General features: G+C 43.5%; 1 protein-coding gene across 1 annotated transcript; it reads left to right on the forward strand.

Moving 5' to 3' along the window:
* The first annotated feature begins 29,198 nt into the window (after positions 1–29,198).
* Positions 29,199–59,554, forward strand: slc45a1 (solute carrier family 45 member 1). Its single transcript, XM_060851923.1, has 9 exons — positions 29,199–29,412; positions 29,989–30,420; positions 35,428–35,520; positions 36,190–36,414; positions 37,884–38,587; positions 50,889–51,042; positions 53,021–53,197; positions 55,865–56,070; positions 57,140–59,554. The coding sequence occupies exons 2-9, from the start codon at positions 30,024–30,026 to the stop codon at positions 57,401–57,403; spliced, it is 2,220 nt and encodes a 739-aa protein (XP_060707906.1). The 5' UTR covers positions 29,199–29,412; positions 29,989–30,023; the 3' UTR covers positions 57,404–59,554.
* The last annotated feature ends 10,525 nt before the right edge of the window (positions 59,555–70,079 follow it).

Raw genomic sequence — 70,079 nt, forward strand, 5'->3', positions numbered from 1 at the left:
GACTAGGCTTGCTTGCAAAGAATTTGCACATCCTGTGAGTCGTTCATAGTACACACAAAGAAATTCTAGAAGTTTCCCTCTCCCCTGCTGAGTGCCAGTTTGGCATATCAGTTCCCCGAGTCCTTACTGTTTGTTCCCTCCCTCAGTACTATTCTCCATGTCTCATCTCTGATTGACTGACCTCCGCAGTCACCCAACACCATTTCCTGGTACAGAGTGACCATTCTTCTCCTGCAGCACACACCATCCCAGATTAACTGCCCTTCCTCTCTGCACTATTTCCTGGTTCAGATTCATTACACCTTCCTTCAGTAGTAATGACCCACCCAGGCTGACTGATTCCTTCCATCAGTGCCAGTTCCAGCTCAAATTAATTGTCCCCCTCCCTCAGCACCAATCCCCATCCAAAACTGACTGCCCCCTCCCTCACTGCTCACTTACTTCTCTGTTTCATTTAGATGAGTTCTTTCTCAATCAAGTGTTTTCAAGACATGCTCCAGTATTTATGACGTGAGCTGGATATTAGGCGCTGTCACTGGATATCTGACTCACTCACTATGTGGGAGGACAAGTCATGCAGGAAACAATGTTCAACAGAGCCAAAATTATGGGTTTGAGCACAGGAGTCGGTTTGAGAAACTGTTCAGAAGTATTCAGGTTCGGTTTCATCTTGAATAAACAACTGATTTTTATTAACCACTTGAGAACTGCAGCATTTGGATTTGCAGGGAAACCCTTCAGACTGAAATCAAGCACAGGGCTCTTTATCCTTAATGGGAAGTACCGACATTAGTGTAAGAATTCTCCTGTGGAATTGCTGACCTAAAATACTGGTGACTAAAACTTCATAAATGCAAACTGTGTCCAGTTGTATAAAGTACAGTGAGTTTGAGTTGAATCATTTATGTTGAGTCAGCTGTGGATCAATGGGTTCTTTTCCTGCCTCAATCATTTTAAGTCAGAACAATGTTGTTTTAAGTTCCACTCCAGAGACTTGATAAAAAAATTTAATGTCTCATGTAGTACTGAGTAGGTGCCATACTGGTGGAAGTGAAATCTCTGAGTAGTGGAAATGCCTCCATTTGCTCTCTGAGGTGAATGCTACCCCATTTTCTCAATTGAAGGAAGCATTGGGAAAATCATCCTGAATGTAACTAAACTTGTCAAGTGGTTAATTCCTGTGCACAAAATGCCAGCTGAGCTTTCTTGCACTCTACCAGTGACTACAATTCATTGATATGAAATACTTTGGATGGTCCTCAGGATGAGATAAGACGCTGTATCTAAATGTTGGTTCTTTGCTTAATCACCCTCTGTGTACACTGAGTGCAGTTTGTACCTTGCCTGAAGTTCACACTGTGAGACAAATCTGAATACTTCATTGGGTAAATGGGTTACACATTTGGTACCTAAGCAGGTTTCAATTGTGGACTACACTGAGCAATGGAGTCTCCACTAGATGGCATAAGGGCAACTGCAAGTGGTCTCTGTGCCTCTGTTGGAGGCGGAAAACTGACAGGGGGTTTCTACTCCTGATCAGTAAGGATTGGAAAGGGGGTATGCTTATACATGCAAGTGTTTGTGTCATGAGGACAGGATTACTCTCAATGTAATACATTATGCATTTGAATGTCTGCATTGTCTGTATCCAATAAAAGGAATTTGTATTTATAAAGCATTTTTCACAATATTCTGATATCCTTTATGGTTTTAAAGTGTAGTCTCTACAGTCATGCAAGAAAGGCAGCAGTATTTTTGCACAGCAAGATTCCACAAAAATTGCACTAAAATTTGGGTTTGTGCTAGCGAGGTTATATTGCATCATTGAGTTGTGCCATGGGATCTTTATCAAGATGGCAGATGAATCTTCAGCTGAATATTTCATCAGAAAAGGTGCACCTCCTTAGTTCTACACTAAACTTAGATAATGAGTTCAAATCGTAAGACCCTGGATTTGATTATTACGCTCCCATAAGCAGATGGGATAATGGTCAGAAAATGTGTGATTTAGGGCCTGATACTGGGGAGTAGCATTAGAATTACTGCAACACTGTACATTCACATTTATCTTAGGAACTCTGATCTGAGTGCCTGTAATCACACGCACTAATCTGGTTAATCATACGCACTAATCTGGTTAGACCTGTAGCATAAAAGAGCTGCCTTGACATCTGTAGTGAAATCAATTGAATGGGATATTTACTATCTTGAATCTAGTTGTTGTTGTGGTTCTGTTCGCTGAGCTGGAAGTTTTTGTTGCAAACGTTTCGTCCCCTGGCTAGGCGACATCATCAGTGCTTTGGAGCCTCCTGTGAAGCGCTTCTTTGATGTTTCTTCTGGTATTTACCGGAAGAAACATCAAAGAAGCGCTTCGCAGGAGGCTCCACAGCACTGATGATGTCGCCTAGCCAGGGGACGAAACGTTTGCAACAAAAACTTCCAGCTCGGCGAACAGAACCACAACAACGAGCACCCGAGTTACAAATCTTCGCACAAACCTTGAAGTTGTGTTGCCATCTTCCAAAGTCCACCCCTTGCTTCCTTTCTCTCTTTCTCTCCCTTCCACTCCTACTCCTCCTCAAAGTTCACCCCTCCATTTGCCTCCTCTCCCATTGCCTTTCCCTGCTACCCTTCCTCTACCCTTTACCTCTCATCTCCCCGCACACTCATCAGATTGTAATTCCAGAAACTCCATTTGCTATACGGGTAACTCAGATCAATTGGCAACTCCAAGAAACAGCACCCTGTGATAGAAATGGCACTTCCCCAAAGGTTAGAAAGAGTTAACTCAGGTCAACATGCACACACTTTTCAAGTCCTTGCTGATGTTGTCAGGAAGCAGGAGAGGTGCCAGCAAAAGCACAACCTTATCTCAGAATGGAGCAATAATTACTCTCCCTCAGGGCGGACTTTGAAATTTATGACTGACGAGCATAGTTAAAGAACTGCACAATATCTTGATGACAGCTGGGAGGATCTGGTGCTGACACGTGCCAGGGTTACATTCCATTGCCTTCGTTCAGCCTGTAAAGCAGAGAACTTTATGTTCCGTGGCAAAGAAATGGATTCCATGTAGTTCAGGGGCGCGGCATCAAATCAGGAAACATGACAGCTAAAAACAAAAAGCTTGAATGTACTGGAATTATTGAACAGGCTTGTCAGCTTCAGCAACAGTAATAATTCAGGTAGACAGAAATTGGTGAGTTGCTCACATTTAAAATAATCTTGGCTGATAATATATGAACAAAAAAAACTCCATAAATCAGAACCCAAGTGATAACTGAAAGTGCAGGTGCAAAACCTTGTAGTTTTGAGTACTCACTACTGAGCAAAGATCTTGTGAAGAAGTTGAGACTAGAACCATGTCAATCATAAGCTCATATAGTGCAACATGAGAGCCTCCTGAATCCTGAGTACCTGATGTGATGTCAGGGTCAGAATTTGTTGCCCATCCTAAACTGTTTGAACTGAGTATTTTTTTTACTTCTTCATGGGATGTGGGCAATATTGGCTGTACCAGCATTTATTGCCCATCCCTAATTGCCCTTGGTAGACAGTGGTAGAGAGCTGCTTTCCTGAAGTGCTGCAGTCCATCTGCTGTGGTAAACACATAATACTATTAAAGCAGGGAGTTCCAGAATTTTGACCCAGCAAAACTGAAGGGACAGCAACATATTTCCAAGCCTTCTAAGACCAATTCAGAGGTCATTTAAGAGACAATCACGTTACTATGTTTCTGGAGTCACATCTTGGTCACCCCAAGGGAGAATGGAAGAAATCATTTCTAGAACTGTATCAGTGAACCATGTGAATTTTTACAATGATCAATAAGACTTTTGTAGTCGCCATTACTGAGACTAGTTTTCAATTCCAAATTAATTCTAGAATTATAAACTGAATTTAAAATCCAACAGCCATTATATTGCCACAGCATTAGCCTAGACCCAGAATTACCAGTCTAGTGAGATTTCATTTGTCCATCTACTGTCAACAAACTCCTCAAAAAGCAACTGTTGGGCCATGCGTAAACAATGACTTTCACAATAAATGAGGATGAAAATTTGTTCTAACCATATGGAATACAGTTCTAGATTATACCCTGATGATACACTTCCAGAGGACTCCTATAAATAATAATACCATACTTTACAAGGACACTGTAAATAAAAGCACACTAGCAAAATTAAAGTAAATGGGATTTATGAGGAAAACTGGTCACTGATTGGGAGTCATTCTCATAGCATTAGGGAAGGTGATTATGGTCAATCAGCTCAGCACCAGGACATCATCCCAGATACTTCTCAGCACGTCTCAAGCCTAAATATCTTCAGCTGCTTCATCAATGACATATTCTCCATCATAAGGTCAAAAGTAAGGATATTCACTAATAACTGCACAACCTTCAAAACCAATTGCTACTCCATAGGTAATGAAGCAGACTTATGCTAGCAATAGATAGACAATGTTCAGACTTGAGCTGATAAGTGGCATTGTAGACAAGTGCCATCCCCATGAGAGATAATCTCATATTCTCCCATATGATGGCTTTAGCATCACTAAATCACCATCACCAACATCTTAGGTGTTAACATTGATCCAGAAACTGATCCAGACTAACCATATAAATACTGTGGCCTCCAGACAGGTCAGAGACTGGGAATTCTGCTGCAGATAACTCACTGCTTGTCTCTCCAATGCCAGTCCACTATCTATAAGGCACAAGTTAGGAGTCTGATAGAATACTTCCTATTTGCCTCGATAGGTGAACCTCCAACATCACTCAAGGAGTTCAATGCCACGTCAGCAAAAGCAGCACATTCGACTGGCACACTATTCATTATCTTAAACATGGAATCCCTCCAATGCTGTATAATGGCAGCAGAGTATAACATGTGCAAATTACACTGTAGCAACTCACCAAGATTCCTCTCATAACTTCTTGTAAACCTGTGACTTCTACCACCTAGAAGGACAAGGACAGCAGATGCATGAGAGCACCTCAAGCTGCAAGCTCTTCTCCAACACACACCATCCTCATTTAGAACTATTTTATCATTTCTTCACTGTCATTGAGTCAAAATTCTGGAATTCCCTTCTTACCTTATAATATAGTTAAAGCTACACAGAATAATTTCAGTTCAAAAAACATGGCTGCCATCAACTTCTCAACAGCAATTAGGGATGAGCAACAAACGTTACGCAGCAATGCTCACATTCCATGAAAGGATCATTTTAAAAATATTTCTTGAGTACCCTAGTAAATGGGACATTTTTCAAGGTTCCCTGCAAATAATCATACAGTCCTTCATCTGCATAAAGTAACAGAATGTAGGTGATATGGTGATACTGTTCCAAGGCTGTCTCCTCCTAAAACTGAGAAGGCGATAGAAGTTTGGATTTGTTCCAAGACTATCAATCTACATTGGGATTTACAAACATTGATAGCTACACCTCTGCTCATCTTGTCCCCATATAGTCTGTACATGACACTGCTTCACTGTCGGTGAAATGATTTATTGTATAGGTCAATGTTGCATTTTTTTTCAGTTCAGCTCTGCTTTGCAATACATTTGCTTGAACTTTTGTGTTTTTCCATAACTTCTCCCCACGTTCACTGAAGGAGTAAGTGATTCTGGCCTATTTGCGAGTTTGCTATAAGGCCAATCTTATACAGCATGGTCTAGATTAGAGTGGTGCTGGAAAAGCACAGCAGGTCAGGCAACATCCGAGGAGCAAGAAAATCGACGGTTCAGGCAAAAGCCCTTCATCAGGACCTGTAGGAACCCTGGTCTATATAATGACAAATGAATGCCACTTGTAATCAACAGCACTAGAGAACCTCATGGCCAATTTCTTAGTCAGACATCAAGAAAAGGGACCTCATTTGACTGCTCCATTTTAAACTTGAATTTGAGTGCTGATGAAGTCCATTAAGACACTGATAGGATTTTTTTTACATGCAAGTGTGGATTCAAAGGTAGAACCATATCAGAACGATGGATCAGATAGGAGGCTAGGTGTCATTTCATGCAGGACTTGTGTAAAGAGTGTGTAAAGGATTATTCTGAAGATCAATTTAGGTTTGTCTTTCATGCTAGCAGAATGGCACCCTTGCATGTACTCAAAGCTGCATATATTAATACAGAGGGCCCTTTTTTTGAAAGCAAGAAGAACATGCACACACACTGCTTGTTTCGACAACAAAACAGGTGACAGTCATTCTTTGATTATTTTCTAAAGGACAATATCTTGATCAATTAATTTTAACTTTCCTTCTTTAAAATTTAAATGAAGTTTGGCAGTTAATTTTCAGTCATAGTTAAAATCTGCATTCTCCATGGCAATGCCTCTACCAATCACAGCCCACTTACCAAACAACACTCCCCTCTCATACAGTATAAACACTGGTTTTATTTTCCTTTAGTATTTCTTGCATATTTTTCTGATGAATTTCAACAAAATATTGTCTTTTTCAGTAATAGGTTGACATATGCATTAATTTTCTTTTACTGGTGATCATATACTTTACATAAAAACATTATTGTTCAATTGATTCTGCAAATTTTATATTCCCCACTTTAGGCCTCACTGACTTCCATATGAAATCATAGAATTATCCCAAATTTGGAGGTGCTTCAGAATAAGTGACAGCTACTGGTTGTTAATTTACAGAAAATCACTTTCTCCTTACATTCAACATAAAACACATAATTTCTGCGGCACATTTCAACCTGAGCTAAAATTCAGATTCAGTTATAGATTTCCCACAGGGTTGACTCAATGTTTACTGCAGCTGGACTGACTCACTGTCACTAAGGAGGAGATGTAGTCACAATGCTCCTCCTAGTGCTTAAATTCATGTATTACAGATTTTTTTCATTCAGCTCACAATGGAGCATATTTGAATACAGTATATTGTAAAACGGAAGGGGCGAGATCACAATATGCAATTAACTCTCGCCTGTTCATAGTAAAGTCAGGATTAGAGTGGTGCTGGAAAAGCACAGCAGGTCAGGCAGCATCCGAGGAGCAGGAAAATCGAAGCCCTTCATCAGGAATGACGCAAGGAGCTTCCAGGTTGGAGAGATAAATGGGAGGGGAGTGGGGCTGGGGAGAAGGTAGCTAAGAGTGCAATAGGTGGATGGAGGTGGGGATGAAGGTGATAGGTTGGAGAGGAGAGTGGAGTGGATAGATGGGAAGGAAGATTGGCAGGTAGGACAGGTCATGTGGATGGTGCTGAGTTGGCAGGTTGGAACTGGGGTAAGGTTGGGGGAGGGGAAATGAGGAAACTGGTGAAATACATATTGGTGCGCTGGGGTTGAAGTGTGCCAAGCCAGAAGATGAGGCGTTCTTCCTCCAGGCATCGGGTGTTGAGGGAGTTGTGGTGGAGGAGGCCCAGGACTTGCATGTCCTCGGCAGAGTGGGAGGGGGAGTTGAAATGTTCGGCCACAGGGCGGTGGGTTTGATTGGTGCGAGTGTTCCGGAGATGTTCCCTAAAGTGCTCTGCAAGAAGGCGTCCGGTCTCCCCAATGTAAAGGACACTGCACCGGGAGCAAAGGATACAATAAATGATATTTGTAGATGTGCAGGTGAAACTTTGATGGATGTGGAGGCTCCTTTGGGGTCTTGGATGGAGATGAGGGGGGAGGTGTGTGCGCAGATTTTGCAGTTCCTGCAGTGGCAGGGGAAGATGTCAGAAGGGGAGAGTGGGTTGTCGGGGGGGCATGGACCTGACTAGGTAGCCACAGAGGGAATGGTCTTCGCAAAAAGCGGATGGGGTGGGGAGGGAAATATATCCCTGGTGGTGGGGTCCACTTGTAGATGGTGGAAATGTTGGCGGATGATACAGTTTATGCAGAGGTTGGTGAGGTGGAAGGTGAGGACCAGGGGGTTCTGTCCTTGTTGAGGTTGGAATGGTGGGGTTTGAGGCTAGAGGTGCGGGACGTGGATGAGATGCGTTGGAGGGCATCTTCAACCATGTGAGAAAGAAAATTATGGTCTTTAAAGAAGGAGGCCATCTGGTGTGTTCTCTGGTGGAGCTGGTCCTCCTGGGAGAAAATACGCCGGAGGAATTGGGAATACGGGATTTTTGCAGGAGGTAAGGTCGGAAGAGGTGTAATCCAGGAAGCTGTGGGAGTTGGTGGGTTTGTACAAAATGTCAGTGCTAAGTCTGTTGTCATTGATGGAGATGGAGAGATCCAGGAAGGGGGGTGTGGAGGAGGGGTCAAAGATGATTCAGGTGAATTTAAGGTCAGGGTGGGATGTGTTGGTGAGGTTGATGAACTGCTCAACCTCCTCGTGGGAGCACGAGGTGGCACCAGATGCAGTCATCAATGTAGCGGAGGAAAAGGTGGGGAGTGGTGCCGGTGTAACTGCGGAAGATGGTTTGTTCTATGTAGCCAACAAAGAGACAAACATAGCTGGGGCCCATGCGGGTGCCCATGGCTACATTGCACCTCAGCCTCTGACGCTTCAGGGAAAACAGCCCCAGCCTGTTCAGCCTCTCCCTATAGCTCAAATCCTCCAATCTTGGCAACATCCTTGTAAATCTTTTCTGAACCCTTTCAAGTTTCACAACATCTTTCTGATAGGAAGGAGACTGCAATATTCCAACAGAGGCCTAACCAATGTCCTGTACAGCCGCAACAGGATGTTCCAACTCCTGTACTCAATGCTCTGACTAATAAAAGAACCATACCAAACGCCTTTTTCACTATCCTATCTACCTGCGACTCCACTTTCAAGGAGCTATGGACCTCCACTCTAAGGTCTCTTTGTTCAGCAACACTCCCAAGACCTTACCATTAAGTGTATAAGTCCTGCTAAGATTTGTTTCCCCAAAATGCAGCACCTCGCAGTTATCTGAATTAAACTCCATCTGCCACTCCTCAGCCCATTGGCCCATCTGATCAAGATCCCATTGTAATCTGAGGTAACCTCCTTCGCTGTCCACTACACCTCCAATTTTGGTGTCATCTGCAAACTTACTAACTGTACCTCTTATGCTCACATGCAAATCATTTATGTAAATAACAAAAAGTAGTGGACCCAGCACCAATCCTTGTGACACTCCATTGGTCACAGCCCTCCACTACCGCCCTCTGTCTTCAACCTTTGAACCAGTTCTGTATCCAAATGGCTAGTTCTCCGTGTATTCCATGAGATCTAACCTTGCTCACCAGTCTCCCATGGGGAACCTTGTTGAATGCCTCACTGAAGTCCACATAGATCACATCTACTGCTCTGCCCTCATCAATCCTCTTTGTTCCTTCTTCAAAAAACTCAGACAAGTTTGTGAGACATGATTTTCCTGCACAAAGCCATGTTGAATATCTTTAATCAGTCCTTGCCTTTCCAAATACATGTACATTCTATCCCTCAGGATTCCCTCCAACAACTTGTCCACCACCAATATCAGGCTCATTGATCTATAGTTCCCTGGCTTGTCCTTATCACCTTTCTTAAACAGTGGCACTACATTAGCCAACCTCCAGTCTTCTGGCACCTCACCTGTGACGATCGATGATACAAATATTTCAGTAAGAGGTCCAGCAATCACTTGCCTAGCTTCCAACAGAGTTCTAGGGTAAACATGATAAGGACCTGGGGATTTATCCACTTTTATGTATTTCAAGACATCCAGCACTTCCTCCTCTGTAGTATGGACATTTTTCAAGATTACACCATCTATTTGCCTACATCCTATATCTTCCATGTCCTTTTCCACAGTAAATAATGATGCATTATTCCTGCGGCTCCATACAAAGGCCGCCTTGCTGATTCTCCTCCCTAGTTACCCTTTTGTCCTTAAGGTATTTGTAAAAATCCTTTGGATTCTCCTTAACACTGTTTGCCAAAGCTATCTCATGTCTCCTTTTTGCCCTCCTGATCTTCCTCTTAAGCATACTTCTCCTGACTTTGTTTCTCAATTTCCTTCTGACTATTAGGGGGTCTATAATACAATCCCAATAAGGTGATCGTCCCTTCCTTATTTCTCAGTTCCACCCAAATAACTTCCCTGGATGTATTTCCAGGAATATCCTCTCTCAGTACAGCTATAGTGCTATCCCTTAACAAAGACGCCATTCCCAATCCTCTCTTGCCTCCCTTTGTATCCTGGAACATTAAGTTGCCAATCCTGTCCATCCCTGAGTCATGGTTCTGTAATTGTTATGATATCCCAGTTCTATATTCCTAATCCTGCCCTGAGTTCATTTGCCTTCCCTGTTAGGCCCCTTTAATTGAAATAAAAGCAGTTTAATTTATCAGTCCTACCTTACTCTCTGCTTTGTCCCTGCCTGCCCTGACTGTTTGATTCGCTTCTGTTCTCAAATATACCAGTCTCAGATTGATCTCTTTTCTCACTATCTCCCTGGGTCCCATCCCCCACCCCCAACCTTACTAGTTTAAATCCTCCTGAGCAGCTCTAGCAAATTTCCCTGCCAGTATATTAGCCCCCTTCCAATTTAGGTGCAATCCATCCTTCTTGTACAGGTCACTTCTACCCCAAAAGAGATTCCAATGATTCAAAAATGTGAATCCTTCTCCCATACCCCAGTTCCTCAGTCATGCATTTATCTGCTCTGTCATCCTATTCCTGCCCTCACTAGCTCTTGCACAGGGAGTAATCCAGATATTACTATTCTCAAGGACTTCCTTTTTAAATTCCTGCCTAACTCTCTTGTAATCTCCCTTCAGAAGCTCAACTGTTTCCCTTCCTATGTTGTCGGTTCCAGTGTGTACAATGACCCCCTGCTCCTCTCCCCCTTGAGAACATTCTGCACCCTCTCTGGACATCCTTGATCCTGGCACCAGGGAAGCAACACACCATTTCTGATTTTTCGCTGCTGACCACATAAACGTCTGACAGTACCTCGGACTAGAGAGTCCCCTAACACAATTGACTTCTTGGAACCCGACATACCCCTCATTGCGTTAGAGCCTGTCTCGATACTAGAAGCTTGGCTGTTCGTGCTATGTTCCCCTGAAAATCCAGCACCCCCTACATTTTCCAAAACAACATGCTTGTTTGAAATGGGGATAGCCACAGAAGACTCCTGCACTAACTGCCTACCTCTCTTACCTTTCCTGAAGTTAATACATCTATGTGATTGTATCTGCGATTTTTCCCCCTTCCTATAACTGCCATCCATTACATCCCCTTGTTGTAAATTCCTCATCGTCTCTAACTGTTTCTCCAATCAATCCATTCGATCTGATAGGATTCACAACCAACAGCATTTATTGCTGATGTAATCCTCTAAACTCTCCCCTAAAATCCCACATCTGACACTAAGAGCATATCACTTTACTAAAGCCATTTTTGCTCCTTCATAATCTACAGACCCAGAAAATAGCACCACCCTATTCCTCTATAAAACACTGCTCCAGATTAAATTAATAGTTATGGCTTATATTTTAAGTTTAATCAAGAGATATAGCTCAATAAAACATATGATCAAGAAAGAGCCCACTCTTCCCATTACTGCAGACTTACTGTAAGGCCAGGCTTAAATATTCACTTCTGTTTCTGTGCTGTGACTTCTCCCAAACAGGTTCCTCCAAGATTAGTTGTGAATTTCACTGTTTGTTAATTTTCCCAGATGCACTCCAATGTCCAGCAATACATGAATTCAAACAGCAAAGGCATTAACTGTGCAGGTTCACTGCTGTGTCAGTTTCTCTCTCTCCTGCAATGACCTCACGATGTGCTTCCTTTGTCTGTTCTTCTCCCTGTTAAAACTGCTGTTGTTTTGACTCTTTTCCTTCAAAGTTCCAAAACAAATCAACAGCATATTAAACAGTAATTGCTGCGCCTGGAATTCGAGGAAATCACTTCCAACACCTAAAATACCTCAAAAAAGGAGCAGCTGTTATAGCCAGAAATTTTTCCCATCCTCCATCTTGGATTACCGAGAATCCTCTTGTTAGCAGAAAGCCCAAAATCAATCAGGTTTGCACCAGTTAAGGTCAGGCCATAACAAAGGTGAGATGAAGTCTGTCTTCATTGAAAATGGTTATAGAAGATTGAACAATAGAAGGCGTGGAAATGGAGCAACAAGGTATGAAACGCAATAAGTCTCCTCATGAGCGTACGTAGCCAATGTCAAAGCATAACTCGAGTTTCTGTAGTAATGCAGGAAATCGCACCTCAGCAGCGGCAAAAAATGGTCGAACTTATGGGCCCATCGGACTTTGCTTTGGTCAGAGAGAAATGATTGCTATTCCTCAGACCTGGGTATTCTGCTGCAAGGAGGCAAATTCGCCATCTCTCTGAAGTCAAGCAGGTGGTGGGTGGGTGCCTCCTTGTAGTAGAAATAATGTACAGAAACTTCTCTGAGACTAATTAATGTGTATGCCCTGGTGATAAAGAGTGAGTGTCTGATCATCCTGCAGCAGCATCCACTGAATCCATAAGGAAAGGTATCACCACCCTCATCTATAAATGGAAGGGGGAGAATAAGGAAATCAAAAATTGGCAACCAATTTCAGTGCTGAATGCAGACTACAAAATCATGAACTGGGTTTGGTCTGCTCTGGGATCAGTGATTCACCCTGAACAAACCTGTGCTGTACTAAGCAGGTCAATTTCTGACAGTCTCAAATTCCTCAGGGATACGACCACCTATATGCAGGACAGAGGAGTGGACGCCTGCCTCATCAGCCTGGACCAGGAGAAGGCCTTTGACAGGATATCGCACACCTACATGAGGGACATGATGTCCAAAAAGGGCTTTGGGAGGGATTCACAATTGGATCCAATTGCTCTACACTGATATAGTTAGCGCAATCTCAATCAATGGGTGGGAACCAGAAAGCTTTCCAATCAGATCTGGAAAAATATATTTTCTTAATCAACCAATCAGAGATGTTATTATACAAACCTAAAGCAGGTGAGACTTGAATGTGGGTCTCCTGGCTCAGGGGTAAGGACAAGAGCACTAAGGGTCAATCAGAACAGCCTGAGAATTGAATGAGAGCAGGTGATGTTCGTTGGATATTGTATTGGTAACCCTGTCTATAGTGGCTCTTGGGGTGCATTGGAAGTGTCCCTACCTATAAACCAGGAGGTTTGGATTCTTGTGGGTGTTTGGTGTTTGTAGGTCAGCATAGACACACCCTCCTTGTGGGTCCTTATTGTACTAAAATATGTTGAGATTTCTCACAACCTTATTTGTTTTTGGAGGTCCTCTCCACAGATCCCAGCTTTTTTATTTAGTTTTTCTAATCAGCCTGTTCAGAGATGTTATTATACAGCTCTGCACCAGGTGGGATTTGAACCCAGGTCAACTAGGAGAAAGTGAGGACTGCAGATGCTGGAGACCAGAGTTGAAAAGTGTGGTGCTGGAAAAGCGCAGCAGGCCAGGCAGCATCCGAGGAGCAGGAAATTTGACGTTTTGGGCATAAGCCCTGAAGAAGCAGGGCATAAGCCCAGCACCACACTTTTCAACTTTGAACCCAGGTCCACAGGTAAGGATATTTTCTAATCAACATGTTCAGATGTGTTATGACATATGTCTGGATCAGATGGAACTTTGTTATCAAATAAGGTTGGTTAGGAGATATTAGAATATATAATCAAAAGTTTAGGCAAAGAGCTTTTTTGTAAGAAAACATTTTAAAAGGGGAAATGTAAGAGTTCATCCAGAGAGTATGGGAAATTTCAGATCTTAGAACCCTTGCCAGCTAAAGGCACAGCCACCAATTTAGGACCAATTTAGAGAAGTGAATATTTAAGAGACCAAATTGGAAGATTCATAGGAATCTCAGAGTGTTGTTGTGCTGAAGGAGATTACAGAGATAGGGCAAGGCAAGGACATGGTAGGACTTGAAAACAAGGAAGATAAGAAACTTTAAGATTGAGACATTACTTAATAAGGAGCCAAAGTAACTGAACAAACACAGATTGATAGGTACCTGGGAGCTGTTATGAGTTAGATTATAGGGAGTAGAATTTTGGATGATTTTAAATTTACAGCATGTAGATGTTTGGAGGCCACCTATGCAACCACTGGAGCAGTCAGCTCTAGAGGTAAGAGAGAAATGGGTTTGAGGAAATGAGTTGATGTAGAAACAGAATCGGATGTTGTTAGAAAGATGGATGAAGAAGATTTTATTCATGGTACTCATATGTGGTCAGATGTCATCTCAGTCAATTGTCAAGAGGCTAATTCAGCCTCAAGCTCTCACAAAGAGAGGAATGGAGTTTGTGATGGGGCCAATGTCTTCAGTTCTCATAATATTTAGAGTCATAAAATTATACAGTGCAGAAACTGGCCTTTCAGCCCACTGTGTCTATGCTGACCTACAATCACCAAACACCAATCTACACTAAATCTGTTTACCTGCCTTTGGTCCATAGCCTATTATGGAGGAGAAAGTGAGGACTGCAGATGCTGGAGATCAGAGCTGAAAATGTGTTGCTGGAAAAGCACAGCAGGTCAGGCAGCATCCAAGGAACAGGAGATTCGACGTTTCGGGCATAAGTCCTCCTTCAGGATTCCTGAAGAAGGGCTTATGCCTGAAACGTCGAATCTCCTGTTCCTTGGATGCTGCCTGACCTGCTGTGCTTTACCAGCAACACATTTTCAGCCATAGCCTATTATGCCCTAGCATTTGAAGTGCTCATCCAGATGCTTCTTAAATGTGTAAGAGTGCCTGCCTCACCAGCCTGTCAGCAGCACACTTCATATTTCTACCATCATCTTGGTGAAAAAGGATATGTCTTTGCACAACAGTAACAATGGTAGTTCAGATGCAGGAAGTTAAACCATTGCAGTGGATACTGTGGCTATGTCCAGGTAGAGAGGAAAGGAGCCGAGTGAATGCAGTCTCACCCAGCTAGATGGAAGTGGAGAGACATTGATGGAGAGTGATGTGGTCAACCATGTCATAAGGTGCAGGCTGGTCAAGAGGGCAGAAGGGCTAATTTACCTTTGTCACAGTCTCACGTGATATTGATTATGACTTTGATATAAGCTGATCTAGTGCTGTGTTTGAGATGCATGTCTGTTTGTAATGTTTCAATCTTGGAGTTCTAGGAAATTTGGGAGGCAACAGCGCATACTCAAAGTCATAAGGGGAAAAGGGAAGTTGGTGATGAGGCAGTAGATTTCAAGGCTAGAGGGTTGTAAGTTTTGTTTTGAGAGGAGGGGAAGATTAAGGTAGTTTTGAAGTGGTGGGGTGGGGCACCAGTGCCAGGGGAGAGAGAATAATCTCAAATATCAGCGAATGTGGGAGCAGGGATGGAAGCTGGATGGTCATCCATTTAGCTGGAATAGTTTGGTCACGTGGACAAACTACACTTGGAAAGGGCATGACAGGACACAACAAAGCTGCTTAAGGAACATGCCAGGGTATGGGGGAATCTATAGACACACCCCATCCACCTGGACACCCCGTGCAGGCCTCCTACCCGCCCTCGACCTCTTTATAGCCAACTGCCGCCGTGACATCAACCGACTCAACCTGTCCACCCCTCTCACCCACTCCAACCTCTCACCCTCAGAACGTGCAGCCCTCCACTCCCTCCGCTCCAATCCCAACCTCACCATCAAACCCGCAGACAAGGGAGGCGCGGTGGTAGTTTGGCGCACTGACCTGTACACCGCTGAAGCCAAACGCCAGCTCGCGGACGCCTCCTCTTATCGCCCCCTTGACCACGACCCCACCTCCCACCACCAAACCATCATCTCCCAGACCATCCAGGACCTCATCACCTCAGGGGATCTCCCATCCACCGCCTCCAACCTCATAGTCCCACAACCCCGCACCGCCCGTTTCTACCTCCTGCCCAAAATCCACAAACCTGCCTGCCCCGGCCGACCCATTGTCTCAGCCTGCTCCTGCCCCACCGAACTCATCTCCCAATACCTCGACACGGTCCTGTCCCCTTTAGTCCAAGAACTCCCCACCTACGTTCGGGACACCACCCACGCCCTCCACCTCCTCCAGGATTTTCGCTTCCCCGGTCCCCAACGCCTTATTTTCACTATGGACATCCAGTCCCTGTACACCTCCATCCCCCATCACGAAGGACTCAAAGCCCTCCGCTTCTTCCTTTCCCGCCGCACTAACCAGTACCCTTCCACTGACACCCTCCTTCGACTGACTGAACTGGTCCTCACCCTGAATAACTTCTCTTTTCAATCCTCCCACTTCCTCCAAACTAAAGGAGTTGCCATGGGCACCCGCATGGGCCCCAGCTATGCCTGCCTCTTCGTAGGATATGTGGAACAGTCCATCTTCCGCAACTACACTGGCACCACCCCCCACCTTTTCCTCCGCTACATCGATGACTGTATCAGCGCTGCCTCGTGCTCCCACGAGGAGGTTGAACAGTTCATCAACTTTACTAACACCTTCCATCCCGACCTGAAATTCACCTGGACTGTCTCAGACTCCTCCCTCCCCTTCCTAGACCTTTCCATTTCTATCTCGGGCGACCGACTCAACACAGACATCTATTATAAACCGACTGACTCCCACAGCTACCTGGACTACACCTCCTCCCACCCTGCCCCCTGTAAAAACGCCATCCCATATTCCCAATTCCTTCGTCTCCGCCGCATCTGCTCCCAGGAGGACCAATTCCAACACCGCACAACCCAGATGGCCTCCTTCTTCAAGGACCGCAGATTCCCCCCAGACGTGATCGACGATGCCCTCCACCGCATCTCCTCCACTTCCCGCTCCTCCGCCCTTGAGCCCCGCTCCTCCAACCGCCACCAAGACAGAACCCCACTGGTTCTCACCTACCACCCCACCAACCTGCGCATACAACGTATTATCCGCCGCCATTTCCGCCACCTCCAAACGGACCCCACCACCAAGGATATATTTCCCTCCCCTCCCCTATCAGCGTTCCGCAAGGACCACTCCCTTCGTGACTCCCTTGTCAGATCCACACCCCCCACCAACCCAACCTCCACCCCCGGCACCTTCCCCTGCAACCGCAGGAAATGTAAAACTTGCGCCCACACCTCCACACTCACTTCCCTCCAAGGCCCCAAGGGATCCTTCCATATCCGCCACAAGTTCACCTGTACCTCCACACACATCATCTATTGCATCCGCTGCACCCGATGTGGCCTCCTCTATATTGGTGAGACAGGCCGCTTACTTGCGGAACGCTTCAGAGAACACCTCTGGGCCGCCCGAACCAACCAACCCAATCACCCCGTGGCTCAACACTTTAACTCCCCCTCCCACTCCACCGAGGACATGCAGGTCCTTGGACTCCTCCACCGGCAGAACACAACTACACGACGGCTGGAGGAGGAGCGCCTCATCTTCCGCCTGGGAACCCTCCAACCACAAGGTATGAATTCAGATTTCTCCAGCTTCCTCATTTCCCCTCCCCCCACCTTGTCTCAGTCGGTTCCCTCAACTCAGCACCGCCCTCCTAACCTGCAATCCTCTTCCTGACCTCTCCGCCCCCACCCCACTCCGGCCTATCACCCTCACCTTGACCTCCTTCCACCTATCCCACCTCCATCGCCCCTCCCCCTAGTCCCTCCTCCCTACCTTTTATCTCAGCCGGCTTGGCTCTCTCTCTCTTATTCCTGATGAAGGGCTTATGCTCGAAACGTCGAATTCTCTATTCCTGAGATGCTGCCTAACCTGCTGTGCTTTGACCAGCAACACATTTGCAGCTGTGATCTCCAGCATCTGCAGACCTCATTTTTTACTCGAAGATGCAGGAAGGAAGGCCTAGTTTATGTAATCTCTTTCAATATTTGGAGCCCAGATAACATTCTGGTGAATATCCTTTCCAATCTTTGCAAGGCTAAAGGTACAATGTCCTGAAATATAACCGGAATTCTTGAAGTGGTCACATCAGAGCTTTGTACAGCTATCATAAAACTTCCTCTCCGTGTTTGTGAATGATATGCAGTGGACATCAACTGCTTTATCCCCAAAATACTTTTTTCAGCTAAATCTTACCATTTTTTAGTTAAATGTTATTTTTGTTGAGTTTTGTAGAAAATTTGAAACCCAGCAAGTTTACTTGCCCAATCATCCCAAATTTGCATCATTAACTATCAACCCCACTTCATGGTACCCCTCTCATCTGATGCTAGCCCGATTCCACCACTCTGTTGCCATTGTTTGGGAGTCCCAGGATAGACCAGCATCCCTTGCAGCGGCTCCACTTGGAAGCCAGCTGTGGACCTGGTCAAGCGCTGACAATCCGAAATTGCTCTTTGCTATCAACGTAGTACTATAGCAGTCATAACAGCACTTCTCACAGCTTGACAGTAACACAGCTCAAACTGCTTTACACATAAAACAGTACATTCCCACCCCAACTATTGTTTAAGCATCAGGCCACACACCCTACTAGATCATAGCATCTCACAATCCTTTCTACAACCCTGGCCCCAGTGCTCACTGGAGCCTGGCATCTCATCATTGTTCACTGTGGGGCATCAAAGACAATGCAGCCTTCAAATGATTTATAATTGTGACTTAACTTAGAGGAACCAAATGCATTTAGAAATCATACATTTACCCACTCACCGGATACTAAAGAATTGCATGCACTCTCAGAAAGGTCCACTGCTTTTTGTCATCCATATAAATAATTTGGATGTGAATATAGGATATATGGTTAGTAAGTTTGCACATGACAGCAAAATTGATGGTGAAGTGGACAGCGAAGAAAGTTACCTCAGAGTACAGGACCTTGATCAGATGGGCCAATGGGCTGAAAAGTGGCAGATGAGGTTTAATTTAGATAAATGTGAGATGCTGCATTTAGGTAGGGCCAATCAGGGCAGGACACATACGCTTAATAGTAAGGTCCTGGGGAGTATTGCCAAACAAAGAGACCTTGGGGTGCACGTTCATAGTTCCTTGAAAGTGGAGTTGCAGGTAGACAGGGTAGTGAAAAAGGTGTTTGTTATGCTCGCCTTCATTGGTCAGTGCATTGAGTACAGGAGTTGGGAGACTGTACGGGACATTTGTTAGACCACCTCTGGAATACTGCATTCAATTCTGGTTTCCCTGCTATAGGAAAGATGTTGTGAAACTTGAAAGGGTTCAGAAAAGATTTACAAGGATGTTACCAAGCTTGGAGGTTTTGAGCTACGGAAGGCTGAATAGGCTGGGTCTTCTTTTCCTGGAGCATGGAGTCAGAAGGACAAACTTACATAAATTTATAAAATCATGAGGTTGGGTAAATAATCGAGGTCTTTTCCACACGGTTGGGGAATCTAAAACAAGAGGGCATAAGTTTAAGATGAGAGGGCAAGATTTAAAAGGGACCTAATGTGTCATGTTTTCTTGCAGAGGGTGGTGCTTGTATGGAATGAGCTGCCAGTAGTGAGGGTGGAGGCTGGTACAATTACATTTAAAAGTCATTTGGATGGATATATGAATAGGAAGGGTTTAGAGGGATATAGGCCAAATCCTGGCAAATGGGACTAGATTAATTCAGAATGTCTGGTCAGCATGGATGAGTTGGACCGAAGGGTCTGTTTCCATGCGGTATAGCTCTTACAATTCATAAGTTCTCATTTAACCCAGCTTCCATCTACCAAAACCCAGTGCCAATTAAGTCCTGCTACATGTGTTTTGTCATGCACAAGGGTATGTCCCTCCTGCTTAATATCTTTATCCTCCTCCTTGAAATACTGCACTCACTTTCCAATTTCTTCAGCATTCATCATGTCCCCTTATTGCCTGCTGCAAATCTGCACAGCATATCATGCAGGAATTAAGCAGCACACTCTGTCCAGTGTATACTGAAAGGCTCCACTAGCCCTGTCTGAACAGCAGAACCTTTTCTCTAAAGGCCTATCTGTCATGGACAAGGTTGCATTGTATCTTCACTGCACCTTGGTGAGGGGGCTGAGTAATGAGGTCATCAGCCAAACTGACAGAGGATTGCTCCTGTCCCCCAGTAACTAACTTTATATTACATTTGGATCTTCAAACATAACAGGAAGATAAGATTTCCCAAGGCTGTAAGAGTTGTGGCAGCTTCCAAGATACTGGACAAAAACCTGTATGAAATGGTATTGGTGATCACAGATCATTTGGACATTGATGGAATAAAGTCCCTTTCTATAGACAAACTTTGCAGTGTTGCAATATGGCCTTCTTACCAAGTGTGTGCAGTCAATACTGTCTTGACACGGTGGAAACCCAGCTACGTTACTGATCATACTGCCCAGGTTGCAGCACTGACCTCACCTTGGAGACATGAGATGGTGTGATCTGGCACAGATATCATCGGACATGGCTTTGATGCATTTGTGGCTGGACAATTGAGAGATCCTGCACGGCAGCCCAGTATACCCAATGGAAGGAGCCGGTTGCATAAATGTTCAATGTACTAGTCACCTTACAGCCACTGCGTCAAGATGGTAACCCACTCCTTCAGCTCACAGGTCCTACTGCAGTAGCTGGCATTGTTCAATAACAGGTTGTAGGACATGTTCAGTCTCCAGCAGTGCATATATGCATTCTCTTCAGTCTTCAACACATCTTGAGGGTTCTTCAGCTGCAATTTCTTTATGTGGGGAGGCTACTTAGCTTCCACTTAAGGTGTTACTGCTGCATGCTTTGCTTGCGGTGACCTTCCTCTTCCCTCTTCCTGTGCCATGTTACACTGGGGCCGACTGGACAATATCACCAGTTGGGATGGGTCCATCACTCATTTCGGCAATGAACCTGTTGAGAACATAAGAAACAGAAGAAGCTCTTACCAATAGAAACAGTCAGCAGTTGCATCCCTCACAAATGACAACATGACATTCTTCTTCATAGAGTCAGAAATGTTGCATTCCAACAAAGAGGGCCATGGAATGATTCATTTCACCATTTTGACATTAGATCTTTATTTCAACAAGTATTCCAGCGGTCATGCTGAGAAGGAGTAGTAGCAGAGTGCATGTGCACTTATACCCTTCTTGCCCAACTCCACATCATTATACATAAGAAAGTATTGCATTATGCTTACAGCTCAATGTCCCTTCACCTTGCTTAGCAATGCGTGATGTGGGCCACAGATGCCTATGATTATTTCTGCTTCACAGAGATGTGAAGTCATCATGTACATTGCGCTTGGTCTGGTCATCTGTCCCACTGTTCCCAGAAATCTCCATGTCCCTCTCAACGTAACATTCCCTCGACAGCTCAGTCCCATCAAACACCCACATGTGTTCACCCATCACATCTTACACTCCAGCTATCTTTTCACCCCTGACCATATCTTGGTGAAGACTATCATTGTGCTGCACAGCCCCTTTTGAGGTGATGTATTGAGATAGTGAGATTTTCCCATTACCTGACATGTATGACAGATTTTACAGAATTGCACACAACATCCTTATGAAGTCTTAGTTACGTGAAAAGCCTGTTTATCAATGCTTGAGTTTTCCATATTCCTACATATTCTTCCATACCTTAACAGTACTACTATTTGACGAATAACAATCCATTCCTCATCTAAAGGTCCGTGGAAAATCACTTGCTCATCAGAACTCTATTTTTAATATAACACGGGTGCTGGCAGGTGGGACTAGATTGAGTTGGGATATCTACTCAGCATGGAGAGGTTGGACTGAAGGGTCTGTTCCCATGCTGTATATCTCAATGACTGTATGACTCCAAAACTCTTTCAGTCTCAGTTTATGTTAATTTGCTTGACTCTGGGTTAGGCTTTTTTAGCTACAATTAAAGAAGACTTACCAAACACTTCTTTTGAATTATCTGAATTCTTCAATGAAGTTATGCCTATTGTAACATCTTTTGTGGTATTACTTTGAGCTCTGGAGATGGACTTTGTTTGGTCATTGGCACTGGTCACTGCAGTATATGGAAAAATATCTGCAACTTGTTCTTGCAGCTGTTCCATATCTTTAACCTCACTCAGAGTTTCTGTGATTATAGACGAATTATAGACAATTATAACTTTCACTCTGGCCAAATCATTAACTAAGAGTAAGTCAATGTCATCACGGTTAAATTTCTGAACAACTCCTACTAATTCCAGACATTAAAGATTACATTGATAGGGAATGCTAAGTTAAAGGACAGATGAGGATTTTAAAATTAAAATTGTTCTTGAGCACAGAATTGTTAGGATGGATGATCTAACCGACCATGACACCACAGTACAAGAAGCTATTCATGAGGGGAGACTAAGAAGAAATGTGGCAGTAGTTTGGAGATAATTTACTGAGGGGGAATTGACACTGGTCTTTGTGACAAACAGCACAAGTCCAGATGGCTGAGCTGCCTGTATGGTGTCAGGGTTTGGGATATGTCCTTCGAGCTGAAGAGAAGTTTGCAATGGGGAGCTGAGGATCCAGTTGTCATGGTCTATAGGTAGCAATGACATGGGCAGCTCAAAGAAAATGTCCTGCATGGTCAGTATGAGGAACTAGGTGCCAAATTAAGCAGAACCTCAAAGGTCATAATCTCCGCATTGCTACCTAAGATACATACAAATTGGCCTAGGACAAATCATAATAGAGAGATGGATGTGTGGCTCAAAGACTGCTAAGGGGAAGCAGGTTTGAGCTGACAGGGCATTGGTGCCAGTACTAGGGGAAAGTGGGATCTGTACCAGTGGAATGGGCTCCACCTGAACTGTGCTGAGGCCAGTGTTCTTGCCAAATACATAGCTGTGGGAGTAGATGGGATTTTAAACTAAATAGTGGAGACAAGGAATTGAATATGGAATGAATTGAAAAGTCAAAGAGCAGAATGAAGGCCAATTTAAAAAGATTTTAATACAGGAAATGATAAACAGACTGTGACTGGAAGCAATAAAAAGTACAAGTCAGGGTAACAATCAACAGTTATGGCTAGAATTTATTTTAAGAGTAAAAGGATAAGAATAAAAGTTCTGCATCAGAATGCATGTAGTGTTCAAAACAAAATAAATAAATTGAGAGTGTGAATACAAATGAATAAGTACAGTCTAAGTAGCCATCACAGAGACACGGATACCAGATGTCATGAATTGGGACCTGAATCTTGACTGGTAGAGGAATGTTAGGATTAATAGGATACAAGGAAAGTTTGGAGGATAGCTCTGAAAGTTAGTAATGAATTAGCACAATAGAGAGAGATCATTTCAATTCAGGAAACTGCATTTTTCCAGCTTCTGAATTACTTAGCATCGGTAAGGCAGTTGTAAAATATGGCAAGTTTGGAAAATGAGATTCTTGACATTGAGGAAAGAAATCCAAAAAATGTCCAAGTTTGATGGTGAAATGAGATTCTCACCAGTGAGCAGCAAGAGCCTATTTGTATGTGTTTCATGCCATTAGCACCTACATTTGCCTCAATTATATGTGCTGGAGAAAAACTAGGTAGCAACAATTCCCGACATGAAAGTCAGAGTGACTACCTGGTGGCTCCAGCTTGCGATTTGCTCCTCTTGGCCTCCAAAATCTCGGGATATGTTAATGGGCAGTGATTGCCTGTCCCCCTCCACTTATTCACAAGGTTGGCATTGTGAAGGGGGCAGCTCAACATATAAGATGGAAGGCAATAGTGCATTGGAAGACATGGGTTACTGCAGGAAGGTGGATCATCAACTGTCACTCTCACAACCATCCTGGCTTCGATGAGTGGACATGCAGCACAATGTTTGACATACCTAAACTGTAGGGCTGGGGCTTAGGGGTAACGCTGAGAGATGAAGACTTACAGGAAAGAGTTTGGTGAGAATATGTGGAAGTTTTAGAGGTACATTTCAGATTTGCAGACTGATAATTTAGCAACAGTGCAAGAGTTAGAGAAACAAAGCGAGGGAAGCACAGTTGCACATTGGTTAACCCTGCGCCAAGGACCTGGGTTCGATTCCAGCCTTGGATGACTGTCTGTATAGCATTTGCATGTTCACCCCGTGTCCGTATGGGTTCTGCTGGATAGTCCGGTTTCTTTCCTCAATCCAAACACGTGCTGGTTAGATGAATTGGTCATGCTGAATTGCCCCCGAGTATCCAGGGATGTGCAGATTAGGTGGATCAGTCATGATAAATGCAGAGTTACAGAGGTAGGATGAGCTGGATGCTCTTCAAAGGATAAGTGCAGACTTGATAGGCCAAATCGCTTCTTTCTGCACTGTAGGGATTCTAAGATTCTCGTGTTGTCAGCACATATATGAAAATTTATGTCTTTATTAAATGATGTCATGAAGGAGCAACATTTAAATGAGAACTAGAATGGCTAAGATCAGATCCTGAATACTCCAGACATAACGCTGTGAGGGCAGAAAGAGAAACCATTACAAGTGATTCATTGGCTACAACTAGATAAGAATAAAACCAAGTAGGAGCTGCCCCATTCATTTCAATGAGAAATGTTGAAGGAGGTTGATTGTGCCAAAGACCACAGAAGGATGATAAAGGAAAGTTCATGACTTGGAGGTGCTGGTGTTGGACTGGGGTGGACAAAGTTAAAAATGACACAACACCAGGTCATAGTCCAACAGGTTTATTCGGAAGCACTAGCTTTCGGACCACCGCTCTTTAAGAGGTCACTGTGACCGTGAGTTGTTATGATAGCTGATAAGGACAGAAACCTAGATGGAAAAGTCCAAACACAAGTTCCTGGAAAGATGGGAATGAATTTGGCAGGCCCCAACATATTCTATGACTTTTAAAATGAGATGCAAGTTGGAGATGGGATGGTAGTTTATAAGGAAGTTGGGATTAGGAGACCTTTTTTCAAAGAGAGGTGATGGTGACAGATTTAAAGAAAGAGACTAATAAAAATATCACCTGACATCGGCATCAGGAGAAGTTGGGTGGTGAATACTTCAGTGGAAATAGGATCATGAGAACAGGAAGTGTGTCTCATGGCCTAGATAAACTCAGAGAGGACATGAACAGAGGGAACATATAGAACATTACAGCGCAGTACAGGCCCTTCGGCCCTCGATGTTGCGCCACCCTGTTGTACAAATCTGAAGCCCATCCCACCTACACTATTCCATGTACGTCCATTTGCCTGTCCAATGTTGACTTAAATGCACTTAAACTTGGCGAATCTACTACCGATGCAGGCAAAGCATTCCATACCCTTACTGCTCTCTGAGGAAAGAAACTACCTCACATCTGTCTTATACCTATCTCCCCTCACTTTAAAGTTGTGTCCCCTCGTGTTTGCTGTCCCCATACTTGGAAAAAGGCTCTCCCTGTCCACCCTATCTAACCCTCTGATTATCTTGTATGTCTCTATTAAGTCACCTCTCAACCTTCTTCTCTCTAATGAGAACAGCCTAAAGGCCCTCAGCCTTTCCTCGTAAGACATTCCTTCCATACCAGGCAACATCCTAGTAAATCTCCTCTGCACCCTTTCCAAAGCTTCCACATCCTTCTCATAATGCAGTGACCAGAATTAGGAGGCAAACTAGAGAAAGATGTACATTTTGAGCTATAGGAATGTTGTAGAGGGGAATTCATTCTAGGAAGTTTGACCAGGTAAGCCAGTGGAAGAGAGAGTGATTGAAGTATCTCGAGTTTATTGACAAAGAAGTAAAATCTCCTTGCACTTATTTTAACCGCCTTAAGGCGACTCCATCTACCGTATTTATTTATTAAATTAATAACCAGTCTCTATGAGAATAATTTTACGCAGATAGAGGGCTTTAAATGCAAAACAGATAAAATAAGTATTTTAAGAGGAGTCAAGTTGGGTGGTGAATAAGGTGAAGGATGAAAGGAACAGAAGGGAGTGGTTTAACAAGACAGCTGTAGAAACAAGAATCAAGTAATTATCCTTACTTTCCAATACAATCCTGAACTAAAGAGTTTTGACAGAAAAGAGGAAGATCTAACTGTGTTTTTCATGGTGCAGCAAGGTCTGGAATGGACATGGAAATCATTGTTTGCCAAATTCTTTCATCTGTATGTCCCTTGACATTATGAAGCAGATATGAGGACCATACTGGTGGAAGAGTTACATGAGAGTGAGCAATAGTTTTATTAGGACTAGGGTATCCATCAGAAATGGAAATGAGCTTATGATTGAGCAAAAGTATACCTGCAGAAATTAGTGGCAAACAGATGAACAATGGTTAATGGGTAGGATTTCGAAAATGTAGTTGTGGGTGAAATGGAGAACGTTTTTTCCGCACAGATACAGAAGAAAGTAAGCTCAGGTTGGGGAAGAAGGATGTGGATGGTGAATGATACACAGAAACAAGTTGAGATGGTCTTATCTGTAATTTATATGATGGGACTAGCAAGACCACACCAGATGGCAAAATCAAGGGGTGATTAAGAATAGAGGATGGAGAGTTTACAAGGAGGGAGAAATGGAGTCAGGAACAGGAGATGGCAACATAGTGGGAATATTTGTTGACTGGTCCCCAGGCTAATGTGACACGGGTTTGAATCCCACCACAGCAGATGGTGAAATTCTCCTAATGGCAAACCATTGTCCTTAAAAACCTATCTGGTTCATTCTTGCCCTTTAGTTCCCGAAAGGGAAATCTCTTATCCTTACCTGGCCTGGCCTAGCCTACATCTGACTCCAGATCTACAGCAATGTGGTCACTTTTAACTGTCCCATAAAATCACACAGAGAACCATTCAGTTCAAGGGCAACTAGAGATGGGCAACAAATGCTGGCCATGCCAGTGATGTCTACATCTATTAAGAATAATAAAAGGACACCTTGATATCTGCAGAAACACAATGTCAATTTATACAGAGATGATGTATATAACACAGATAATATACACATGCTTAAAAACTCAAAGAACACGGAGGGTGACGTAAAGGAAAGGATTATTCATCTCTTTGCTGCACAGATTTTCCCTGTTTTAATTCTGCGGGCCCTGAATGTTGAGATTTGTTCTCTGCCCTGCGATTGGTGAATTGGCATCTTATTATCCAGACACAGACTTTGTAAGAAGCAAGGTTTGTGTCTGAGCCTTGCCTTCCCATTGGCTAGTAGGATTGCACCTGCCTCTTGTGCTGGTACTAGTCCAGTGTTAGGATCTGGGCTGCCTTCAGCAGTGCACGCTGCAGTGTGATGGCATAATGCGGGCGGAGAGAGAGAAAGAGAGAGAGAGAGAAATTGAGAAACAATGAGTGACTGAAAAAAGGAAACATGCAGGAGGAGGAGGAGCAGGCCAGAACTCTCCACCCCAGGAACAGGATGTAAGAAGCAGCCTAGCCAGAGGTAATTACACCAATCTCAGACTTAGCTTTTGTGTGCAGGCTGTTGAGAAACATGAGCAGCCTAATCTGGTGAGGAGGTTGGGCGATGGGGTTCCAGTTACGATGCAGTTTGTCTCTCCGTCTCACATGCTTAGACTGCTGTAGGGTGAGGGAGCCTGACTGGCGGAGGGGCTATTGTTAACTCTGGGCATTTTACAGCCTCCTTTTATTCAAAGCAAGCAAGTGAAAATACTGAAACAATGAGAGAGTGTGGGTAAATGGAGTGATCAGACATAACAAGAGCAATCTGCGGGTGACTGCAGTAAATGCAAAATATTTAAATCAAGGTGTGAAATGCTGTTATTTAAGGATGTATGATAATAACTTTCAGGGAGATTGTTTTACACACCAGGAAGAGTTATTGATTCTATTAATTGTTAATTCACAGCAGCATTTTTTTAAAACCATGTCTTAAATTGACAGAATTTTGCAGATTGCTTGTTCGCAGCAGTGTGGCAATGAGAAAGGCGCTACAGAGCTGCTCCATCACAGGCCTGCTATTCCTTCTCCTCTACCTCTTGTATCACTTACACAGGGATCTAAGCAGCAATATATCAGCTCTCCCAGGCAGTCAATTGTGGAAACTGTTAATAACGTCGCCTTGCCTAAAACATCATTCTGTAGAAATCCTGGTTCGTTTTTTCATGATGTATCAGCTTCAGGACTTAAAGCAATCTGATTATACAAGTTATATACATGAGGTTGCAAAATACAGCTAGTTAGAGTTATGAAGCTACTATGTGGCAAATGGGTCATAGTTAGCACATCTCTGTCACAAAAAATCCCTTCTATATTTGTGTGTGAGTGCATGGTAAGTGTGAGACTAAGTGGATTAAGGAATGTGAATGTGTTTGTGAATATAAGTGCATAAACAATTGTGCACAAGTGTGGGAGTGAGTACGACTATATAAAAGAGTGATTGAAGGAATTCAAATGTGACTGTAAGCAAGAGAATGTAGTTTGAAGAAAAACAAAGAACTGTGGATACTGGGAATCTGAAACAAAACATAAATTGCTGGAGAAACTCAGTAGGTCTGGCAGCATCTATTGAAAGAACAATCAAGTTAACACTTCAATTCCAGCGACCCTTCATCACAAAGTTCTGATGAAGGTCACTGGACTCGAACATTAACTTTATTATTCTCTCCACAGATGCTGCCAGGAAATGGAAGTATGACAGTGAGAGTCTGGAGAGAGTGCAAGTGCCCTTAATCCATTCTCTATATCTCTGACCTGGAAGAAGATTAGTAGATAGCTCTCTTTTCTCATTTATTAACCCTGACCAGCTCTCTGCACTCTCCTCCCCTCAACGTCCTTCCCTCACACACCCCTTCCCCCACACAGTCATTTTTGTAGTCATTTTCACTTCTTAATAACTGAAGTCTATTTTCAGTTTCCTGGTCTCCATTGGAATTTGAGTTTAGTTTTTTACACCCAAACAAACTCTGTGTCATAGAAACTGTATCACAGTTTCCCATCTTTTATTGACAGATCCATCTGGGATCACAGTAAGGTTCCCAGATTGGGTGTTCTGACCTCCACAATGTTTTACATGTTGAGACCTCAATCTGAAAGTGTGTGCTGAGCACACTGACCTCAGTTCAACTGGTTTAGGAGTATGGGACAGGGGTATCCCATCTTTTGTCCCACACTCACTATAGATTGGCCTCAGTTGAACCCTTAATATAGTCTGACAGTTAGGTAGAGAAATGCAGAAGGTCTGCACCTGAAAGGGTAACGCTGCACAGATCCTGATTCACTTGCTGAGTGTTTCCTGCAGCAATGGTATTTCCATTTGTTAATGGAAAAGATCAGCCTTCATTTTATTTCTGGAGATAGTGTAGGACAAATCTCTCTGCTCAGTAACATTCCTATTCACCCAATAATTGAGTAAATCTTTCTTTATTCTGCTTCCATATCTGAAGGTTTCCTCTCAAATGGGAGCACCTTGCTGCTGTTACTGTGCCAACTGAACATCCTGAAGCTGGTTTCAGAATGGAGGAATCCTGCCTTGGGTCAGGAGAGCTCAGGATCTCCCTCAGGACATCAGACTCAATAGCACCTCCAGGAGCAAAATTAATCTGAGCAAAATTGAAAAGGATTATTGGAAGCAAAGCCCCTTACCTGACTGCAGGGCCTCTGTTAACCTCTGCCAACAACTGAGTCACTCACACCAAAAGCCTTTGTCCTAATTCTCTGCTGGGCCAACACAGGATGGGTATGACTTTAACCTTTAACGGCTCAACACATAGGGAAAGAGAAATGTCTATTGGATGATCTAGAATTAAATAGAATTGATTGCTCAGGAACATGCCATTCAGTCTAATTGATCCATGTCAGTTTGTATGCTCCATGCTAACTTCCTCCTCACCTACTTCTTTCAATCAATTGGTATTTCTTTTGATTCTCCTCTCCCTCACGTGTTTATTTGAATTTCTCTTACATTAATCCATCTCAACCATGTGAAGATGAATTCCACAATCTACCAATTCTCTGGCTTAAGATGTTTCTCTGGAATTTCCCGTTGGACTGTCTGACATTCATAACTCCTAATTTTGTCTTTGGGGGAGTCTCAAACTGAGAAAACATTTGTCATTTTGAAGGCATTTTTTGGGCCACTCGCAAGGTATGTGTATTTGTGGGGTGGGGGTGGGGTGGGGGCTGTTCCTCTCCAATTCCTCCAATCAGGAGGACTGTTGCAGGAATTAGGGAGCTGCCAGGTAATTTTTAAACAGTTGCTTGTGAATGAGTTATCAAAAACATAACCCAACAGTTTTCTTTCTTTCCTCTGCAGAAAGAAGTTAATCGGAGGAAAGATTCCAGGGCGATATGATGACCTCCCCAAACACAACCACCCCCAGCGATGCCCTTTTTCCGAACCCAACTTCTCAGGCAAACTGGTGCCCTCCAGCCTGCACCTTCCCCCATTCAACTGCCCAACACATAAGTCATCGTGCTAACAATTACAAACGGCATCCAAAGAGAAGGAAGTTCATCCGGCCATCCCCACCTCCTCCTCCCAATACTCCCATTCCCATTGAGCTAATTGACTTCAGTGACATCCCACCACGACACTCCTTCTGGGAATTACTTTTCAATGGGTGTATTCTGTTTGGGATTGAGTTCAGCTATGCAATGGAGACAGCTTATGTCACTCCTATCCTCCTACAGATGGGTTTACCAGACGAACTGTACAGCATGGTTTGGTTCATCAGTCCCATATTAGGTATGATGTTTTTCCTCAGTGTATATTCATGGGTGCTATGTATAGTTAAATGGTGAGGCCTAGTCCTGCTTTTGGATCTGCAATGGATGGAAGGATATGTGACTTTGACTAGACAAATGCTTCTGTGTACTGAGGAGCCAACCTGTACCATGAAAAGGGCTCACTGGCACCAAGGAGTAACAAGTCCCCAAGACCAGAGTTTTTATATCTAAGAGGCTTAAAGGATGTTCTGAGAACTTTGCAAACACAAATCATCCAAGCTTTGATTGATTGCGTAACCATTCCTTTAGATTGTAAGAGTACACATGTAACTCTATGATTTAAGAAATGAAAAGGGCACCCTGTCAAATGCAGGAGAAAGTGAGGATTGCAGATGCTGGAGATCAGAGCTGAAAATGTGTTGCTGGAAAAGCGCAGCAGGTCAGGCAACATCCAAGGAGCAGGAGAATCGACGTTTCGGGCATGAGCCCTTCTTCAGGAATGAGGAGGGTGTGCCCAGCAGGCTAAGATAAAAGGTAGGGAGGAGGGACTTGGGGGAGGGGTGTTGGAAATGCGATAGGTAGAAGGAGGTTAAGGTGAGGGTAATAGGCCGGAGTGGGAGTGGGGTTGGAGAGGTCAGGAAGAAGATTGCAGGTTAGAAAGGTGGTGCTGAGTTCGAGGGTTGGACTGAGGCAAGTTGGGGGGAGGGGAAATGAGGAAACTGGAGAAATCTGAGTTCATCCCTCGTGGTTGGAGGGTTCCTAGGTGGAAAATGAGGCGCTCTTCCTCCAGCCGTTGTGTGCCATGGTCTGGCGATGGAGGAGTCCAAGGACCTGGATATCCTTGGTCGAGTGGGAGGGGGAGTAGAAGTGTTGAGCCACGGCGTGGTTGGGTTGGTTGGTCCGGGTGTCCCAGAGGTGTTCTCTGAAACGTTCCGCAAGTAGGCAGCCTGTCTCCCCAATATAGAGAAGGCCACACTCCTTCTGGGAATTGCTTTTCAACGGGTGTATTCTGTTTGGGATTGAGTTCAGCTATGCAATCGCAACAGCTTATGTCACTCCTATCCTCCTACAAATGGGTTTACCAGACGAACTGTACAGTATGGTCCACTTCCCCTGCAACCACAAGAAATGCAAAACTTACACCCACACCTCCCCCCTTACTTCCCTCCAAGGCCCCAAGGGATCCTTCCATATCCACCACAAATTCACCTGTACCTCCACACACATCATTTACTGCATCTGCTACCTCACATCCCACCACCAAACCATAATCTCCCAGACCATCCATAACCGCATCACCTCATCCACCGCCTCCAACCTCTTAGTCCCACAACCCTGCACCGCCTGTTTCTACCTCCTGCCCAAAATCCACAAACCTGACTGCCCCAGCTGACCCATTGTCTCAGCTTGCTCCTGCCCCACCGAACTCTTCTCTGCATACCTCGACACAGTCCTGTCCCCCTTAGTCCAAGAACTCCCAACCTACGTTCGGGACACCACCCACGCCCTCCACCTCCTCCATGATTTACGCTTCCCCGGTTCCCAATGCCTTATCTTCACCATGGACATCCAGTCCCAGTACACCTCCATCCCCCATCACGAAGGACTCAAAGCCCTCCGCTTCTTCCTTTCCCGCCGTACCAACCAGTACCCTTCTGCTGACACCCTCCTTCGACTGACTGAACTGGTCCTCACCCTGAACAACTTCTCTTTCCAATCGTCCCACTTCCTCCAAACCAAAGGAGTAGTCATGGGCACCTGCATGGGCCCCAGCTATGCCTGCCTCTTCGCAGGATATGTGGAACAGTCCATCTTCTGCAGCTACACTGGCACCACCCCTTACCTTTTCCTCCGCTACATCGATGACTGTATCGGCGCTGCCTCGTGCTCCCACGAGGAGGTTGAACAGTTCATCCACTTTACCAACACCTTCCAACCTGCCCTCAAATTTACCTGGACCGTCTCAGACTCCTCCCTCCCCTTTCTAGACCTCTCCATTTCTATCTCGGGCGACCGAATCAACACGGACATTTACTATAAGCTGACCGACTCCCACAGCTACCTAGACTACACCTCCTCCCACCTGCCCCCTGTAAAAATGCCATCCCATATTTCCAATTCCTTCAACAGAAGGACCAGTTCCAATACCGTACAACCCAGATGGCCTCCTTCCTCAAAGACCGCAATTTCCCCCCAGACGTTATCGACGATGCTCTCCACTGCATCTCCTCCACTTCCCGCTCCTCCACCCTCGAACCCCGCCCCTCCAATCGCCACCAGGACAGAACCCCACTGGTCCTCACCTACCACTCCACCAACCTCCATAAACATCGTATCATCCGTCATCATTTCCGCCACCTCCAAACGGACGCCACCACCAGGGATATATTTCCCTCCCCTCCCCTATCAGCGTTCTGAAAAGACCACTTCCTCCGCGACTCCCTCGTCAGGTCCACACCCCCACCAACCCAACCTCCACTCCCGGTACCTTCCCCTGCAACCGCAAGAAATGTAAAACTTGCGCCCACACCTCCCCCCTTACTTCCCTCCAAGGCCCCAAGGGATCCTTCCATATCCGCCACAAATTCACCTGCACCTCCACTTACATCATTTACTGCATCCACAGCACCCGATGTGGCCTCCTCTATACTGGGGAGACAAGGATATGCAGGTCCTTGGACTCCTTCATCACCAGACCATAGCAACACGACGGCTGGAGGAAGAGCACCTCATCTTCCACCTAGGAACCCTCCAACCACAAAGGATGAACTCAGATTTCTCCAGTTTCCTCATTTCCCCTCCCCCCACCTTGTCTCAGTCCCAACCCTCGAACTCAGCACCACCTTCCTAACCTGCAATCTTCTTCCTGATCTCTCTGCCCCCACCCCCACTCTGGCCTATCACCCTCACCTTAACGTCCTTCCACCGATTGCATTTCCAACACCCCTCCCCCAAGTCCCTCCTCCCTACCTTTTATCTTAGCCTGCTGGACACACTTTCCTCATTTCTGAGAAGGGCTCATGCCCGAAACGTCGATTCTCCTGCTACTTGGATGCTGCCTGACCTGCTGCGCTTTTCCAGCAACACATTTTCAACCCTGTGAAATATAAACCAGTCAACAATTTGTTAAGGGTATATAATTAAGGAAAGATTCGTGAAGACAAACATAGGTCCCTTACAGTCAGAAACAGAGGCATTTGTATTGAAGAACAAAGAAATGGCTTACCACTCAAATGCATATTTTGATTCTGGGTTTACAAAGCAGGATGTAAATAACAAACCAGAAATGTTGGACAACCCAGGGTTTAGTGAGAGGGAGGAACTGAAGGAAATCATTATTGAAAACGAAATGGTATAAAGGAAATAGGTGGGATTGAACGCTAATAAATCCCCAGAGCCTGATAATCTACATCCCAAAGTAATTAAGAAAGTGGTCCTGAAAATACTGGATACATTGGTGGTCGTGTTGCAAGATTCTATAGACTTTGGAACAGTTCCTACCAATTGGAGGGGAGCTAATGTAACCCTGTCACTCAAAAAGGAAGGAAGCGAGAAAGCGGGAATTTGTAGATGAGTCAACCTGACATCGCAAATGGGAAAATGCTTGCGTCCATTATTAAAGACTTAATAGAATACTTGGAAAATATTGGCAGGATTGGACAGAGTCAGCATGGATTTACAAAAGGGAAATCATGTTTGAACAATCCACTGGTATTCTTTGAGGATGCAGCTAGTAGAGTTAATAAGGGGGCGACTATGGATATGATTTATTTGGATTTTCAGAAGATTTTCAACAAAATCCCACTTAAGAGATTAGTGTTTAAAATTGAAGTTCGTGGGATTGTGGGTAGCATACTGACATGGATTGAAAGCTGGATTGCAAACAGGAAACAAGGAGTAGGAACAAATGGGTCTTTTTGAATGGCAGGCAATGAGGAGTGGAATACTGCAGGGGTCAGTGTTAAGACCCTGGCTATTCACATTATAGCTTAGTGATTTAAATGAGGGAACTAAATGTAACTTCTCCAAAATTTTCAAATGAATCAAAGCTGGATAGAAGGGTGAGATGTGAGGAGGATGCAGAGATGCTTCATTGGGATTTGGACAGGCTGAGTGGGCCAAAGGCATGTCAGATATAGTATTATGTAAATAAATGTGGAGTTATCCACTTTGGTAGCAAAAACAGGACAGCAGATTATTATGTGAATGGCTATACATTGAGAGAGGGGAATGTGCAACAAGACCATGGTGTCCTCGTGACCCGGTCACTAAAAGTGAGCATGTTGGTACATCAGGCAGTAAAGAAGGCAATTGGTATGTTGGCTTTCAAAAGGGGCTTTTTCTGTGTTGGAGACCTCTATGACTCGAAGAACTTTAAAACTAATGTTCAGCAATTAGCTTATCGCGTTCCTCTTCCTATCATGTTATCAGCATAACTTTTTATTCCTTTCTCCCCCAAGTACTAACATAATTTCCATCTAAATGATGACATATGTGACACTTGTGGAGATACAGACATTCCAGTATCCTCAGTAACAGTGGAAGCATTCATTTATAATTGGAGGGGCATGAGAAGAGGACTAGGAAAATGAAGGGAAACAGGAGTGAAAGGCAGATAAAGTAGAAAGAATTGTAAATTTGGGGGCGACGTCATGAAGGGGTGCAGCATTTCAATGCGAACAGTTTGTGGGAGACAATTCACTGCTACATAATTGCAAGGTAATTGCAAGGCATTGTGTGGATGTGTATTGCCAGAGTGTTTGAGTAGAGGAGTTATTATATGTCTTGGGGGTATTTGAGGGGAAGAACAGAGTTACACACTGTGGGTGCATTTTTTGGGTGGGGATGGTGTTACACTGTGTGCAGAATTTATAGGAATGAATGGTGTTACATACTGTGGGGGTATTTGTCAAGAGAGGATGGTGTTGCATATTGTGGGAGTATTGGTCAGGACAGGGTGGTGTCACATACTGTGCGAGTATTTGTGGGAGGTGTCAGTCTCATTCTGTGTTGTTTGTGGTTGCAGGGTTCCTGGTTCAACCTGTATTGGGTGCCTGGAGTGACAGCTGCTGTTCTCCCTTTGGCCGACGCAGACCCTTCATCCTGGTTCTGGCAATTGGTGAGTTACAGAGACTCAGAACCTCAGGTGTGCTTCAGTTCCAAGGAAAACTCCTTGGTTTTGGGTGGGGTTTCTGAACCAAATGGGAATTTTGCAGGAAATTAAGAGACTTAGGTTCATTGCAATGAAGGGTTCAAGATCTGGAAATGTTAGCTAAACAGGATGAGGGTGGTTGCTGAGAACTCTCATTCAAAGCATAATTGAGAAGAGTAGGAATTACCAGGGAAGATACTGTAACAGAGAATAAATGACTTTGTATTTCTAAATTGAGAAAGTATTGAAGTAAATGGGGAGAAGGAGTGTTGTAGTGTTGAAGGATAGAGAGTTATGTGTTAAAAGAGAAGATCTGTTTCTGTTTTGTCTGTTTCTGTTGTTCCCATTTCAGTTTTATTCTGAGCATGCTTATCCATACCCTGGCTTGATTCTGTATTTGGGTTTATTTTGTCCCATGTTTAATCTGAGTTTAACCCGGTTTCCACATTAGATTCTGTTTGAACCTGTTGTTAGTTTAGATTCTGTTGCTGGGATTACCTGGGTTTGATCCTGGTCCTGGTTTGATCCTGTCATCATGTCGACCCTTCACACACTTGATCCTGTTTTGGACTTAATCCAGTTCTGAATTTGTTTCTGGTCTGGATTTGATCCTAAGTCTATGTTGTTCTGTCCCAGGTGCACTGATTGGTCTCTCACTACTACTCAACGGCAAGGACATTGGTCTTACTGTTGCTGACACTGTCACTAATCACAAGTGGGGCATCATTCTGACTATCTGTGGTGTGGTATTAATGGATTTCAGTGCTGACTCAGCAGACAACCCAAGCCATGCCTACATGATGGATGTCTGCTGCCCAGAGGATCAGGACCGAGGCCTGAATATCCATGCACTCCTGGCAGGTCAGTCTCAATTTAGCATCACCTCTTTCATTGCTTCACAAGTCGTTAGACAGATTCTGAGGTCAAGTCAGAACCTAGGGTCCAGTCAGAGACTTTCCCAGTATGACATTTCCATTTCCTGCATCAGCTCTTTAAAATGGCACTCAATTTGTCCTCTTCCAACCCCTGACTTCATCTAGCCTCTCAGCCTCCAAATGCACAGAGCATTACATCAAGGCGTACTAGCAAAAATTAAAGCAGTGCAAATCAGGGAGAAAATATTTCCCCAGTTGGAGTCATTGCTAGCTCAATGGATGATGGTTGTGGTTGCCAGAGACCAAACATCTCAATCTTAGGACATGGCTGCAGGAATACTTCAGAGTAATGACTTGGTCAAAAGCCAACTTCCATTGCTTCATTGATGACCTCTCTCCAACACAAGGCCAGAACTGGAGACTATGCCGGTAATTTCACAATGTACAGTGCCATTTGCGACTCCTTAGGTACTAAAGCAGTGTGTCTGCATGCATCCTGACTTGGCTAACATTCAGGAATGGGCTGGTAAGTGGCAAGTACCATATGTGCCAGACATGGACCACCTCCAATATGTGAGAAGCTAGCCACCTCCCTGTGACGTTCAATGGCAATGTCTTTGTTAAATGCCTCATCATTATGCTGAAGATTACCTTTGACAAGAAACTTAAGCAGACTAGTTATATAAATACAGTGGCTACAGGAGCAGGTCAGAGTCTGGGAACTCTGCAGCAAGTAATTCACTTCCTCACTCCCCAAAGCCTGCCCACCTTCTCCAAGACACAAGTTAGGAGTGTGATGGAACATTCTTCACTTGCCTAGCTGAGTACAGCTCCAAAAAATTCATGAAGCTCATCACCACAAAGTAGCCCACTTGGTCAACAATGCTCCAACCACCTTAAGCATTCACTCCCGCCACCAGTGGTACACACTGCCAACTGCCAATAGTGCATACCCTTTATGAGGTGCACTTTAGAAACTTGCTACCGTTCCTTGAATCACACCTTCCAAACCCCAAACCTCTACCTCCTAGAAGGCCCATGACCAGCAGATGCATGTGAACATCACCAATTGCAAGTTCCCCCTCAAGACATGCATCATCCTGAATTGGAACTATATCACTGTTCCTTCACTGGAACTGGGTCAAAACATTAGAATCTCCTCTTTAACAGCACTGTAGGCATTCCTATACTGGATGGAATGTAGATATTCACCGCTGCCTTCTCAAGGGCATTTAGGAATGAGAAATAAATGCTGGCCTAGTGAATAATGCCTATATTCTCAAAATAATTTTTAAAAATCCTCTATCCTCTATTTATCCTAATGCCAACACTTGCCCTGCCTTCCACTTTATCTTTGTTGCACAGTGCGATGTTGTGTCACATAACCATTGAGACTTGCAATGATATTTTTTCCAATGTTTTGCTGCATTATGTCTTTCTTTTAAATTGCTCTAGGTCTGGGAGGCGGATTCGGTTACATCATTGGTGGGATCAAGTGGGACCAAACAAATTTTGGAAAGGTGCTAGGAGGTCAGCTTCGGGTTGTCTACATTTTCACTGCGGTAACATTGACCATCACCACTATCCTGACACTAACCAGTATCCCAGAAAAGCGGCTGAACCCACAGGGAAAAAAGAAGAAAGTGATGAAGAGTCCCAGCCTCGCTCTACCCCCCTCTCCACCAATGGCTCTGGAAGAAGGTGGAGGCCAGAGTGCCAGTCAGAATGCCACTCGGATGTACACCAGCATGACCAGTCCTATTTCCCCACTGAGCCCCCTGACTCCCAAGTATGGGAGCTTTCTGAGCCGTGACAGCTCCCTGACAGGGATTAATGAATTTGCCTCATCCTATGGGACCTCTTATATTGACACTGTCCTCATTGACTGCTACACAGGGGCCAATGACCAATACATCAGTTTTCCCAGACACACATTGAGCGCAAGTCTTCCCCGGATACCTGATGAGGTGGAAAATGAGGAAATAGGACCGTCGGTGATGACTGAGAATCCAGGGAGTCTACAGGATGCCTCACTTGTTGCCATGAGAAATCCAGGATCAGGAATTCTCAAAAGACCCGAAACATTGAGTATTCCAAACAGCTACCTTGGAAACAGTGGTGACAACAGTCGAAGGAGGACAGTGACCTTCAGTCAGCAGGTACAGATACTTCAGAAGGTCAAACAACACTGTGAGGGGAGAAACTCTTCAGTGAAGAGGGCAAACTACATTGTGGAAGGTGGGGTATGGAGGCGAAATAGCCCGGTGAGGGCAAATTGAATGTGGCAAACTCTCTGTGAAGGGCCATAGTTATTTGGAAACTATGTCACAGGATTAGATAATCCAAAGAACATTAGTTCAATCTTAGCAGCGGAGTTTGAGAATTTGCTTTTGGTTTAAAAATCATGGAAGAAAGAAACAGGTCTCAGTAAAAGTGAGTATGCAGCTATCAGATTGTCATCAGATTCCAACTGAATCACAAATCTCCTGTAAGAAGGAAATCTGCTGTCCTTGCTTGGTCTGAGCCTGAAGTGGTTACTGAGTCGTAACAAACATTGAGTGCCTTAGTTTAGCTCAGATATTTCCTTGGTCTTCAGCCACAGGATTCCATTTGAACTGCTCTAGTCAAGAGATTTCAGACCATTTTTGTAGAAACAAAACAATCTGAATGTGGTGGGGCATCTGAGCTGGAACTGGTTCCAGCCAGATAATTTATCAGGAATTCTGAGGGAAGATATAGGATCTTCCCTCACAATGGGAGACAGCTAAGATGCTGGCTCCCTCTGGAAAACTTGCCAGGGTCAAGCAGCATATAATCACATATCAGAAAGCACAACTGGTCCACCCCAGAAAAATTTAGCATTTAATAGTTCTGGAAAGTTCTGTGCCATTTGGAAAGCATGTGGCTCCTCCAGAATTTGTCAGCTCCCGTGGGCCAGCTTCTGGCAGTGTCAGAAACATCCGCTCTCGGGGAAGGAGGGGGATGGGATTTCAATTGCTGGTTCTGAGTGGCAGTAATTACCCAATTCCCTTGACTGTGTTCTGATGCTGTTTCAAGCCCTGAGCTCAGACTCCTTCAGGTTTTTAGTCATCTAGCCCAGCCTTGTCTTCAGTTTATCACCTTCCTACCTTGTAACCTTGAGTCTGATTTGTAAACGTATTCCCTCCTGACCATCTACATAATTAGATCTTACAAATCCACTGCAATTTTTCAACAAAACACTGAAGCAGCTATAAATAGGAGAGTTTAAATGTTTATGATCAGTCCATCCAGTTTTACTTACTGAGTGCCAGTAAAATACTGAGAACAGTTTCAACCACAAAAATGAAGATAGCTCTTTCCAGCAGCTTATTGCACTCCCTCCCTGTCACTGGTTTTGCATTCTTTAAAACAGATGATATATACCTTATATTTATATAATACTAAAATAGATGATCTGGTCATCATCACATTGTTGTTGATGAAAACTTGCTGTGCACAAATGTCTGCTGTGTTTTTTTTTACATTATAACAATGACTACACTTCTAAAGCACTTTAATGTGCTTGTTAAAGACACTTTTGCTTTAATTGGTTCATTTAAAATAATCAAACAAATTAAAATGTGACAGTCTCCTTAAAGGTGCATTGTGACAACAAGCAAATCTTCAAAAGGAAGGTTATAAATTTAAGCTAAAAGTTCCCAGATCTGATAGTGCACTCAACAGAGTCAGGCAGGCAGTCAGATCTAATGACTTCCTGCATCAAGGCCTGGACCTATTAATGGGCACCATGGCCAGCTCCAGGCCTAGACCCATGAGGAGATATTCTGATGCGCCAACCACCTCTGCAGCAGATGGCTAAAGATCTGAAGTGAGCAGTTCAAGCACAGCCAAAATATGAGAAGCATCCTCTTCAAATAATAAAATAAATGCTGTAAATTTGCACAACCCATACAGACATTGAATACAGGCTCCTCAAGACTGTAAAAATACAGGCGACCTGAGAGTCGTACTATCTTAGCCTCCTATTGCAGAGGACTGTTGTGCTTCATCACTAATGGTAAAGAGGTGGATGCCACAAAGACAGCTCAGGCTAAGGGTCCCTGACATCTCTGGATGCCACAGTGGAATGCCAGACATGTCTGGTAGATTGACAGGGGGAAAGATTTTATTAAATTGAAAAAGGTTCAGAAACAATTTACCAGGATCTTGACAGGACTGGAGGGTTTGAGTTATTAAAAATAGGCTGGATAGGCTGGGATCTTTTTCACTGGAGCACAGGATGTTAAGGGGTGACCTTATTGAGGTTTATAAATTCACCAGGGTACCCCTGTGGCCGTTTCCCTCAATAACAAATATACAGTTTTGGTTACTGTTGGGTGCGTCAACTTACCGGGGTAAGCCATGGGGTACAGGTCTCTGGCACAGAGTCTGGCCGTGATGCTCAGAAGGAAAAGGGGGAAATGAGCAGAGCATTAGTCATTTTGGACTCCATAGTTAGGGAGACAGATAGGAGGTTCTGTGGGAACGAGAGAGACTCACGGTTGGTGTGTTGCCTCCCAGGTGCCAGGGTTCATAATGTCTCGATCACATTTTTAGGATTCTTGAAGGGGAGGGGGAGCAGCCCAAGTTGTGGTTCATATACTATAGGTAATACTAGAGATGGGGATTTAAGGCAGAGATTCACGGAGCTAGGGTGGAAGCTTAGTGCCAGAACAAACAGAGGTGTTATATCTGGTTTGTTGCCTGTGCCACGTGCTAGAGAGAAAAGAATAGAGAGAGAGAGGAGTTGAACGTGTGGCTACAGGGATGGTGCAGGACGGAAGGTTTCAGATAGCTCGATAATTGGGGCTCATTCTGGGGTAGGTGGAACGTCTACAAACAGGATGGTCTACACCTGAACCAGAAGGGTACCAATATCCTGGGGGTGGGGGGGAATTTGCTAATGTTCTTCGGGAGGGTTTAAACTAATTCAGCAGGGGGATGGGAACCTAAATTGTGGTTCCAGTGTCCAGGGGGTTGTGAGTAGTGAGGTCAGAAATGCGGTTTCAAGGTCGCAAGAGTTCACCAGCAAGCAGGAAGGTGGTTTGAAGTGTATCTGTTTCAACGTCAGGAACACCTGGAATAAGGTGGGTGAGCTTGCAGCATGGGTTGGTACCTAGGCTTCGATGTTGTGGCCATTTCAGAGACATGGATAGAGCAGGGACAGGCATGGTTGTTACAGGTTTAGGGATTTAGATGTTTCAGTAAGAACAGAGAAGTTGGTAAAAGAGGGGGAGGTGTGGCATTGTTAGTCAAGGACAGTATTATGGTGACAGAAAGGATGTTTGAGGACTTGTCTACTGAGGTAGAATGGGCTGAGGTTAGAAACAGGAAAGATGAGGTAACCCTGTTGGGAGATTTCTATAGGCCTCTGAATAGTTCCAGAAATGTAGAGGAAAGGATAGCAAAGAGTAACAGGGTAGTTGTTATGGGAGACTTTAACTTTCCAAATATTAACTGGAAATACTATAGTTTGAGTACTTTAGGTGGATCAGTATTTGCCCAATGTCTGCAGGATGGTTTCCTGATACAGTATGTAGACAAGCCAACAGGGGTTGAGGCCAAATTGGATTGGGTACTGGGTAATTAATCTGGTCAGGTGTTAGATTTGGAAGAAGGTGAGCACTTTGGTGATAGTGACCACAGTTTGGTTATGTTTACTTTAGCAATAGAAAGTATATGATACAGGGCAAAAGTTATTGCTGGGGGAAAGGCAATTATGATGCAATTTGGCAAGATTTAGGATGCATAGGATGGGGAAGGAAACTGCAGGGGATGGGCACAATTGAAATGTGGAGCTTACTCAAGGAACAGCTACTTCATGTCCTTGATAAGTATGTACCTGTCAGGCAGGGAGGAAGTGGTCGAGGGAAGGAACCTTAGTTTACTAAAGAAGTTGAATCTCTTATCAAGCGGGAGAAGAAGGCTTATGTTAGGATGAGACGTGAAGGCTCAGTTAGAGTACTTGTGAGTTACAAATTAGCCAGGAAAAACCTAAAGAAAGAGCTAAGAAGAGCCAGGAGAGGACATGAGAAATCATTGGCAGATAAGATCAAGGAAAATCCTAAAGCTTTCTATAGGTATATCAGCAATAAAAGAATGACTAGAGAAAGATTAGGGCCAATCATGGATAGTAGTGGGATGTTGTGTGTGGAGTCCTGGTCTCCTTCCTGTCGGAAAGATATTGTGAAACTTGTAAGGGTTCAGAAAAGATTTACAAGGATGTTGCAAGGGTTGGAGGATTTGAGCTACAGGGAGAGGCTGAATAGGTTGGGGCTGTTTTTCCTGGAGCGTCGGAGGCTGAGGGGTGACCTTACAGAGGTTTACAAAATTATGAGGGGCATGGATAGGGTAAATAGGCGAAGTCTTTTCCCTGGGGTCGGGGAGTCCAGAACTAGAGGGCATAGGTTTAGGGTGAGAGGGGAAAGATATAAAAGAGACCTGAGGGGTATGGAATGAGCTGCCAGAGGAAGTGGTGGAGGCTGGTACAATTGCAACATTTAAGAAGCATTTGGATGGGTATATGAATAGGAAGAGTTTGGAGGGATATGGGCCAGGTGCTGGTAGGTGGGACTAGATTGGGTTGTAATATCTGGTCGGCATGGACGGGTTGGACTGAAGGTTCTGTTTCCATGTTGTACATCTCTCTGACTCTATGACTATATAAATAGGCGAAGTGCTAAATGAATGTTTTTCATCAGTATTCACACTGGAAAAAGATAGTGTTGTTGAGGAGAATACTGAGATACAGGCTAGATGGAATTGAGGTTCGCAAAGAGGAGGCGTTAGCAATTATGGAAAATGTGAAAATCGATAAGTCCCCTGGGCCGGATTGGATTTATCCTTGGATTCTCTGAGAAGCCAAGGAGATTGCAAAGCCTTTCACTTTGATCTTTATGTTATCATTGTTTACAGGAATAATATTCCAAGATTGGAGGATAGCAAATGTCGTCCCCTTGTTCAAGAAGGGGAGTAGAGATAACCCTGGTAATTATAGACCAGTGAGCCTTACTTCATTTATGGGTAAAGTATTGGAAAATGTTATAAGAGATAGGATTTATAATCACGCAGAGAGGAATCATTTGATTAGGGATAATCAACATGGTTTTGTGAAGGGTAGGTTGTGCCTCACAAGCCTTATTGAGTTCTTTGAGATGATGATCAAACAAGTGGATGAGGGTAAAGTGGTTGATGTGGTGTAAATGGATTTCAGTGAGGCGTTTGATAAGATTCCCCATGGCAGGCTATTGCACAAAATACAGAGGCATGGGATTGAGGGTGATTTAGCAGTTTGGATCAGAAACTGGCTGGCTGTAAGAAGACAGAGGGTGGCCGTTGCTGGGATATGTTTATCCTGAAGCTTAGTTACGCATGGTGTATCGCAAGGATCTGTTTTGGGACATTTGCTGTTTGTCATTTTTATAAATAACCTAGATGAGGTTGTAGAAGGATGTTACAGTAAATTTGCAGATGACACTAAGGTTGGTGGAGTTGTGGATAGTGCTGAAGAGTGTTGCAGGTTAGAGGGACATAAATAAGCTGCAGAGCTGGGGTGAGAGGTGGCAAATGGAGTTTAATGCAGAAAAGTATGAAGTGATTCACTTTGGAAGGAGCAACAGGAATACGGAATACTGGGAGAATGGTAAGATTCTTGGTAGTGTAGATGAGCAGAGAGATCTTGGTGTCCATGTACACAGATCCCTGCAAGTTGCCACTCAGGTTGATAGGGTTGTTAAGAAGGCATATGTCATGTTACCTTTTACTGGTAGAGGGATTGAGTTTTGGAACCACAAGGTCATGCTGTAGTTTCTCTACTCAGAGCAGCAGAGGCATGGATCGCACTGCCTGCAACAGCAGTAGACTTACCAACTTTAAGGGTATTTAAATGGTCATTGGATAAACATAAGGATGAAAATGGAATAGTGTAGAATAGATAAGCTTCAGATTGGTTCAACATCGAGGGCCAAAGGACCTGTACTGCTCTGTAATGTTCTATGTTCTATGAGGAGCATAGATAAGGTGAATCGCAATGGTCTTTTCCATTGGATGGGGAAGTTCAAATCTCAGGGGCATATTTTTGAAGTGAGAGGAGAAAGTTTTAAAAAGGACATGAGGGGCAATCTTTTTAAACAGAGGGTGGTTTGTGTGTGGAATGAACTACCAGAGGAAGTGGTGGATGCAGGTACATTTAAAAGACATTTGAATAAATACATTTATAGGAAAGGTTTGGAGAGATGTAGGCCAAACGCAGGCAAGTGGGGCTGGTTTAGTTTGGGAAGATGGTTGGTGTGGACTAGTTGGACCGAAGGGTCTATTTCCGTGCTGTATGACTCTATAATGTAGCACATTTAGGAACACCTCCATTGAAGAAATTTTTGCTACACACCAAAATTACCAGGCTGGAGTTCCCAAGAAAGGTTTTAGAACTTTTGTGGGCGGCACGGTGGCACAGTGGTTAGCACTGCTGCCTCACAGCGCCTGAGACCCGGGTTCAATTCCCGACTCAGGCGACTGACTGTGGAGTTTGCACGTTCTCCCCGTGTCTGCGTGGGTTTCCTCCGGGTGCTCCGGTTTCCTCCCACTGTCCAAAGATGTGCGGATCAGGTGAATTGGCCATGCTAAATTGCCCGTAGTGTTAGGTAAGGGGTAAATGTAGGGGTATGGGTGGGTTGCGCTTCGGCGGGTCGGTGTGGACTTGTTGGGCCGAAGGGCCTGTTTCCACACTGTAAGTCTAATCTAAGTCTAATCTAATCAAAAACTCAGGACCCAATGTGAATTTACATCTGAACCAGGGCCAGTTCAGATGAGAGTCCACCACCCTTTTGAACTGCTTTAACAGTACAGATGCAGCTGGGGCCATGTACCATGTTTTTCACATTCTGCGTGGCTTAGTCATGAGCTGGAAATCCACAGATACGCAAGACTTAATTTCTTTTTATTAGATTAGATTACTTACAGTGTGGAAACAGGCCTTTCGGCCCAACAAGTCCACACCGACCTGCCGAAGCGCAACCCACTCATTACCCTACATCTAACACTACGGGCAATTTAGCATGGCCAATTCACCTAACCTACACATTTTTGGACAGTGGGAGGAAACCAAACCACCTGGAGGAAACCCACGCAGACATGGGGAGAATGTGCAAACTCCACACAGTCAGTCGCCTGAGGCGGGAATTGAACCTGGGTCTCTGGCGCTGTGAGGCAGCAGTGCTAACCACTGTGCCACCAACTTCTCATACACACTCTCTGGTCATATCAGCAGTTCCTGCCCTCTCTTGCTCTGATTCTGATAAAAGACAGACAGCTTCACAAAGCATTATGATGACCCGGAGGGTCTACCAAAGGAGCTGCATGTTCTTAAGGCTGTGCAAAAAGCAGAAGAAATACATTAGCAGAGCATACCATCCAGCAGGTGGCTTGTGTAACTGTCACACAGTGGGGTCTGAAGATGGAAAGTGGCCATCTGGCTGAAAGCATTTGCAGTTTTTATTACCTTTTTTTAACCAGGTTTTGGAGGGTAACATTAGCCCCAGTCAGGCTTTCTGAGCCATCTCACATTCTAGTGACTTATGCTGGGAGTATCTGTGTTTGAACATCAGGTTGGAACTTTTTTAAAATTTCATTTACAGAATTGGGGTGTTGCTAGCTAGACCAACATTTATTGCATATCCTTAACTGCAGTTAAGAGTCAACCACATTATTGTGTCTGGAATCACATGTAGGCCGGACCAAGTAAGGGTGGCAGTTTCCTTCCCTAAAGAATATTAGTGAACAAGATGGGTTTTTCCTGATAATGAATTAATGGCTGTCATTCCAGATGTTTACTGAATTCAGAATCCACCATCTGCCAAGGCAGGATTCAAACCTGGGTTCCCAGGACGTTACCTGGATCTTTGGATTAATAGTCCAGCAATAACATCATTAGGCTACTGCCTCCCCTACATGGCTGTAATAGGCCATAAAGGACAGATTGACACTGACTGTTTCAGCAGCTGAATGAAGTAATGGAGAATTATATCATCAAAAAATGTCCACAAACTGGGCTGGAGATCCTTAAATATGCAACAGCTTTAAGTGCTTTTCAGATCACTGAGGCACAATAATCCTTACATATGATTCATGCATTAACTAAGTGCTCAGCTTCTTATTGTTCTACTATCTATTGCTGGCGCTATGCCAAGACTGGAGTCTGCGGCAGTTTGATCACCAACCCGACAATGTGAAAAGTACCCAGATCACCAATGTCCAGCCTTTTATCATTAGAGGTACATGAGTCTGTCACTTTGCAAAGCTGATAGGGTTCAGAAACGTTTGAGACCACATCAAATATGGTGTCAGTATTGTGTATAGCTAGAGCAAGGTTGGTTTAAAATTCATGATGAATCACTGCAAAATTATTAGTCTTAATCCCAAGAACCACAGAAACAGAAAAACGCCATGTTGCTAACTGGGAGAAGAAGCACGGATGGTACAGTATAGGTGTAAATTGTTGTGATTCTAACCAGTGCTGTATCTGCCATGGCAGTGTTTGATTTTACACCAGCTTCAAACATTTCTTAGCAGGGAAAATTGTTCTCTGTAAATAGGGGCTCAAATTCTACAGGACTGGAATTAAAATTATGACCAAGAGGGAAGATGTTTTTGTGCAAAAGTTGATTAAGAAGTTTTGAAATAGATTCACAGTGGAGGACTGTGTAAATAGGCTCAGGAGACATTTACTATAGATGTGTGTCTAGAGGAAGAAACAATTTCAGGATTCTGAGTAGGCAGGTATTTGGGGCTATACAGTCACACAGCACAGAAACAGACCTTTCAGTCCATCCAGTCCATGCTGAACATAATCCAAAACTAAACTAATCCCACCTGCCTGCACCTGGCCCATATCCCTCCAAACCCTTCCTATTCACGTATCTATCCAAATGTCCTTTAAATGTTGAAATTGTACCCGCATCCACCACTTTCTCAGGAAGTTCATTCCACATGTGAATCATCCTCTGTGTAAAACATTTGCCTCTTATTTCTTTTTTAAAATCTCTCTCTTCTCACCTGAAAAATGTCCCCCGTAGTCTCAAAGTCCTCCATTCTAGGAAAAAGACAACTACCATTAACTATCTATATCTCTCAGTATTTTATAAACTTCTATCAGGCCGCCTATGAACCTCCTGTGCTCCAGTGAAAGAAGTCCTAGCCTATCCAGCCTTTATCTCTCAAACTGGCAACATCCTGGTAAATCTCTTCTGAACCTTCTCCAGCTTAATAATATCCTATGACAATCTCATGACAGTGAGTATTGGGACATTCAGAAGAATGAAGAACGCTGTTAAAAGCAACCTGATTGGGCATTTATGACACACCTTTGTGCATCACATCCTGAGGTGAAACTTGAACCTGGACCTTCTGGCCCAATTTCACAACCACTGAAGATCCTAAATCAGATTACAATAATGAAGTATTTTTGAAACACAGTTACTTGTAAGGATTTCAAACATGATAAATAGGTCAATGACGTAACCATCAAAATTGTAGCAAAGTGGAAGGATTTATTCAGTATAAAATATGACCCAACAAACTAAGCAATAATTAACACAGTTTGACAGATTATATTTCCTCTTTTAGCTCAGGACAAAAAAGTATGCAAAATCTCAGATTGGATTTGTGATTTCATCAGATTTGTGAGAGCTCTGATCTTGGGTAGTGAAAATCATAGAATCCCTACAACGTCCGTGTTGTACATCTCTATGATTCTATGACTCTAATGCAGATAGAGGCCATTTGCCCCATTGATTCTGCACCAACCAACCAAAAAGCATTCCACCCTATCTCCACAACCCACATTTGTATAGTTAACCCACCTAGTCTGCACATTAAGGGGCAATTTAGCATGGCCAATCCACCTAACCGGCACATCTTTGGATGGTGCGAGGAAACCCACACAGACACAGGTAAAACATGCAAACTCCACACAGATATTCAGCAAAGCTGGAACCGAACCCAGGTCCCTGGCACTGTGAGACAGCAATGCTAACTACTGAGTCATGGTGTCACCCTCCACTTTCAATCCTACTTTTCTCCACCTGCATTCAACGTGGTTTTGACATTATTTCTTAGAAAAATACATTTTTAATGAACCCATTATAATACATCTCCAGGGTAATTGGGACATGAACCCAGATCCTCAGGCCTAGAAGAGGGAGCACTATCCCTGTGACACAAGACGCTGGAAAAATCAGACAGCAATGTGACTCAAACTCACATCAATCCAGAGACTGGCACCTAAAGCCAGCACTTTAAACCACTTTGACACATTACCACATCGGAACATAATTTTATATAGATATCTTGATAGAAACCTGTTTATATATGCTATGACATATCTCTAAAGCAGGTCCTGAGTTAAGGACACTACCATTCTGCCATAAGAGCCTTTTTCATCTTTTTTCATACCCGAAGGAGTTCATTAGTCCCATCCATTAAAAATCATTTGAACCAGTTATCAGGGTACATAATCAATCTTTATTTGGTCCCTACCATCTGGTATTAGCTTCTAATCAATAATATTCATACAGTCATAGAGTTACTGAGTCATACAGCATGAAAACAGACCCTTTGGTCCAACTAATCTATGCCAACCATGTATCCAAACTAAACTTGTCCCACTTCCAGGCATTTGGTCCATATATTTCCAAACCTTTCCTATCCATGTACTTATCCAAATATCTTTTAAATGTTGTAACTGTACCTGCATCCTCCACTTTCTCTGGCAGTTCATTATATAAATGAATCACCCTTATGTGTAAAAAGGCTGCCCTCATGTCTTTTTTAAATCTTTCTCCTCTCACCTGAAAAATATTCCTCCTAGTTTTGAATTCCCACATCTTATCCCTTATCTGTGCCCCTCAAGATTTTATAACCCTCAATAAGGTCATCCTTCAACCTCCTACGTCCCAGTGAAAAAAATCCCAGCTTTTCCAGTCTATCTTTATACTTCAAACCCTCCATTCCTGGCACTATCCTGGTAAATCTTTTCTGAACTCTCTCTAGTTTAATAATATCCTTTCTATAACAGGTAGACCAGAACTGCACACAATACTCCAGAAGAAGCCTGTCCAATGTCCTTTACAATCTCAATACGGCATACCTATCCCTATACTCAAACGTCTGAGCAATGAAGGCAAGTCTTTTTAATGTCTTCTTAATCACCCTGTGACGCAAATTTCAAAGAACTATGTACCTGAACCCCTAGGTCTCTCTGTTCTACAACTGTGCACAGGGCCCTGTCATTAATTGTATAAGTCCTGCTCTTGCTTGTTTTACCAAAATATAATACCTCGCATTTACTCAAATTAAACTCCATCTGCCACTCCTCAACCCATTGACCCAATTGATCAAGATCTCTTTATAATCTTAGATAACCTTTTTCACTGTCCACACGCCACCAATTTTGATGTCATCTGCAAATTTACTAATCATGCCTCCTATATTCTCATCCAAAACGATTTATAAATGAAAAACAAAAGTGGACTCAGCATCAATCCCTGTGGAACATGGCTGGCCACAGGCCTCCAGTACAAAAAACAACCCTCCACCACCACCCTCTGTCTCCTACCGTAAAGCCACTACTATGTCCAACTGGCAACCTCACCCTGAATCCCATTACCAATTAGTCTACCATGCTGAATTCACACACAGTATTTCTTTTGTACTGATATTTACTCTTTCAATACATTTGCATACAGTTACAAATATGCAAACTAAGATTGTAATGGTTAGAGTCACATGGCTCAGTGGTGGTTTCCCTTCATTTGGATTCAAATCCACCTGTTGGCTTTGTATCATGCATGGCTGAACACATTGATTTTTTAAAAAATGCTTACAAATGTTCATTTAGAGTCAAATCTATGTCTAATTAAGGTTATATAGGCATGTATTTAAGCTGCAGAATTTGGTTTAATTCCTCTGCAAAGTATGATTTTCTCACACACTATTGTACTGCCAGAAACAACACACAGCAAGCTCCCACAAACGTCAATTTGATATTGGCCAGGTAATCTGTTTTTATGATATTAAATGAGAGATAAATGAGAGAGAAAGACACTACTCTTCTAATAATGTCAAGGAATCTTTTACATACACTTGAGGCAGTCAGGTTTAACGCCTTGTCTGAAATACAATATCTCTGACAATGCAATGCTCTCCCAGAGTTGCACTGGAATATCAGCCTAGATTGTTGTGCTTCAGTTCTGGAGTGGAATTTGAACTCACAACTCTTGTCTCAGGTAAGACTTCTAAAAGCTGAGTCAATGATGGGTCCTTCAGTGGGAGTCATCATATTCAGGAGACATTGGGAGTAAATTAAGAAGGCACAGAGATGCAAAATGAACTGACAGCTGTGAAGTGATATCGATGTGCTCAGATTGTAACTTAATATTGTTGCAGGTTGCGAATATTTTGCTGAATGGAGTGAAATATGAAACTGATTTGAATGGATCAGGGGAATTATCGGAAAGGCCTCTCTCCATATCTTTCTTGTTCTCATCAATCTGTCACATGCCGAAACCATTGCGGAATTTGTGTGTCAATCACTTCTTAGGTACAGTGCTTCATTTTCTATTCAGTAGCCATTGAATGTCAGGCTGGTAAATATCGAACCAGGAAGATGGATATGGGCATGAAATGGGACATAGGACAGGTATCAGGTGCATCCCACTGAGACAGCAATGATGTGACCTCTCCAGCAGCACTGAGTTAACTCTGCCCAATATCACAAATGACGATGACCATGGTGCATTATCCCTTCACACTATTCTCAACCTGTCTGTAATCTTGGATATGGATGGACCACATCATCCTTCTCCAATGCCTCACCTCCATTGTCCTGTTTACTGAGACAGCATTCATCTTATTTCAAATTTGTCTTTCTGATCATTGCAGAGCACCTCTAGCAATGTTTGCCTCCTTCCCCTGCACTGTTAACATGAAGTCACAGTCTCTGTAAAGGCCAGTATGCAGAAAAGAATGTATCTTTCTTTCAAAATAGAAACTGAAAGAAATGTAGATGCTGGAAATCAGAAACAAAAACAGAAATTGCTCAAAAAGTTCAGTAGGTCTGGCAGCATCTGTGGAGAGAAATCAGAGTTAACATTTCGGATCCTTCCTCAGAATCCTGCAATTTCTGTTTTTACATCTTTCTTTCATTTGTCTGAGGTTAACTGTAATTCTAAAGCATCGCCACCAGGTGTCACCTGGCCCTAGACAATCTTTCCGAAGTTATGATGTGGAAGTGCCAGTGTTGGATTGGGGTGGAAAAAGTCAAAAAGCACACCATACCAGGTTATAGTCCAACAAGTTTATTTGAAACCACAAGCTTTCAGAGCTCCGTTCCTTCTTAAGGTAGCACTATCTACCTGAAGATGAAGCAGGGCTCCAAAAGCTCGGGATTTCAAATAAACCTGTTGAACTGTAACCCGGTGTGGTGTTATTTTTGATGTAATCTTACCAAAGACACTGCTCTAAATCCCAAGTCACCAGCACCAACAACCCGTACTGCTGCTCCCTAGTTCCCATTCCCGAGTCCTACTCTGTGAATATGCTGTGCTGTGTGATTGCACAACAGGAGCGTAATACTGGGACGTGAATCTCTTTTCTGTGAAGGGGTCTGTAGTGATTGGAATGAGGGCCAAGTGGATCTCATTGACTATGAACTTGGGGTTTTTAACCTAGACAATCAGACAGCCCTGGTTGACAGATAGAAAAGGAGTCTCAGGTCCAGGCAGTGGGCCTTGGAGGGGGTCATTATGGCCGATTGCCTGCCCCTCTTTTGTGGTTATGTCTGTGCCCAGGTGTCCCTGGAGGAGCACACGATGTCTACCAACACCCTCAAGGTTTTCAGGGAGAGGTGGGCACTACAGGATGTGAAGTGTTTTATCTCCCCCTCCAACTCTATTTTGATTTAGTCCCTCCCCCCCCCCCTTTCACTTTATGATCACACAGCATTGCCCTTTAATGAGAAGGGCACTACTTGTTACTGGCTGCTCGGGTGTTTCCTTTCTTCCTGGTGTGGAACATGAATAAAATTTAATGCAAATGTTGTTCAAAAAAAATTTTAAAAAGTAAAGAGAAGTCTCCAATTTTCCTCATGCCAAGGACTGGCTCTAAGCTGACTGAGCCCATGTACTGTGCACATATAAATAAAGGTGACTTGGTGACAGGATACTGGCCTCCATGCAGCTATTTCAGGGACACTGTTGTTTGAGATAATATTCCCAAATTCATTACCATTGACCACTGATTGCAAACATAAAAATACTACGAGACAACTCTGAATTTATAGAATAAGTTGCTGCCTCATATTTAAATGGTTAATGAATCAAATTTCAATACTGCAAGATTTTGAGGTGGAATCAGATTTCACTTTCAAAAAGAATGTGGAGTAGGAGTAGGGGAGCAAAGCTAATTAAATAGTCCTTTCAAGTTGGTCCAAAGGACTGAATGGATTTCTATAATATTGACTGGTCTCCTTGTCCTATTCATGCTTGTGTCTGTTACTGCCATGTACTCTGTCCGTACAGGCTGGCTCTCCTTTGAAGGCATGCTGCTGTTTTACACTGACTTCATGGGGGAGGTGGTGTATGGAGGTGACCCCAAGGCCGCTCATGACTCAGAAGCATTTCAGAAATATAACGCAGGAGTGAGTGTGGGCTGCTGGGGTATGTGCATCTACGCATTCAGTGCTGCTTTTTACTCAGGTAGGGAACTCGATCTCCTGGCATGTGTATGCATCTCATTTGCGCGAGATTCCTCTTGCCACACTTCATACTTCCTGCTGTTTTGATATTGATACCATGAGTCCTAAGTGTATTAAATATTTTTCCAGACCTTGCAATATTTGAATACAGGTAAAATGTCCATATACAAAATCTCTATTGCATAACATAAGACAAATTAAGTTGCTAGACCACAATTTAATGACAGATCTTCTGTAGCAAAATGCAATGACTAGACATGTTACACCATGATCAGAAGGTCCTTTTCAAAATAGTACAGTCTATGTTCATGCTCCTGACTGCCATTTCCAGATTTCCACGGGAAAAGAACCAATATGGATTGTGAATTGGAACAGCATACAGTGAAAGAGCAGTTATACCAGCCATTAAAAAGTGTGCATGTGAGCCTTACCTGAAGGTCAAGGTCAAGATTATGATTCAATGGGTGAGAACAACAATCACGGATCGATTCACCTGTCACAAATGGGAAACTTACAGTGATCAAATCTGGGGCACTGAATTTAATAATCACATTTAGTCATGTGATTTAGTTACACAGTAAGGAATCAGTACTCTGAGATTCATAGTATAGAAAACTGTTTGAAAGCAAAATTATGCAACAAGCTTACATAACAGAAAGAGGTTATGCTGAGAGGATTAGTTGAAGTAAAATGGAGCATGAACCATAAAACAGATGGGCCAAATGGTCAGTTTTGGAGCTGTGAATTCTATGTAATAATCATATAAGGAATTTGCAAGGATGTGTATCTGGGCTCATTTTGCATTTTTTTGGTAAAACATCAAAATCTATGAGCACCGACGCTGTGGGATGGGTGACCATGTTCATTGGGCAGGGAGGCAATGTTGACACTGTGCTGGGTGACCAGCTTGGCTCAGTGAGAAGTTGATCTTTACTGTAAGGGTGGACTTGTTTCTTCTCTGAGGTTTCTGTATAAAAGCAAAATAAAAGAAAATCTGGGCTCAGAAGGTGGAAGCTGAAATCTGGAAAGCTAGGTATTTTCTAAGATAAAGGTCTCTATGCAGCATGTATAAACTTGTTTTTCCTCTTTTACCTGCATGTGGAACTGCAGTGAATTGCCCAATTTTAAGATTATGCTTTAGATTTTCAACAGTTTTCTAATTTAGTTTTGTTCCTGTTGATGTATGCAAGTTTCAGGGGCACCGCTGAAGCTAGGGGAATTCTTAATTGGATAGTCACACCCTAGATCTCTGCCATCGTAGAGAGATTGTGAAACACACTTAACTGCAGAACTCATCACAACAAAAAACAGGATCTGAATATCTGGAAAATTGAGCCACAATCTTTTTTATAATGTTTTTCTTCAGAATGTGGAACAAAACCTGAATGCCTTTCTTCAAAAAAAAATTCAAACTTTTTTTTGAATAAAGTATTGTCTATTCATATCATATTTTCAGTCAGTCATTAGGAAGCTACCTTTATAGTAAAAAGTGAGGTCTGCAGATGCTGGAGATCAGAGCTGAAAATGTGTTGCTGGTTAAAGCACAGCAGGTCAGGCAGCATCCAAGGAACAGGAAGTTCGACGTTTCGGGCCAGAGCCCTTCATCAGGAATGAGGAGAGGGTGCCAGGCAGGCTAAGCCTGCATGAAGGGCTCTGGCCCGAAACGTCGAATTTCCTGTTCCTTGGATGTTGCCTGACCTGCTGTGCTTTAACCAGCAAAACATTTTCAGCAAGCTACCTTTATACCCCAGTTAACCACTGAGGATTCACTACATCTACCCTCAATTACCAAATGAAAATCATTAATAGCCCCAGTTCCACAAAGTATCCTCTACATATATTTCCATGAACTTAAAGAACAGCTGCCAACACTAAAAATTTGACATCAAAGTTAGTTACTGAGTGTTCCAGTTAAATTTGGTGAAATTGGTACCCAGTGTGGATAACGTTTACAATTACCAGCCAGTCGACCACTCAAACATACCACCATTGAACAGCCATAGCTTAAACTATTGCTACCCCACTCACTGACCCTTCCCCTACACAGCCAACCACAATCTAACCCCCAATACCTGCCACCCAACACCCACCACCCATCCCGCACCACCAAACACCTGCTACCTACATTCCAGTACTTGCCAGCCAATACCTACCACACATTACCCACCACCACACACTAATACCCACCACCCAACACCCATATCCCAACACCCACCACCAACAGCCACCACCTGCCATCCAACACCCATATGCCAACATCCAACACACGCACCACAACACCCGCATCCCAACATCCAACACCCACATCCCGACACCTACTACTCCACCCAATACCCAATATACTGCCAAATTACATTACCCAATATCTCATGACCAAAACCCCACAATCTATGATGGTATCATCTTAGAAATTATAATTTATATGAGAAGTAACTGTGGTTCTCTCCATTCAAATGCGTACTGACGAATATTTTCAGCATTTTCTGTTTTTATTTAAGATTTCCAACTCTTGCAGTGTTTTGTTAATGCATGATCATCTGACACAGTGCACCCTGCATCTAACAACCGATAAACCACCATCCAAGTATGACATCTCTGTGCATCAAACCATGGCCACTAGTAACTAAGTAGCTGGTGTTCTATCACTTGTGTTTTTTATTTTCTACAGCACTCCTGGAGAAGCTGGAGGAATACTTCAGTATCCGAACTCTCTACTTCTTTGGCTATTTATCCTTTGGAATTGGCACTGGCATTGCCACCCTGTCCAGGAACAGCTATGTTCTTTTATCGCTCTGTGTCACATATGGAGTGCTGTTTTCTTCACTTTGCACTCTACCCTACTCGCTGCTGTGTGAATACTACCAGAGTAAAAAGGTATTACCACACAAAAAGTGTATACTCAAATAATACACTAATCATTCAACTGGTATTTTGAGTACTTTTAGTTTGAGGGACGTTCTGGAAAAAAGGGAAACTGGAGTCAATTCAGGGTCAACTTTCTTGAATAGTTTCAGACTGGGATTTGAGAGTTATAAGATAATGAAGAAGCAGCCGGTTCTCTCCTTTCTTGCCCTCGTTATTGATGGGACAGTGTAGATATAGCTTTACTCCAAATCTGGCCCATCCACATATGTCTTCGATAAGTTTGATGGGAGAATGGAAAGGGATTTCTTTGGTATCCAAGTCCTGTTGGACCAGTCCTTGATGTCACAATTTGAGTTAGGACTTTGACATTGATGTCAATTGCTGATTGGGAACAGTTAACCTTGATTTTGCTTTAACTATTAATGATCAGAATGCATGTGCCAATAGGGAGTCTATCAACAAGGAACTAGCTGCAGCCTGCCTGGAGTTAAGGGAGACAGAGTGCCTCATTCCAATCTTCTTCATCAACTGTTTTGCCACCTTCATGGAGGTGAACTCTCCACGCCACCTTCCACACAGGACTTTCAATAGCTGCAACTGTGGCCAGATAAGCCTGAGGAGGAACTTTGAGTCTCCCTGAAGCATTGGTCCCCATCTCCAGTTAGCTATCAAAGGGTCACCTCCAGGCAGCTGCTGTGCTCCCAACATCACAGGAACCCAGAGGCTGACTAGAAAATTAAAATTGGGCTCTCACCCATTGCCTTAATTGATCTATAATTGGTGTTACATCTTCTTTGCCTGTGGATAGTATCAACCCTGACCTAATCTTCCCCCAATGGCCAACAGCAGGAAATTACAGACCTGCTCACTGCCCTTCAGCTCATGAGAAACCTCCCCAGCATCTTCCAACATGAAGTGTTTAAGTCACCTTCAGGATGGTGTACACAACTGGAGTATTTAAAAATTATCAAGGCCTCGTGTTTGGTGAGTTGTACCATCAATCTACTGTAATGACACTAACATGTATACATTTCTTTCTCGAACATACAGTATAACAGCTAATATTATTATTATCTAGTTTGTAGGACCGAATGCAAATGGGACCAAGCGTGGGATGGGTGTGGACATTTCACTCCTGAGCTGCCAGTACTTCCTTGCACAGATCATCGTTTCCATAGTGATGGGCCCACTAACATCAGTCGTGGGCAGTGCCAATGGGGTGATGTACTTTGCCAGCCTGACCTCCTTCATCGGGTGCTTGTACTCTTCTCTGTTTGTGATTTATGACATCCCTCCCGATGATAATGGTGAGGAGCAGACTCCCCTCCTCATGAATGTCTGACTCAACAAATTCCACTTTGAATCTGTTCAAGGAACTAACTCCTAGAATAAGCCACTGGACATTTGCACTTTCCCCGAGATCCCTCAACATCGAGTCATCATTATTCAAACAGGAACAGAAACAATGAAGATTAATTCCTCTTTTTTTTAATTGGTGCTGGTACCTCTCAAATATAAATATATAAAGAAATATATATAAATAACAAAAATTTTGATTAGTTAATTAGAGCGAGTAAAATGCATGGTTTGCAAGTGATCCGGTTCTACTCCATTCAGACAGGTGAAGCCTCAGCCACATATTGGTCATCTAGGAAAGCCTTGCTTGCAACACGCAACCAACCATGAATTGAATGGCAATATGTGTCTGTTTCAATTCCAGTCCTTAAAGACTTTTCTCCTGCTGATCACTATGGAAGTTACTGTGGTTTTGGTAGAGTTCAAAAGTGGTTCAAAAGTTCCCAACAAGAAGAATACAGTGAGTCACTGGTGGGGCAAGGTACCACACATATCATTAATGTCCCTCAGAAAATTCCAGCTCACAGTTTTCTCCAATGCTTATGCATGGTGGGAATGTTTTTAGTTGAGTAAGAACTCAGTGTATCTCCCTTTCTCAATCATGAGAAACACCCAGTGAAACTGAACTCTAATTTCGTAATAACAATCGTGGAAAAATCAAAGTCTATCCAGTAACTCACCCCAAGCACATGGAATAGGAGGATCCCACATTGCATCTCTCGTCTTCCCTCAGTCTTAACCAAACTCAATTGGGTGGCAACAGCATTTGTAAATAGCTTCAGTGTCCTGAGTCAGGGAAATCAGCCTTGCGTACCACTTAATGAGCTATCCAGTAAATTTCTGTTTTATTCCTTCATGGAATGTGGGCTTTGCTGACTAGGCTGGCATTTATTGCTCATCCCTAATTATTCTTGATAAGGAAGTGGTGACTGTCTTCTTGCACTGCTGCAGTCATTGGGTGTAAGAAGTCCCAGACCTGTTGGGAGTGAGTTCCAGGATTTTCATCCAGCGACAGTGAAAGAACAGCAATATACTTCCAAGTCAGGTTGGTGTGTGGCTCGGTGGGAGATTACAAATGGTAGTGTTCTCTTGCGTTTGCTGCCTTTGTCCTTCTGGTTGGTAAAAATTACAAGTTGGAAGCTGCTGTCAGAAGACTAGTCAATGTGCATATATGACATTGGTTGAAGACAGAGACAATGCTGTTTTCTTTGACCAAGGAGTTTGTCAAAATCTAAGCTGTCTCACACATTGCTCCCCAAACACTTAGTACCATAAGTAGTGACTATTTGAGTGATGCATGGGAGAGAACCCATAGTATGAATCTAGAAGGGTAAGAGATGCTCATCATGAATTATCTCCACACTTATTAAAAAGTTTTGATGTTTAAACTTGATGCCTGAACTTTATAAGGATGCATTACTGCAAGTACGTTCATAGCACATCATAAATATTATTGTATGTATGTACAGGCAAAGATTTCTTGTGTACGTACCAGGAAATTATAACATGGTTAGATAAAGATTGAAGCTTCCAATCCATTGCCCCATCAGTTACTCACAGGGTTGATTCAGATTGGTTATTTTAAGTATTTCTTTTGATTTAGCATTGTTATATTCAGTCCCTCTCAGAGTTCACAGAATGTACTTCCCCTTTGCTGCTGCAGTGAGTAGATACTAGGCTGCACAGTTTGCAAAGCACAGGGACCATCTCTCCACCCTCAGGCACTCTGCCTGTATTCCTGATGAAGGGCTTTTGCCCGAAACATCTATTTTACTACTTCTCGGATGCTGCCTGAACTGCTGTGCTTTTCCAGCACCACTAATCCAGAGTTTGCAAAGCATACCAATATGTATTGCCTCCCTGTAGAGTTTCTTTGAGCAGCAAGGCAAGTGAGAACATAACATACACCTTCTCTAAAGCTTGATGGGTAAACATGCCATATGAAACCATGATGGGGAACCTCACTGAATTATTTCAATTGAGTTGTGTGGGTGCATCAAAATCACTGGACTTTAGGAATAACTACACGGTCCTGTGCAGAGCAAAAATACCTCCATTTACCAAATCAACTCTCACGTTTTGAATGAGAGAGAAAGGTCTGTCATTAAATGTATGAACATTGCTCTACCGGTTAAATAGGAACCAAATGCACTTGTAAAATGTGTTTGACTTGAATATGAATTATACACTAAGTACCTTAGTTTTAAAAAAGGAATTAAAATGCCTTATGCAAGCTGTTGCTCTTTTATCTACTTTTGTTGAACCCTATGAACCGGCCAGACCTCAGGTTCAATTCCTAGTTTGTGTTGAGTAGTCTGACTTCAACTTGACTGCATTGCTATTATTTTTCTCAGTGATTTTGAGTTAATGTCATAATTAGTCAGCATTCCAGGTTGACTAGCCCACTAAGCTGATTTTCACTGGTTTCTTATACTGACCCAATGGAAATATTCTGCTTCACACCACAGTCTGAATCATTGTCACTTCATCCTGGGATCATACTAAGGAGCTTTGCTCTCTATAAAAGATTTGTGTTTACAGATTATTGAAGACACTTGAACACACTTTTAAATGTCTCCAGTTGTCGTACACTAGAGGGCGCAAGAGACACTTTTCTCTCACCATCAACCTCACACTGACAGAAATTGCTGGAGAAACTCAGCAGCATATGTAGAGAGGAAGCAGAGTTAACATTTTGGGTAGAATCACAGAATCCCTACAGTGTGGAAACAGGCCCTTCGGCCCAACAAGTCCACACTGACCCTCCGATGAGTAACCTACCCTATTAAAAGGTAGGACAGACAGAGTTGTCATATCTGGATTGTTGCCGGTGCCACGTGACAGTGAGGCAATGAATAGGGAGAGAGTGCAGTTGAACACGTGGCTGCAAGGATGGTGTAGGAGGGAGGGCTTCAGGTATTTGGACAATTGGACTGCATTCTGGGGAAGGTGGGACCTGTACAAACAAGACGGGTTGCACCTGAACCAGAAGGGCACCAATATCCTGGGGGGTAGGTTTGCTAGCACTCTTCGGGGGTGTTTAAACTAATTTGGCAGGGGGATGGGATCCGGACTTGTAGTCCAGCAAGTAAGCTAGCTGTTTGTCAGGATGTCCAAGAATGTAGAGAGGCTGTGGAGAAGGTAGCACTGACAGGGAATACTTGCGGACACAGAGATGGGCTCAAGTGCGTATACTTCAACGCAAGGAGTATCAGAAATAAGGTGGGTGAACTTAAGGCGTGGATTGGTACCTGGGACTACGATGTTGTGGCCATCATGGAAACGTGGATAGATGAGGGACAGGAATGGTTGTTGGAGGTTCCTGGTTACAGATGTTTCAATAAGATTAGGGGGGATGGTAAAAAAGGAGGGGGGGTGGCATTGCTAATTAGAAATGGTATAACGGCTGCAGAAAGGAAGTTTGAGGGGGATCTGCCTTTGGAGGTAGTATGGGCTGAAGTCAGAAATAGGAAAGGTGCAGTCACCTTGTTGGGTGTTTACTATAGGCCCCCCAATAGCAGCAGAGATGTGGAGAAACAGATTGGGAAACAGATTTTGGAAAGGTGCAGAAGCCACAGGGTCGTAGTCATGGGCGACTTCAACTTCCCAAATATTGATTGGAAGCTCTTTAGATCAAGTAGATTGGATGGGGCGGTGTTTGTGCAGTGTGTCCAGGAAGCTTTTCTAACTCAGTATGTAGATTGTCCAACCAGAGGGGAGGCCATATTGGATTTGGTACTCGGTAATGAACCGGAACAAGTGATGGGCTTGTTAGTGGGTGAACATTTTGGTGATGGTGACCACAATTCTGTGACTTTCACCTTGGTCATGGAGAGAGATAGGTGCGCACAACAGGGTAGATTTTACAATTGGGGGAAGGGAAATTACGATGCTGTAAGACAGGATTTGAGCATAAGTTGGGAGCATAGGCTGTCAGGGAAGGATGTGGTGGAAATGTGGAAGTTTTTCAAGGAGCAGATACAACGTGTCCTTGATATGTATGTACCTATCAGGCAGGAAAGAAATGGTCGTGTGAGGGAGCCTTGGTTGACGAGGGAGGTTGAATGTCTAGTAAAGAGGAAGAAGGAGGCTTACATAAGGTTGAGGAAACAGGGTTCAGACAGAGCAGTGGAGGGATACAGGATAGCCAGAAGGGACCTGAAGAAAGGGATTAGGAGAGCTAAGAGAGGGCATGAAAAATCCTTGGCGGATAGGATCAAGGATAACCCCAAGGCATTTTATGCGTATGTGAGAAACATGAGAATGACAAGAACAAGGGTAGGTCCGATCAAGGACAGTAGTGGGAGATTGTGTATTGAGTCGGAAGAGATAGGAGAGGTCTTGAATGAGTACTTTTCTTCAGTATTTACGAACGAGAGGGACCGTATTGTTGAAGAGGAGAGTGTGAAACGGACTGGTAAGCTAGAAGAGATACTTGTTAGGAAGGAAGATGTGTTGGACATTTTGAACAACTTGAGGATAGACAAGTCCCCCGGGCCTGACGGGATATATCCTAGGATTATGTGGGAAGCAAGAGAGGAAATTGCAGTACCATTGGCAATGATCTTTTCGTCTTCACTGTCAACGGGGGTGGTACCAGGGGACTGGAGAGTAGTGAATGTTGTGCCCCTGTTCAAAAAAGGGAATAGGGATAACCCCGGGAATTACAGGCCAGTTAGTCTTACTTCTGTGGTAGGCAAAGTAATGGAAAGGGTACTGAGGGATAGGATTTATGAGTATCTGGAAAGACACTGCTTGATTAAGGACAGCCAGCACGGATTTGTGAAGGGTAGGTCTTGCCTTACAAGTCTTATTGAATTCTTTGAGGAGGTGACCAAGCATGTGGATGAGGGTAGGGCAGTGGATGTAGTGTACATGGATTTTAGTAAGGCATTTGATAAGGTTCCCCATGGTAGGCTTATGCGGAAAGTCAGGAGGCATGGGATAGAGGGAAATTTGGCCAATTGGATAGAAAACTGGCTAACTGGTCGAAGTCAGAGAGTGGTGGTAGATGGTAAATATTCAGCCTGGAGCCCAGTTACAAGTGGAGTTCCGCAGGGATCAGTTCTGGGTCCTCTGCTGTTTGTAATTTTTATTAATGACTTGGATGAGGGAGTCGAAGGGTGGGTCAGTAAATTTGCAGATGATACGAAGATTGGTGGAGTTGTGGACAGTGAGGAGGGCTGTTGTCGGCTGCAAAGGGACTTAGATATGATGCAGAGCTGGGCTGAGGAGTGGCAGATGGAGTTCAACCCTGCCAAGTGTGAGGTTGTCCATTTTGGAAGAACAAATAAGAATGCGGAATACAGGGTTAACGGTAGGGTTCTTAGTCAGGTGGAGGAACAGAGGGATCTTGGGGTCTATGTACATAGATCTTTGAAAGTTGCCACTCAGGTGGATAGAGCTTGTAAGAAGGCCTATGGTGTATTAGCGTTCATTAGCAGAGGGATTGAATTCAAGAGTCGTGAAGTGATGTTGCAGCTGTACAGGACTTTGGTTAGGCCACATTTGGAGTACTGTGTGCAGTTCTGGTCGCCTCACTTTAGGAAAGATGTGGAAGCTTTGGAGAGGGTGCAGAGAAGATTTACCAGGATGTTGCCTGGAATGGAGAATAGGTCGTACGAGGATAGGTTGAGAGTTCTCGGCCTTTTCTCGTTGGAACGGCGAAGGATGAGGGGTGACTTGATAGAGGTTTATAAGATGATCAGAGGAATAGATAGAGTAGACAGTCAGAAACTTTTTCCCCGGGTACAACAGAGTGTTACAAGGGGACATAAATTTAAGGTGAAGGGTGGAAGGTATAGGGGAGATGTCAGGGGTGGGTTCTTTACCCAGAGAGTGGTGGGGACATGGAATGCGCTGCCCGTGGGTGTGGTAGAGTCAGAATCATTGGCGACCTTTAAGCGGCAATTGGATAGGTACATGGATGGGTGCTTAATCTAGGATAGATGTTCGGCACAACATCGTGGGCCGAAGGGCCTGTTCTGTGCTGTATTGTTCTATGTTCTATTAGTCTACATTTACCCCTGACTAATGCACCTTACCTACACATCCCTTAACACCATGGGTAATTTAGCGTGGCCAATTCACCTAACCTGCACATCTTTGGATATGGGAGGAAACTGTAGCACCCGGAGGAAACCCACGCAGACACAGGGAGAATGTGCAAACTCCACAGTGACCTTCTTCAGAACTTTGGGTCACTGGACCCTAAAAAATTAACTCTGCTTTCTCTACACAGATGCTCTCAGACCTGCTGAGTTTTGCCAGCAATTTCTGTTTGTGTTTCTGATTTAGAGCAAATGCTGATTTTTTTTTTGTTTCAAGAACTTCACATTGAGTTCATCTCAACCCTAACTTCAATCCCAGGTGGGAACCTGAGTTTAAAATCTGATTGAAGATTTGTAGCTCGGGTATCCGTTGTTGTGGTTCTGCTCGCCGAGCTGGAAGTTTTTGCTGCAAACGTTTCGTTCCCTGGCTAGGGAACATCATCAGTGCTGTTGGAGCCTCGTGTGAAGCGCTGCTTTGATGTTTCTTCCGGTATTTATATTGGTTTGTTATAACCAATATAAATACCGGAAGAAACATCAAAGCAGCGCTTCACACGAGGCTCCAACAGCACTGATGATGTTCCCTAGCCAGGGAACGAAACGTTTGCAGCAAAAACTTCCAGCTCGGCGAGCAGAACCACAACAACGGGAACCTGAGTCTTGGTTGTATTTACAAGTTGCATCTTATAAGAATAAACTGGGAATAATCAGACAACTCCCCAAAAGAGGGCAAGTTTGTGCTGCTTACTGTCAATTTTATTGGTCCTTACAGCAACCTTACTTAATTTCAATTACATATTTCTCCAAATCCCATAATACTCTTACTTTCAAAGGATGATACATAGGCATCTCTTTTTTTTGAATACTAGTGTAAAGGTAGTACAAGAACTGCCGTGTTACAGGCCATGCAATGCCTGGAAAACCTGGTGATGATCCCTTTCCTTTGGGAATGTCCTTGGGCTTTGTTTTATGCCTACCCATGGGAACAAGGGCAGGACACAGCTTCTGACCAGCTTCCTTACTTTGCTCACTGATAAATCCAGACTATGGTAAGATTATGGTAAAATATTGCCTGTTAATCATCAGCTTCCATCATCTGATTTTAATGTCTGAGACCTTCATGACCTAAAGTGATTTTTAAAGATGACAAATATTGAGAAAGAGGCTGCTGTGACCATAGATTGAGACATGACTTGAAGACTCATATGGAATACACTAAACCAATCCACGGAAATTACCATTTTATCTAAAGACTGATAAATAATTCAGCATCAAGAATTACATATCTACATTGGGAGATGAAAGGCTTCCTGTAAAGTATTCAGATGGGAAGGACAATTGAGCTGGACCAGAGAATACACAAACAATTCATGTTTCAGTAGCTTGGCAGAGCAGAGAAAAGAATATGGATTCACAACAACATAATTTGGAAGGCGTGGTTTCGTTTTTCCCTCCCTGTTTCTCTCAACCTCCAAAGTCAGTGCCCAGTGATAAAGCAACTTGGGAAAACAACTGAGAACTCTAGAATTCTACATACATCACTACAGCTGATGAATCAAAGCAACAGCTAAACAGTTACAAACTCAGATTTCACTCTCACGATTCCAGGATTCTGAGAATATTAAACTGCATCTGCTTTCAACTTCCTATTAGTTTTAGCCACCTCCTCCTCTCTTATTTTAAAAAGTTATTACCTACGTTTGTGTGTACATTTGATGTCATGATTTTATTATGCTATGATAGAATTCCTCTTTCTTTCACTCAAGAAAACTGTGGAATTGACTGGCTTTTGACTGTACTCCTGTACCTTGTACTGAGTACACGTGACTATAAAACCAAAATCTATATCTACCTATGTTCTAATTGAAGTGTGATAGCTGCATGCTAAATAAAAGCAAGAGGATTTTAAAAACAGGGGAGCTAAATCTCCTTCCTCACTTGGTAACAGAAACTGGTCAAGAACAAAGTTAAACCAAACTAGAGAGCCAAAGTATCAGAATTGTGCCAGAAATTAGAGACTTCAGTTTTGAAGAATTAGGTGTTGTTCTTCTCAGGGAAGAAAATGGTTCAAAGGAGACTTAGTGGAAATATTCAAAATTATGAGAGATTCAGGATTAGATGTGGTCTTGAACCCAGTGAGAGTCAGCACCTTCAGGACTGGAGGGGAGCTGAACTCCAGGGAGAATCAGCTCCTTCAGGAGAGATGGGGAAAAGAGAAAACATGACGCCATTGATTTGAAGTTTCCTCCTACATGTTGGGCTTTTCGATATATATTTAGGTTAGCCATCATTTTCTAAAATGTTCCAGCCAATCAGAGTTTAATGGCTTGGAATCAAGTGTTAGTATTATAACACTCATGCCCGAAACATCGATTGTCCTGCTCCTTGGATGCTGCCTGACCTGCTGCGCTTTTCGATCAACACATTTTCAGCTTAGTATTATAAATGGCTTACAAGAATCAATCAAACAAATGTCCAAACAACTCAAGTAGAGATGTCATTACCAGAGCAGGAAGTACTTGAACCTAGGTTTCCTGGGTCAGAGGCAGGGATAGTACCACTGTGACATAAGAGCCCTGATGGAACAGCCAGAGTTCCAGTATTTATTGATAGCAGGACTTGAAATTCATTTTTTGATTAGGTAATTTGGTTGTGGATTTCTAAAATTAAAACAACGAACTGGGTTGTTTGGTTAAAACATCTGCCAACCGAACAGGAGATCCTGAGTTTATATCCCTGCAGTACCTTTGCGCTGTTTAATGGGCCATTTGTTAATTTGGTTGTGAGTTAATTTTAGACAAATGATTTAGGTACTTAGAGCCATCAGTAGGTTCATGCAGTGGGATGAGGAGCACAGTTGTAGTTCCCCCCTGCCTGCCTGTACATCGTAGTTGCACCTGAATGCCCTTGGAGAGGGAACATGCAGTGTCCACTAGCAGCCTTTCAGCATTTAAGGATAGGTGAACGACACAAGAGCTTGGGTATATGATCTCTCCCATCAATGCCATTTTGATTTGTGCCCTTCCCTTGTTCCCCCCTTTTTGAATTAATGGTAAGGTCCTGGGAGTGTTGCTGAACAAAGAGACCTTGGAGTGCAGGTTCATAGCTCCCTGAAAATGGAGTCGCAAGTAGATAGGATAGTGAAGAAGGTGTTTGGTATGCTTTCTTTTATTGGTCAGAGTATTGGTTAGGCCACTGTTGGAATATTGCGTGCAATTCTGGTCTCCTTCCTATCGGAAAGATGTTGTCAAACTTGAAAGGATTCAGAAAAGATTTACAAGGATGTTGCAAGGGTTGGGGGATTTGAGCTATAGGGAGAGGCTGAACAGGCTGGGGCTGTTTTCTGGAGCATCGGAGGCTGAGGGGTGACCTTATAGAGATTTCCAAAATTGTGAGGGGCATGGATAGGGTAAATAGGCAAAGTCTTTTCCCTGGGGTCAGGGAGTATAGAACTAGAGGGCATAGGTTTAGGGTGAGAGGGGAAAGATATAAAAGATACCTAAGGGGCAACATTTTCACACAAAGAGTGGTATGTATGGAAAAAGGAAGTGGTGGAGGCTGGTACAATTGCAACATTTAAGATGAGTATACGAATAGGAAGGGTTTGGAGGGATATGGGCCGGGTGCTGGCAGATGGGACTAGATTGGGTTGGGATATCTAGTTGGCATGGACTGGTTGGACTGAAGGGTCTGTTTCCATGCTGTACATCTCTATGACTCTATGACACTGGGTTAATTTGGTGGTGGGACTCTTTAGTCATTCTTACTTTGTGCGGTTTTGGCATCTGGACTGAAATTGAGTCCAGAGGGAATGGTGGAAACTAGTGTTTGTGCTAAAATATAGATTTATTCACAAATCTATGAAAATCTTTTGCTGCTTAATTCAACTTATACTTCTTGGTCTGTTAACTATCAAATTCAGGCTGATGACATTGCTGTCAGACTTGCACCATCACTAAGATAGCCTATTCTATCTTCAAAATGTGATCAAACTTTAACATCTGTCTCAGCCTATCGATTGCTGAGACCCTCATCCATGTCTTTGTTATGTTTCAACTCAGCTATTCCCATATACTCTGCTGGTCACCAGCATTTTACACTCCATAAACCTGAAGTCATTCAAATTATTGCTGCTTGTGTTTGAACTCATACAAAGATCTCTTCACCTATCGCTCTTGTACTTGCTGACTTCCACTGAGTCCCAATTTAGCAATACCTAATTTGGACATTCTCATAGTTGTTTTCAAATCCCTTCATAGTCTTCCCTGTAATTTCCTCCAGTCCTACAAATCTTTAAGATATTGGCACTCCTCCCACCCTGCCATCCTAATTTTATTGGCCCACCATTGGTGACCACATCTTCAGTTACCTAGCCCCAAGCTCTGGAAATCTCATGTTGCAACCTTCAGCCTCTATTATATTTTCCTTCTTTAGATTTAGATTTTATTGTCATTTGTCCTTAAGTACAAAAGTACAGGAGTAGATTGAAAAGTTTTCAATGTCCTCACACAAGGTACCATCCTACATACAAGTACCAAGATGGATGATGGGAAAAAAATTATGGCCTTAAGAGCTGCTCCTTTTTTGAAATATTTAGGGTGTTGGAGGTGAATTCTCAAATCTGGAAGCAGGAATTACTGTTTTATATACTGTGGCATTGTTTTGGAACTTCGGGGGATAAAAAAATCATAACAAGAGCTCTTCAAAAAGGAGGGAAACAGACAAAGGCAGTGACCACATCGTGAGAGAAAGTAACCGATGTTGCTGATACAGCAGTGAATCTGCACAGTTACTACCTTTGCTGTTTGAATTCAAGTATCTCTGGACATCAGAGTGCATGTAGGACAAATTAAGAAACAGCGAAATTCACTGCTGACCTTGGATGAACCTGTGTGGGAGAGAGAGCTCACAGCGCAGGAACATATAAATGCATAGCTTTTAAGTATAGCCTTGCTGTAAATCTAGAATAGTGACTTGAGTCGATTCTTTCTTGATTAAATGTTTTATTGAGATCTGTCTCTTGATTAAATTTTAAAAATATAAGACGTAAGTATTAAGTTAGCCTGGAGCAGTTTTTTTTTAGAGCAATCAAATAGTGCTATTTTCTGGGTCTGTAGATTGTGAAGGAGCAAAGATGGCCTTTAGTAGAGCGATGTGCTCTTCCTGTTGGATGTGGGAGTTTGGGGAGAGTTTCCACATTAAGAATGATTATGTCTGCAGGAACTATCTTTGGTTGTGAAACTTATCAGTTTGCTTGAATGGGTTGGAGTGGCAGTTAGAGGTAATAAGGATTTACAGGAGCTAGGGGGTGTGACGGATGAGTTAGAGGAAGGGAAAAAGCCACAGATATTCTGTGACTCTATGATCCAGTCAGGTGGATGGGTTAATTCCAGGAACATAAGAGGGGTAGGCAGGTAATGCAGGAGTCTTCTGTGGCTATCCCCATCTCAAACAAGTATGGTATTTTGGAAAATTTGGGGGTGATGGACTCTCAGGGGAATGTAGCACGAGCAGCCTAGTTTCTGGTACCAAGACTGGCTCTAATGCAATGAGGGGTATGCCGGATTCCAAGTGATTGATTGTGATAGAGGATTCTCTAGTCGGAGGCACAGACAGTTTCTGCAGCCAGCAGCAAAGTCAGTATGGTGAGTTGCCTCCCTGGTGCCAGGATCAAGGATATCTAGGAGAGGATGCAGAATGTTCTCAAAGGGGAGAGGGACCAGCAGGAATTCATTGTACATAGTGGAACTAATGACATAGGAAGGGAAAAGGATGAGATTCTAAAGGGAGAATATAGAAAGTTATGCAGGAGTTTAAGAATAAAGTCATAGAGTCATAGAGATGTACAGCATGGAAACAGACCCTTTGGTCCAACTCATCCATGGCGACCAGATATCCCAACCCAATCTAGTCCCACCTGCCAGTACCAGGCCCATATCCCTCCAAACTCTTCCTATTTATATACCCATCCAGATGCCTTTTAAATGTTGCAATTGTACTAGCCTCCACTACTTCCTCTGGCAGCTCATTCCACACATACACCACCCTCTGCATGAAAAGATTGCTCCTTACGTCTCTTTTATATCTTTTTACTCTCACCCTAAACCTATGCCTTCTAGTTCTGGAATCCCCCCCTCCCCAATGAAAGACCTTGTCTATTTACCCTATCCATGTCCCTCATGATTTGGAGATGCCAGTATTGGACTGTGGCACCTGGTGAAGGAGTAGCGCTCCAAAAGCTAGTGCTTCCAAATAAACCTATTAGATTATATTCTCTACAGAGTGGAAACATCCCCTTCGGCCCAACAAGTCCACGCCGACCCTCGAAAGAGCAATCCAACCATTCCCCTACATCTACCTATGATTAATCCATTTAACACTACGGGCAATTTAGCATGGCCAATTCACCTGACCTGCACATCTTTGTAACTGTGGGAGGAAACCGGAGCACCTGGAGGAAATCCACGCAGACACGAGGAGAACATGCAAACTCCACACAGACAGTTGCCCAAGCCGGGAATCAAACCTGGGTCCCTGGCGCTGTGAGGTAGCAGTGCAAACCACTGAACCACCGTGTCGCCCCTGTTGGGAGATTTTTAACTGTTGGAAAAT

Source organism: Hemiscyllium ocellatum, chromosome 37 (genome assembly GCF_020745735.1).
Source record: "Hemiscyllium ocellatum isolate sHemOce1 chromosome 37, sHemOce1.pat.X.cur, whole genome shotgun sequence".
Classification (NCBI taxonomy): Eukaryota; Metazoa; Chordata; class Chondrichthyes; order Orectolobiformes; family Hemiscylliidae; genus Hemiscyllium; species Hemiscyllium ocellatum.

Bases quoted from the DNA above. Each gene is read 5' to 3' on its own strand.
- slc45a1 (XM_060851923.1), top strand. From the start codon at position 30,024: ATGATGACCTCCCCAAACACAACCACCCCCAGCGATGCCCTTTTTCCG. The intron at 35,521-36,189 runs GTGAGTTACAGA...GTTCTGTCCCAG, and splicing joins CATCCTGGTTCTGGCAATTG to GTGCACTGATTGGTCTCTCA. The intron at 56,071-57,139 runs GTATTACCACAC...ATTATTATCTAG, and splicing joins AATACTACCAGAGTAAAAAG to TTTGTAGGACCGAATGCAAA.